We start from the raw sequence: 72,089 nt of genomic DNA, 5'->3' as shown, positions 1-72,089 counted from the left end.
TCTTCACGAAGGCATTGGGTACAGAGAAGCTTCAAAATTGTCGAAGTTTACTTGGAATCGCAGAGATGCACTTGAGCTTGAGGGGGAGTGTTGAGATGACAAGCTCAACACATGCGGACATTGATGATGGACCGCCTGGTTAGATGGGTCCACACGTCTACACTTAGCACGTCGGTGGTTATTATGACTCTCACATGGCCATTGACTCGTTACTTATTATATTCAGGTTGTTACACCTATTTATAGCTGGCATAGTTATAGCGCTAGTCGACTAGTGTAGTCGGTTATGCATTGTTTGACTTAGTAGGCCACTTTCCTTTATGTTGTATCTTATCTATACTTTGAGTACTTTTGTAAAGAGTGTGGAAGAAGAAGAAGAAACCAGCAAGAAAACGTTTTTGGCCTCCATCTCTCTTCTTGTCTCTTGAGTGAGCTTCTCCTTGTGCATTCTGTGTGTGTTCGGCGCATCATCTCGAGCAAGTCTCCCCACCACGCGATTCTTGACATACACTAATTGCTAGACCATTATACAAGCTGTTGATCGTATTCGAGTGGACCGAGGAATGCCAGTGTGCATATGAATGTTGAGATATCAAGCTCCAGTCATGATATGCCAGGGTGACCGTTGTGCATTTATGTCACCGACTTGTTAGCTGTAGATGGGGTTGGTATACCACCCATGAATAATAGCTAGATGACAGCTATCCTTATCTACTCTAGTTCGTGGCTCAGTTAGTATGCCACCTTAGTTAGTTGAGTTTGGTTTGAGATCTATAAATAGGGTTCTTCTATTTCTATGTACTAGAGTTCTTTTTGGCTTACACAACTAAGAAAAGAGGAAAACTGTTATCAGCCTCCACCTTTGTGTGTATTCCCCCATTGTGCAAGCAAGAAAGCTACAAGTGAGACTCCTTCCTTCTCTCCCACAATCTTGACATGGTATCAGAGCCTTGTTCGTGGTAAGGAGCTCAAGAAAGCAAACCAAGTTCGCGGTATTCTGGTAAGAGGACCAATGTTGCTTTCATTTTTCTGTTTTGGGAGCAAGTCTCTGTAGGTAGCACAGCCGGAAAGTGCAAGAGTACATTGTCTCAGATTGAGATGCCCTTCGCAGTGTAGCAAGAGGGAAATGTATGCTGCGGATAAGGGCTTTAGCCCTTGGTTGCTCTGTTTTTTTTATTTGAGGCCATTTCGGGGCCTGTTTTGGAGGCGGAAGTTTTCTGCACGCACTCAGAAAAAGGTCATGTTTTATGCTGTGTGACCACTATTCTACAGGTTGGTGAAAAGTTACTACAGAAATTGCATCGGATGCCTGTGCGCAGAGACAATGGGAGTTACAGAATCATCCTTGTTGCCTGTTGATGCAAAATTGTCACTAGGAAGTGACTGTGTGGTCAAATACCACTTTCGTCAATTTTGCAGATTTACCCTTGTGAGGCTGAAGCTGTGTTCTTTACAGTGACAGAAATTTTTGCAGTGTTCTGTAATGGCGTCTGATTCTCTTTCACAGATTGTCACTGAAAAGCTTGACAAGAACAACTTCCAAGCATGGAAGTTCAGAATGACGAATTTCCTTATGGGAAAAGGATATTGGGAATTCGTTGCAGGAAATGAAGAAGAACCAGTTCTTCTTGATGTTCCCAAAATCAACAGCAAATGCAGGCATTTAAAGCATGGCATGAGAGAGCCAGGAAAGTTATGTACTGGCTGTCTGTCAACATTTCAGACTCTATGATTGTGCATATTCAAGATGCAAGTATGCCTAAGGAGGCATGGGATACTTTGTTAAAAATGTATAGCACAAATATGCAAGCCAGGAAAATGCAGCTCAAGCAAGAGTTGCACAATGTGCAAAGAGAAAGTATGAGCATCAATGACTACCACATGAAGGTGAAGAAGATTGCAGGTGCACTTGCTTCCATTGGGTCACCAGTGGAAGATGATGATTTAGATTCTGTGACCTTGAATGGTCTAGGAAAGGATTATGCACAGTTTCGAACATCCATTTCCATCCGTGAAAGATTTCTTGATTTTGAGGAGTTGATTGCTCTTCTAATTTCTGAGGAGCAAAGAAATGGTGGTGCATCTTCTTCAGGAGGAACTTCAAAAGAAGCTGTCTTCTACTCAAATGATGGAAGAGGTAGAGGCAGAGGTAGAGGAGGCCGATCAGGAGGCCATGGTAGAAATCAGAATATGCAGCAAACTCAAGAAAACCAGTCCTATGGAGGAGGACTGGTAACTCTAGAGGCAGGGGGAGCCAAAGAGGTTGTGGTGGATGGCAAAGAGGCCAAAATGCAAATAGCAATGTTGAATGCTACTACTGTGGTAAAATGGGTCATATGGCTAAAGACTGTTATAAAAAGCAGAATGACATCATGAATGGAAAATTGCAACAAGGAAATTATGCATCTTCTAGTAGACAGGGTGATGACAGAAATGAGCATTTGTTTATGGTGTAGCACATGACCAATTCTGTGATAAGTACAGAAGAAAGCAACGATGTGTGGTATGTTGACTCAGGTGCATCAAACCACATGACCGGTAACGCAGAATGGATGCAGGATGCAAGGAAAATGGAAAAACCAGGATTTGTGGAGACTGGTGATGATACTGCACATCCTATTGTGCAGATTGGAAAAATTCATTTGTTTATGCACGATGGGAAAAAGAAATACTTGTCAGATGTATTTCATGTCCCGAATATCACCAAGAACCTAGTTTCTGTTGGTCAAATGGTTGAGTAGGGCTTGCAGGTCAGATTTAATTCTCATGGATGCTTTGTTGAGGATATGAAAAATAAAGGTCGCTTGATAGCAAAAGGAAATAAGAAAGGCAGAATGTTTACGTTGGATGCAGACATGCCTGAATTGAGTGCAGCAATGTTTGCACATGGGACCGGTGTAGTTGCAGATATTGATATCTGGCATAAATGCATTGGTCATGTTAATGTATAGCGACTTAAATCAATGCAAGCCCAAAATATTGTTGCAGGATTGCCTAAATTCAAGGTTGTAGAAAAGCATAAGGTATGTGAAGCCTGTCAGTTTGGAAAACAGGCAAGGAAACCATTTCCTTGACATGTTCAAGAGAGTAAGAAGCCATTGGAATTAGTCTACTCTGATGTGTGGAATACTAAAGCTACATCTCTTGGAGGTTATCATTATTTTGTCACTTTTATTGATGACTATAGCAGAAAAGTTTAGGTGTATTTTATGAAAAAGAAAAGTGAAGTTTTTGGGCATTTCAAAACTCTTAAAGCTATGGTTGAAAAAGAAACAGGCCTGCAAGTAAAATGCCTAAGGTCAGATGGAGAGGGAGAGTACCTCTCAAATGAGTTTGCAAGGTTCCTGCAGGAGCATGGCATAAAGCAGTAATATTCATGCATTCATACCCCACAAAAAAATGGAATTGCAGAAAGGAAAAACAGACATATTGGAGAGATATCTCGTGCCATGCTCAATGAAAAAGACCTGCCAGATTTTTATTGGGATGAGGCAGTTGCTACAGCAGTCTACATAATGAACAGGACTCCCACTGCAACAATACATGGGATGACTCCAGAGGAGAGGTATATTGGTAGGAAACCAGATATTTCTCATTTGAAAAATTTTGGTTGCATTGCCTATGTTCATGTGCCAGATGAGTTGAGATCCAAGTTGGATCCAAAAGCTGAGAAGTGCATCTTTATTGGTTACTCTTTGCAGCAGAAAGGGTATAGATGCTATAACCCTTCTACTCGTAAGTTTACAGTGAGCAGAGATGTTGTTTTTGATGAGATGAGTAGCTGGTATAAACCAGTAAATGTGATTGATAATGTAGATGCACAAAATGGTAATGCTGCACAAAATTCACAGCAGCAGTCACAAGATATTAGTGGACCTGGAGCGTCCTCTAGCAGTGGTTCACATTCTTCGCCATGGACAGGTAGATTGAGATCAGGAGAATCTTCTCAAGGCAATGGAGATAGTGGTATGCAGGTATCACGAAAAGGAAAAGAGAAGGTAGATCAGCCCATGTTTGATGTGAATGCAGGTCACTCTTATGTGGATGGTGAATCCAATGGCTCAGAACAGAGCATTGATGATGAGTTGGGTATTCCTTCTATTGTTACACCTAGAATAAGGAAGACCAGGGATGTTTTGAGAGCACCTGGGAGTGAACCTACTTTGCGCAGGTCTACCAGAGCTAGCTATCCTGTGGATAGGCTGAAATATGATGGATTTACAGCAATTCACTATGCATATATGGTCAAAGTGATACAGGAACCAGAACCCACTTCTTTTGAGCAAGCCATGGAAAAAGAACAATGGGAGAAAGCCATGGATGAAGAAATGGATGCCTTAGAAGCAAATGCTATATGGGAATTGGTACCTTTGCCTAAAGATAAGAATGCAATTGGTTGTAAGTGGGTTTATAAGGTGAAACACAATCCAGATGGTTCTGTGAATAGATACAAGGCAAGATTAGTAGTCAAGGGGTATGCACAAACATATGGCATTGATTATGAAGAAACATTCAGTCTGGTTGCAAGGATGGCAACCGTAAGAGTAGTCATTGCTATGGCTGCATCAAAGGGATGGTCTTTACATCAGATGGATGTAAAGAATGCCTTCTTGCATGGTGATTTGCAAGAAGAGGTCTATATGGAGCAGCCACCAGGTTATGTACATGCTGTTCATCCTGAGTTTATTTGCAGGTTGAAGAAAGCCTTGTATGGCTTGAAGCAAGCACCTACAACATGGCCTGACAAGATAGGACAGTATCTGGTCACTATTGGCTTTCCGATTTCCAAGGCAGATTTCTCACTTTATGTGAGAAAAACAGAGAAAGGTATTATGTTGCTTGTCATTTATGCTGAGGATTTGATTACCACATGTGATAGTGATGAAGATATCCTTCATGTGAAAATGCTATTGAAGCAGAAATTTGAGATGAAGGATTTGGGAGAGCTGCGTTATTTCTTGGGCATTGAGGTGATTAGATCACCAAGTGGAATATGGCTCTTGCAGAGGCAGTATGGATTGGACATACTGTCCAAATATGGGATGACAGGCTGTAAGCCTATTTTAGTTCCTTTGGAGCAGAATGTGAAGTTGAGTGCAGATGCAGGTGAGCGTCTCAAAGACCCTACTATGTACAGACGCATAATAGGAAGTTTGATTTATATGACTATTACCAGGCCAGATTTGAGCTATGCTGTTGGATTGGTAAGTCAATTTATGCAGGCTCCAAGGAAACCGCATTTAGATGTGGCTAGACGCATACTCAGGTATGTGAAGTCCACATTGCAGTATGGACTATTTTATGAGACTGGGGTTCAAATACAGTTGCATGGATACACTGATGCTGATTGGGCTGGTAGTATTTCTGATAGATGATCTACCAGTGGATATGTGTTCTCTTTTGGGAGTGCTGCAGTCACTTGGAGCAGCAAGAAACAGCCTACAGTTGCCTTGTCGAGCACAAAGGTTGAGTACAGGGGTGCCGCAATGGCTGCATGTGAGGTAGCTTGGTTGCATAAGCTACTTTATGATATGCATCAGCCTACAGATGGGCCAGTTGTCATTTATTATGACAACATGAGCAGTATACACTTGGCAAATAATCCAGTCTATCATGCTAGAACAAAGCACATTGAGGTGCATTATCACTATGTGCAGGAGAGGGTTTTACTAGGTCTTATTGATCTTATTTATGTCAGCACAGAGGATCAGGTAGCTGACATATTCACAAAGGCATTGGGCGTAGAGAAGCTGCGCAAGTTTAGAGACCTGCTTGGTGTGAAGGAATTGGGATTGAGCTTGAGGGGGAGTGTTGAGATATCGAGCTCCACTCGTGATATGCTAGGGTGACCGTTGTGCATTTATGTCACCGACTTGTTAGCTGTAGATGCGGTTGGTACATCGCCCATGAATAATAGCTAGATGACAGCTATCCTTATCTACTCTAGTTCGTGGCTCAGTTAGTATGCCACCTTAGTTAGTTGAGTTTGGTTTGAGATCTATAAATAGGGTTCTTCTATTTCTATGTACTAGAGTTCTTTTTGGCTTACACAACTAAGAAGAAGAAAACTGTTATCAGCCTCCACCTTTGTGTGTATTCCCCCATTGTGCAAGCAAGAAAGATACAAGTGAGACTCCTTCCTTCTCTCCCACAATCTTGGCAATGAAGAGTTGAAGAAGGCTCTCACCATTGCACCAATCTTATGAGCCCCCAGACTGGAGCATAACATTTCATGTACACATAGATGCCTCTAAGTTTGCTATTGAAGATGTTCTATGCCAGCCTAGTGAGCATAACCTAGATTACCCCATGAGTTTTGCCAGCAGGCAGCTCACTGAAACGGAGATGAACTATTCCACTACAGAAAGGGAAGGGTTAGCCATGGTGTTTGCTGTAAAGAAATTTAGGCATTTATCTGTTGGCCATCCCCTTCGTCTTTTTCATTGACCATCAAGCCTTGCTTTATCTCGTGAGCAAGCCGTGCACTACAGGTCGCATAGCTAGATGGTTACTTCTCTTGTTGGAATTCGATTTCTCTATGGTTATACGTAAGGGAAAGCAGCACTACATGGCTGATCACATGTACTGCATACCCACAAGAGAAGCTGCTGGACAAGGCATACCTAACGACCTCCCGGATGCTCATCTCTTTGGCCCTGTCTAGCGAAAGAGACTTCTTTAGAGCCGATCTGATGCCATATTGGGCCGATGATGTAGTTCAAGTGCTAGAGAATAGTCTACCTGAGAGACATATTGAGAAAGCTAGGCTAAGGAGACTTATCTTAAAGATCTAGCCATAGCAACTGATCGCCGACCAACTCTATAGGCTAGGACAAGATAGTTTGTTGTGTAGATGTGTGTGTGAGCACGAGATGCACAATGTATTAAGAGAAGCACATGGTGGAATAGCTGGAGGACACTTTAGTGGGGATACAACAGCCTATAAGGTGCTACAATCCCAACTATGGTGGCCCACCCTATTCTGTGATGCTACTAAATTTGTAAAAGACTGCGATGAGTGCCAAAGGACTAAGGTGCATGTGTGCAAGGATAAGATGGACTTGACCCCTGTAATAGCATGACAACCCTTTGAAAAATGGGGCATTGACTTCATTGGACCTATCAATCTTGTGGCACAATACTCCTAGGCATGCTACATCATTGTGGCAACTGATTACCTGATGAAGTGGGCAGAGGCAAGAGCCACTAGGAAGAACGATGCTAGAATCATTGCGAAGTTCTTGTGGGAGCAGGTCCTTTCACGTTTTGATTGTCCAATTGAACTAGTAAGTGATCAGGGCACACACTTCATTAATGAAGTGATATTCCACCTGCTCTCGACCTTCCTAACCATTCATAAAAGGTCCTCGCCCTACTACCCTCAAGCAAATGGCCAAGCAGAATCCACGAATAAAATCCTAGTCAACGTGCTTACGAAGGTGGTATCCACATCACGTAGTGATTGGGATAACAAATTAATGGCGGCCTTGTGGGCCTATCGTACAGCTTATAAGACGGCTGTAGGACAGACGCCCTTTAGGCTGACTTATGGAATGGAGGCCATTCTACCCTTAGAGTTCTTTGTCCTTAGCTTAAGGATAGAAACCCAGGAGCATTGGGAGGGAAGAGAGCCTTGGACCAACCGCTTAGTGGAGTTAGAGCATCTCACGAAGACACGACTCTTAGCCACCCGCACTTTGATTTGTGAGAAGGCACGAAGAAAGATGTGGTTTGACAAGCATGTCAAGCAGCACAACTTTGATCAGGGGGACCTCGTTCTACTATACTCTATGAAGGGTCACAAACAAAAAATGAAATTTCTAGGACTAGGACCTTTCCAAGTACGTACAATTAGTAGAACAGGCAATGTTGAATTGGAGACACTCGAAGGTGAAGGAATAGGCTTTTTCAATGGCAGTCGCATGAAAAAGTACTATCCTCCTTCCCATCCGTTGCACAAGCCACGTATGCTTGAAGCCCCTATGTTGAGTGTGAAATATGTTTGTTTTTGGGCTGATTTTTTGTTGTTTTTGATGATAAATGGTTGTTTATTTTGAAGTGTTTGGAAAGGTTTGGATAAGTTTGAAGGATTTTTTATGGTTTTTTATGAGGATGTTTGGTTCTGTAAGGTTTGGTTTTCTTTTGTTTTGTTCCGTTTTGTTTCTGTTTTGGTAGTAGAGATGGATGAATGAATTTTTTGAGAGATGATTGAAGTTGTGAGAAGAGGTTTATGAAATATTGAATTGGTTTTGTTTTGGTTTTTATGATTTTTATGGGTTCTGTTGATTTTTTGTGAAGTTCTATAAGCTTCTATAGCTCTGTTGTTCTGTACTTCTGTTGCTCTGTGGTTCTGTTCTATTGTTTTTGTTGAATGTTATGATGGGTGTGTGGATATTTTGGGAAGTGTTTTTGTCTTATGAAAGGATGAATGGAAGCTCTATCCAAGCTAATTAAAGTGAAGAAGTAACTGCTGAATATTCACAGAAGGTTACAGAAGACAGTGACAGAAGACAGATATCACAGGACACTATGAAGTCTCTGGTGCCCTTTCATATCAGACATACCTTTTGGGAGGTGTATCCACGACCTAAGGATGAGTATTGAGAGTGATTATTGAGCATTGTAGTGATGATATGATGTACTATTGATGGAGAGAGAGAGAGAGAGAGCCAGAGATAGTCAATTCTATCAAAATAGTGTGATTATATATGAGAGATTGAAAGAGAGAACTATGAAGATATTGAAGATGAATAATATGTGATGTATTTTCATTCAAAGATGGTGTATTTCTTTGTGTTCTTTGTTCTTTTTATGGAGATGATGAAAATTATGAAGAATATGGTTGATTTTATCAAATCCGTGGGAGATATACATGATGCTGCATGAAGATTTGTTGTGCTTGGTTTTCTTTTCTTCATCGCGATCATATTAAACCTAATAAAAAAGCTTGTTGATGATGACAAGATGGATTTTCTTGTAGTAGAAACCCTATTTCCTTGGTGTCTCTCTTGGGGCTCCATGTTTTTGGTGCGCAGCCGGGGAAGACTGCCATCAACAAGCACAAACAGAGGCTGAAAATGGAAGAAGTGGCACTGTGGAAAAAGAAGTAAATCAATGGATAGTAGAGTTCCTGCCACTGTTGAAGAATTGCAAGCCTTCATTGCCAAGGCAACATTCTACAAAAGATTCATTCCCCAATGGAGAAAGCACAACGCCATTCTGATGAAGTCCCTCTATGACGGTCTATTTTCATTACCCTCTAAAGCTGTAGAAAGTTGCATCATAGTTGCAAAGTTCCTTCCACAAAACTGAAGAGTAGAATAGAGAGAATGAGTATCAATGGAGGATTTGGCCTTCATTGAAGAATTTCCAGACATCATCAAGTGGGAAATAGTCAAGAAGCTTCAGGAATCGTGATCTGTGGAGGTTCACAAAAATAAGAAGAAACAGAGCTGGGACTTGTTTGTAGACGCTCAACAGTAAGATACGTGGGATGCTTGGTGTTTTGACAATCTTTTGTTTGTCTAATTGGCAATCCACTGGAAGTTGGTAGACTGAGTGTTCTTTACAACATACACTGTTGAAACTATCAGGAGCTTGCATTACTATAATGATGGCACCACCACAATGCTTAGACGTATGCATTTTGACACCTTCAGAACCAAATACCTTCCTCTGTGCAGTGGCGTGAAAGCAGAATTCAGAGACGTTGAAAAGGAAGAAGTAGAAGAAATGTTGGCAAGAGAGTCCTCCAAATACTGAAGCCTTATGTTATCCCTCTGTGGAGCACTAACAACATAGTGGAGTCAACCCCCTAATGAATGACGCAATAAAGAGGCAAGTGTTAGAACGAGTCCAGAGGTACGTGAGAAGAGAGAAGGCAAAAATCAAAGCCAAGAACGAGCTAGCACGAGAAGTCACCTTTGACGCCCTTGCAGAACTCTTTACAGAAGTCCCAATGGCACATCAAGCCCTTTCTCCTCTTGTTGGAGGTCCACTTCCAAGCCAGATCCATCATGGAAATATTGATGACAGGCCAGCGAATGTAGTCCCATTGCCAGTTTTTAAGGGAGAGTACAATGAAGACCCCGATCTTCATGTAGTAGAGTTTATGGTAGCATGTGTGGCTAACAATGCCAGAACCCTTGAGCATTGGTTAGCAATATTCCCCGCCACTTTCAAGGGCGTGGCGTTTCAGTGGTATGAGAGACAAGCAGCAGGAACTTTTGGCACATGGGACGACTTGAAGTTGGCTTTTCTCACTAAATTCAGACGTGAAGGTTTTGAAGAGCAAATGCGAGAAGAATTCATGAATTTAAGTCAGTCCTCTAGAGAAAGAGTAGAAGCTTATGTCTCGCGAATGGAATCCATCCTGAAGAGCCTTGGACCAACCATAATCTAGATGATGGCATTCAGAAGGGAGTGTTTCTTAGAGGATTACAACTAGAAATTCGTAAGTTTGTGGAGCTGCAAAGACCAGCCACGCTGCAAGCTACAACAGAAGGTGCAAGACTATACGATGAAGTGGAAGCTAGATTGGTGATGAATCCAGGAAGAGGAGTCCCATCTCCTCTGATGCCAGGAATGATGTACCCACCAAATACAATCCCAGGGAAGGACTGTCCCCTACCCCTACCAACAGATGCCCCCAGTATCACAGTACAATGCACAAAATCCACAGTGGCCACAATCAATTCCTCAAATGATGGTTCAACCACAAAAACAATGGTCCCAAACAATTCCCCCAATGCCAAATTGAGCAGCAACAGTGGAACCCTACCAACTAGAGCCAACAACCAACAGTTCAAACATGAGCTTTGAATCAGAATCAGAACAGAGACCCCTCTGCACCAGCCCAACTTGTTTATGCAGTGATTACAGAGACTCCTCAAAACCCTCCTGCCAGTGCCTCAGGAGGAGAAATCTTGAAGGATTATTTATCTAACTCAGTTGCAAATATAAAAAAGGAGTTGATGGATGTGATTACAGATTAGTTGCAGACACTGAAAGTGAATACCACTAGCATATCCAACGTTGCAGGAGCAGGAAGAGATGTGATGCGGTCAAATACTTGGTGTGGTAAGTGTCATCAGGGAGGCCATTTAGCCACTGAATGTACCCGAAAACCAACCATTCCTGGAGCCTTCTGTTCCTACTATTTACGAAGAATCATACAGAGGATATTTGCTCTCTGAAGGAGATGCATGATAGGAGAAGGAAGGAAGAAGACGCAAGATTCAAATTTTAGGAATCCAAAATGACAACACAGGATATTGGACCCAAGCCTAGAGAGTTTGGTCCTAATTTTGGTCCAAGGAGATTTCCATCCCAAAGTTATAGAGGACGACAGTCTAGCGGTGGGCACAGATCAAAAGTGGAGTGTTACAGATGCAGAGAAAAGGGACACATTTCACCAAATTGTCCAAATCCCAGAAGGTCAATGGATTACAAGCCCTTATGCAGTTGATGCAAAGAAGGCCATACTGCAAAGACTGTCCAAGCCCAGCCCTAGTGAAAAACAATGTTACTGATAATCTATCCAAGGCCCAAGAGCCTACCTCCAATTTAGTGGAATTGGAAGTTGTTGCCATCACACGTGCAAAGAAGAAGGAACCACCTGTCTAGAAAGAAAATAATCCTCCTGCCAGAACAGTGAAGTTCAATCTTCCAACAGAAGAACAGAATAGAATAGAGCATGACAGTGCCATACAGAGCACTACAGTGCCACAAAGAGTCATAGAGACAATTCCAGAGACAGGACCAGAGGTCTAGGAAATAGAAGAGGAGGACGTGCCACAAGTGGCAGAAGAAGTCCCCATGATGCCCCTATTGGAAGAAAAAAGGAAAATGAAAATGGGTGTCGCCCCATTCCCTAACCGGTTGGAGAAGCCAGTGGATCCTATTAAGGAATACAATCTAGTTAGAGATCTAGATACCTTTAAACCAAATCTCACATTCTGACAATTGTTGATGTTGTCTCCCAGTTGCCAAAAAAGGTTCAAAGGTATACTGGCAAGAAGACGTGGCTTAAAGATTGCCCCCTCAACAGCAACAAAGTCCAACAAAGCTCTAGAGCCTGTAAAAGAACTGGGTGTGGCTAACGCCTTCCTAGATCCTGGTACCCCAAAGACTGGTGTGTGGATAGAAGGTTGCTTTATTGCAAACACACTGGTTGATGGTGGCTCATTAGTGAACATTATGACGGATGTGACAATGAAGGATCTAGGCCTACAAGGTATGCAACCAACTCAATGGCTCATCAGACTAGCGGATCAGAGCAGAATCAAGCCTTTTGGGCATTCTCCCATATGTGAAGACTACAGTGGGTGGAAAAGATTATTGGCTAACCTATCTAGTGGTGAAGCCAAACTCTTATGGTACATCCTACCCCCTGTTACTGGGCAGACCATGGATTTTTGAAGCCAGAGCAAGGACGGATTGGTTCAAAGGAACCTTGACCTTGGGTAGAGGACCCAATAAAGTGGTGCTGAAGCTATATGGTGCTCAAAAAGGACATGGATCCACCTCCTTGGAATTATCTTCTGACTCCCCGAATGAGGCTACAGATGGAACATCAGCAGAAGAAGATGCTGTCAGACAGATCCTTCCCAAGAAAACATAGGCACATTCCCTAACAGTGGGTACTGTAAGCCAACTCCCAAAAGATGCAAAGCCATTATCAATGGGTGAATACTTCCTGTCTGAACCAGGAACGATTTCCGAAATCACTTCTGACAGTGAGATAGAAGCATGGATGTACTGCTCTCCCTGTTACATGGCCATAGCAGAGCCAGAGATAGAGGCAGAAGGCAAAGCAGAGGACCTATTCTTCTCTTACAGAGCGCCTACAGGGGCAGAGCCAGAGTCTGAAGAGGATGATGATGAATCTGAAGAAGGAGACTTTGAAAGCGAGACAAAAGAAATCACTCCACCCACAGAAGGCATAGATGAGGAGGGAGTTCCAGAAGCTTCAGAAGCAGAAGACTCCATGCTGTGGGACATAATGGCAATGGTAACCTTTGGATTGGTAAATGGATCTTTCCATAGGCAAAGCTTATATAAGAAGTGGATCAAGCAAAATAAGCCATCTTTTATCAGTGGTTCTTGTCGCACCCATCCACACTTGCCAAGAAAGAATGATAGTGATGCTCCTTGTCAACAAGTACCAATCCCAAGTCCGCAACAGAATTCCGAGAGCCCCTGCTATGTAACATTCCTGGATGCATCCTCTGAAGAGGAGTCCTCAAGCTCTAAGGTAATTAACATTCAAACCAAAATTGAGACATCGCTGATCCCATTTCAACATTTCAAGGAGTAACCTAAGTTCTTACTGAAAGAAGACATTGGGTCTAGTGGGATATCAGAAGAGGACACCACCCCCTTGAAGGAGTCGGATTTGTACCCAGAAGCAGTCTGTGGGACCTTCATCCGTGAAGTAGAAGGTGAAAGGCAGTTAACCTTTGTGATGTAGATGGCACTGAACGCCACTTGAAGGTGGGTAGTAGCCTACCAGAAGAGGAGTTGTCAACCTTGCACAACTTATTGAAAGAGAATTTGGAATGTTTGCATGGTCCTACAAAGACCTAAAGGAGATTGATCCCACAATATGTCAGCATCATATTGACTTGGATCCTGATGCCAAGCCAGTATGTCAATGACAAAGGCGAATGAGCCCGAATTATTTCACACTGGTGAAAGTAGAGCTGCTGAAGCTTTTGGAAGCGGAGTTCATCTATCCAGTGGCCAATAGTAAATGGGTCTCACCCATCGTGGTTGTACCCAAGAAGAATGGCAAGCTTCGTATATGTGTGGATTTTTGCAAGTTGAATTCCAAGATGAAGAAGGATCACTTTCCTATTCCTTTTATAGACCAGCTGTTGGACACAGTGGTGTGGCAGGACATGAGCTTTACTCCTTGTTAGATGGCTTCAATGGATACAACCAAGTGCAGATAGCAGAAGAGGACCAAATCTAAAACAACCTTCACCACAAAATGGGGGACCTACGCTTACCGAGTGATGCCGTTTGGGCTCTGCAATGCCCCTGCTACCTTCCAGCGAGTCATGGTGGCCGCATTCCAAAATCATCTGCACGACTTTATTGAGGTATATTTGGATGACTTATGTGTCTATAGTTTGAACCGTGAACACTGGGGACATTTGGAACAATGTTTTGACCGATGCCAGGAGTATGGAATCTCCCTCAACCCCGACAAATGCATCTTTGGAGTCTCTTCTGGAGTTTTGTTGGGCCACATTGTCTCTGCACAAGGGATATCAACAGACCCTACAAAGATTGAGAAGATTGCAGCTCTGACAGCACCCACCAACCTCAAACAGTTGAGGGGATTCCTAGGCCATGTGGGTTACTACAGAAGGTTCATAGCCCATTTTGCAACAAAGGCAACCCCCTTACACAAGTTTTTGAGGAAAGATGCAGAGTTTATTTGGATGGAAGAATGTGACAAAGCCTTCAACACTCTGAAGCAGTGTCTGATTGAGGCACCCATCCTGCAACCTCCTGATTGGACGAAGGAGTTCCATGTACACACAGATGCATCAGTTGAAGGGCAAAGTGTTTTCCTATGTCAAAAGGGCCCCTCGAAATTAGATCAACCGATGTATTATGCAAGCCGAAAAGTCACTGATAGAGAGCGGAACTATACAGTGACCGAATTGGAGTGCTTGGCAATGGTGTTTGCCCTAGAGAAGTTTTGCCACTATCTACTGTCTACCCACTTTAAATTTTATGTGGATCATTAGGCCCTGTCCTTCCTGATGAACAAAGCAGATGTGAAAGGACAAATGATGAGATGACTCCTTCTATTCCAAGAGTTTGACTTTGAGGTAATTACCAAACCTGGTCGTTCCCATGTTCTGGCTGATCATCTGTCGCGTATCCCGCAGACTGCAAACGAGGAGCAGGATGATCCAGACCTCCCTGATGCTTCCCTATTCCTGGTAGAAACTGTAACCCCCTGGTATGCAGACATTGCCAATCTGTTGGCAACCCAACATTACCCTCATGGCATTTCTAGTCAGGAAAGGAAGAAGCTTATGTTAGAATCAGCCCCCTACACCCTGTTAGGCGGTGCACTGTATAAGAAAGGCAAAGATGAAGTGCTGCAAAGATGTGTTGCAGGAGATGAGATTGGGATTGTTTTGAAGGGTTGCCATGATGAGCCATGTGGAGGCCACTTTGCAGGAGAAGCTACAGCCAGGAAGGCTCTGCTAGTAGGTTACTGGTGGCCGACCATTCATAAGGATGCCTATGACTACTGCAAGAGATGTGATGTCTATCAGAGGATGGGGAAACCCACCAAGACCAGCGCTATGCCATTGCAACCTATCCTTCCTTTGAAGCCATTCGAGAAGTGGGGCATCGACTTCATTGACCAATCGATCCTCTCACCAAAAGAAAACAGAATAGATACATCCTCGTATGTATGGATTATGTTACTAAGTGGTGTGAAGCTAAAGCCCTAAAGTGGGACGATGGTAACAGCGTGGCCCTATTCATGTACAAGAATATTATCACCCATTTTGGCAGTCTCCTAGAGCTGGTAAGTGACATAGGTACTCATTTCATTAATAAAGTCATGGAAGAGTTGACAGAGCTGTATAAGATCCGCCATCGCAAGTCCACTCCTTACTACCCCAGAGCCAACGGCCAAGTCGAAGTCACCAATCGCATCCTCTGCTCAATCCTGACAAGGATGATTGCCACACATCGTCGTGATTGGGATGATCGACTTACAGAGGCCCTCTAGGCGTATAGAACCTCCCATAAGGCAGCTACAAGACAGCCAGACCCCTTTCCAGCTAGTGTATGGTACATAAGCTATTTTTCCTGTTGAACTGGAATTGCCCTCTTTGTGAGTGGCTATCAAAGAGCATTTGGGGGACAATGATTCACTGCAATGTCGTCTCCTGTACTTGGAATGTTTGGATGAAACTCGCAGGATGGCTCTACAGTGCATGGAGCCACGCAAGCTCGACGTAAGGCCTACCATGACAGCTTCATCAAGCATAAGGAGTTCAAAGAAGGTGATTTGGTCCTAGCCTATGATTCACAATTTGGCAAGTTTCATGGCAAACTTCAATCCTAATGGCTCTGTCCAAGTGCAGACCGTTGATGCCTCTGATGATCCCTTCATGATCAATGGATATCACCTGAAGAAGTACTTCCCTCCCTGGGGATCTTGACAATCACAATCACCCGATCCTTTCCCCCCGTTGGCGTGGCACTGTAACTCTTATGATGCTACTTCTGATAGCCGTTCTTTAGCCACTCCTGATGCGGTGGACGCAACCCTCTGTCCCCTCAGCCCCACCTCCTGCCCCTGCTCTCTTATCCTCTATTTTCCACCAGTGGCAGTGGCAGGGATGGTTCTGACAATTGGCATTTCTACCATTTTCTTGCTTAATTCGAAAAAGAAAAAAAATATACATATCGGTCATGGGAGAAAAGGACTTTGGTCCCTGTCATGCCGACCTATTCTTCGAGAAAAGGTGGAGATACCCTCGGGAATAGGAGTTAAAAAAAACAAGAAAAAGAAAAAGGAAAAAAAACAAGAAAAGAGAAAAAAAAATTGTTATGGGAGAAAATGAAGAAATTCCCTGTCATAGCAGGCCTCGTTCCAAGAAAAGGTGGTCAACACCCTTGGGCGGGAAGCTGGTTGTGGAAAATGTGGCAACACCTAGCAATCCGGAAAATGGATTCATTAGTTGATATCCCCACGATCCAGTTTCGAAGCTACCTCCCTTGGTACGCTGTGTCCTGTGCCTTTTTGTAGAGCATTTGACAGTCCTCTAGCAGACGCCATGCTCCTATCTAACACAACGTTCGATCTGATGGCTACCTCCCTGGGTATGCCTCTTCAACAACTGACGATGCAATCTTCATCGACAAACAATTGAGTGACGCGAGCTTTCATCCTAACCGGATGGGAAGTGAGTATGGGTTGCCCTCTGTATCTTTCAAATGAGTGTGCGACAGAGGGTGGGGCGAGTGACCAGTTTTCCCTTCAAATCAAATGAGCGGTGAGATGTGTGAATGGAGTGTTGCATGCATAGATGGGCCTCTCAATGCACAAAGCACGATTTGTTCTTGTGCACTGCACCATAAGGCTCCCTGGCCTTCCTTCTTGCACTGTATGCTAGCACAGGGCGGGATGCACAGCTGCACCATCAAATGCGCACAAGGCATACAACTTTTGCACAAGTGACCGTGAGGATTATATCAACAGGTTTCAGGACATGGCTGCCCTCTGTATCTTTCAACAGAGCATGAGACAGAGGGTGGGCTGAGTGTGACTGGAGTTTCTTTAATCAATTACCGAGAGGTGAGGATTGAGGGACGTTACGACCTTTGGAGTAAGGTACGTTTCTGTTTCCCTATGCACCCACAAGGTGGGTTTCTGCCATCATCACAGGACACTGTAAGGCTCCCTTGCCTTCCTCCTTGCACCTATGCCAGACGGGTTGGATGCACTAATGCACCATCAACTATGCACCCTGGCATACTCCCTCTGTACCATTCCCCTTGTCAATTCCTAAACTGGGTGTGAGATATGGGTTTCAATCATTATTCATCGAGTGATGTCCGTAATGGGGCAAGTGACTGTTCTCTCATCCCATCTGAGTGCTGTAAGCTGAGTGACTCTCCTTCGTCAGTGACACCAACTCAACGAGATTCATCCACTAGCTACCTCCTTGGGTGCTGCCGCGTGGTCCCTGCATGAAGGATGTGTGCTGTGAAGATACCTAGGTACCTCCTGCAGCCGACAACAACCGTGGACGTGCCATCGACAGTCAAACTTGATTCTCGATAACATGGGCCAAGTTTTTCTAACCCTACACTTTTTGTTGTCAATGATATTCATGTTTTAAGTGTGGGGACGTCAGCGTCCCATCTGTTAGCGTCCAGTCGGTTGTCGAATCGTCAGTTGTCACGATGCATTTCCCTTGCGGTTAATGTTTTAAGTGTAGGAACGTGTCCCTGCGCATCTACATTGCATACCGCCCTGCACATGCCTCACTTTGATCATGCATGTATGCCATGACTTTCTTTTACCTTCTTGGGGTCCCTTCCCCACCCACCCGTCCACTGTCACCCCTCCCTTGGGGCTGTTCCTCCTCTATTTCTCTTTCTCCCTTATTTTGATATGTTTCCATGTGAATCCACCCTACGTTCAGCAAAATCCCCATCTGCCCTTACAACCTTGTTCGTCCCTTTGAAATGTCCACTTTTCCTTTTTACCCACCCCTATTCTGATGCACGGTTTTTGAGTTATTAATTTTTGAAGGATTTTGCGTACATTAGACGGTTTTCCATGTGAACATGTCTTGCTTACTTCGGAACGGTGATCTGACATGATAGCACTGTCCTCCCCTTCTTCTCTAACATTTTTCCTTTTTACTCCATGTCATTCCGATGCACGGTTTGTCCGTTATTAAATTTTGCGGTTTTTCAAGACCTTTTCGTGTCTTTTTGACATTTTTCCATGTGAACCTACCTTGTTTGCACTAGAATTCCAGTTTGCCTTGATAGCCGTGCCCACCGCACCTATCCCTATATTTTTTCTTTTTTCTCCCCCCTATTTCGACTTTCGGATTTTTAATTATTCATTTTTAAATGTGTTTTTGAGTGTCTTTTTGGTGTTTTTTCCATGTGAATGCATCTTTCTTGCTTCGAAATGGTGATCTAACATGACAGCCCTATGCAACCCCTTCCCCCGCACATTTATTGTTTTTGCTGCCCCCTATTTCGATGAATAGATCTTTTGTTATTAATTTCCGACCGTATTTGCGTATGTCCTTTTTCCGTCTTTCCCATATGAATGCATCCTATCTCAGTTGAAACTGTGTTTTGACATGATAGGATTGTTGGGCGCATTCTTCTGCACGTTTTTCCTTCTTTCTGCCTTGCATTCCGGCGAGCGGATTTCCTGAAATTAATCCCCGTATGTATTTTCGAGGTCGTTTTTCGTATTTTTTGCATGTGCACGCCCTTTATTCCCCCCGGAACTCCCGTTGACCTTTTTCCCTATCTTCCCCCTATCGTCTGGTACATTTTTCATTTTCATACCATTTCATTTCGACGATCAGATTGTGAGATATTAATTTTTCTTTATTTTGACATGTTTCGCGTGACTCGTCTCGCGCGTGAATGCACGCATTTGTGGTTTTACGCATCTTGCCACGCCCGGTTGCGTACGCGCACCCCATGCTGACGTCCTGTCGCCGTTCCGATCCCACCATTGCAAATTTTTTTACCTCGCCCTACGCATGCGCGCGGGACGGGAGCGTGCCCTCTGTCCCTCACTCTTTCTTTTTCCCTTTCTTTATTTTTTTAAATTACTTAATTCCTTTTTTTTCAAAAACAACACTTAATTAATAAATTTTATTTTTTATTTTTTATTTTTAATTTTCCCTTCCCCCCACGGGCACCCTTCCCTCTCTCAACCACCATCTCTCTCCTCTCTATCTCTCTCTTCTTCGTGTTTTTTTCTTTTCTCTCTCCTCCCCCTCCCTCTTTCTCCCCGACACCCTCCTCCCTGTCATGAAGGAAAATACAACATTAATATTTGCACCTTGGATTAATTCCAGCCTTTGTAAATTTAGCCCTAGCCTATGTGTACATGTGTGAACAGCCCTTAAGTTTGGAAGAGGGTTAGAATAAAAAGGGACTAGAGGCCAAAGGCAAGACATCTTTTGATCATTCAATAATCTTGGCTTTACCATTTTTCTTGGAATTAGCTTCTTCTTAGCCTATGAAGCACTCAGCCATGGCCGTCATGTATTCTTGAATCCCCAACCATTAATACATGATGAAGATGTCTTGGTGCAATAGATTTGTTAATTCTTTGTTGTAGCTTAGTTAATTTTCAATTTCAGTTAGATTTCATTCCATGGTTGATTGCTTTCTTACATTGGTATCGGAGCCTTGCTTTGATCCAAGGCAGGCTTTAATTCCATCATTTTCATGATTATGATCTTGCTGGGGAGGTCATTTTCATGGAAGATCTAGTTACAGGCATCATTTCTGTGTAACTAGACTTGAAGACACAGTTACATGGTTTGGTTTCTCCTTGACAGTGACTAGACTGGTTGTACTACTTCAAACTGTGGTTATTTTAGTGCTTCTTCACAGAGATATGGAGGCAAGATGGAGGTTCATAGCTAATTTGACAGGTCGTCATCAAATTTTACCCCATTTTGAAGGCTTATGGACTAAAAGAGGGTTAGACATGGCTGGAGGACACTTTAACTGTGGTTACTTTTGAGAAGGAAGGGTTTCTTCTTCTCTTTCCTCTTTCCTTCAAGCTTCCCTACAAACTGCCATGGACATTTCTTCTCAGATCTTCTTCCCATGATCTCTAGTGCTCAAATGGCTTATGCAAGAATTTAGTATGGGTCTTGAGCTACCTATTGAATACCTATATGCTTCATATCCATCTCGTTTTCATCACGTGCTATAATAGGACATATTGCAGCAGTTTGCGCTATTTTTACAGCCCCCCCCCCCCTCTTGATCAACAAAACGTGATGCATTTGGTGATTATACTCTTCATAGGATGATCAAATGGAGTGCAACTATGGAGTATCCATCATCTTATACTTGATCTTTCACTCTTTTTGAAGATGGGAGCTTTCTCAAACCCTAGGTATGGAGCTTTATGACAGTTTTGGATAGCACTAAAATTTCTCAAATTTCTTCATCAAGATCAAAGGGTTTTTGCTCTATTATACTCCCTGAGGCTTCTACATACATCCTAGTACCAACATTGATTGATCTTGAAGCTTGAAGCTTTGATGGAGCATGGATATGGAGATTGCAAACCCTATGCATAACAGTTTGGGACAGCATCAAAGATTTCTGAAATTTTTGAAGCAAATCATGGGGCTTTTGTGGGCAAAGCATCTCTGAGGCTTCCTCAACCATTGTCCCTCAAGAATCCATCAACATTGGACCGACATTGAAGGAGATTGAAGCCAATGGAGGTCTAGGTATTCAATGGACAGCATGAAGCTTTTATGCCATTAAATTTTGGCATTCCCTCTCAAATTTTGGGATCTCTTGGACACATTGAAGCCCTCTCTATTACCTATTGCAACCTACTTCAAGTAGAGAAGGTAATTTGTCTTCATCAACCTTCATTTGGAGCATTCATGGAGTCATGGAGCTTTCATGGGATTAATGAAGCTGAAGCTTATCAAGGAAGGGATTATTCTTGAAGATTGAAGATCTCTTGGACTGATTTTAGAAGGATTATCAAGCTCAACTCACCTTTGTCAAGCATTATGGATTGAAGGTCATTCCATCAACAATGCTCTTCTCCAATCAATTAAATGAGGTACTCTAATCACTCTTAATTTCTCTTTACATCCAATTGCTGATCTCATTTCCAATTGTTGAAGAGAAATAAGAGGATTAATGAAGCTTTCATTCATAGCTTAATGCATTACATGAAGCCTATAGGTTATGTCAGTCATTGTCTTTGCTAAACCTTTTCAATTTACTGAAATGGCCATCTCTAAATGTCTCAAACTCTTCCATAATGAACGAGCATTACCCATCTACTTTCATTCACTGAAATCAGTAATTTCTTGAGCTTCATTACTCAATCTTTATTGCCTAACCCTGACATGAAATTGATTGCCTATTTTGCCTCTTGATCATAAGAAAATCATTACCCAATTGGTAAGTGAGAAAAGCTTTGTAAGCAGTGAGTCACTGCTAAGGTAAATACCTCTCCATTTCTCATTTACATTTCAGCCTTTTCAATTCCAATCTTGCATATCATGAAAAGGGCAAATAAAAGGCAATTGTATTTCCTTCCTATTCTATGCATACCATATTGATTTTTAGAGCTAGAATTCACTTGCCATGTACGTGCCCACGAGGAAAAGTGGATGACGGGCGAGTCGGTAGGAAAAAAGAGAGGTGACCCTCCCCTATCGACGAGGACCCTGAAGGGGAGCGCAACTCGGCCCGAGAGGGAACTTTGCAAACCCCTCGGGTCTCGGATCCCATGCATTTTCAAATTTAGGTGCAGGTACAAATCTCAAAGGCACTTGAAATCAGCCTACAGCATGAGTTTATGGGCAGTGAGTTCTTGAGATATTGGAAAATGTATGGTACTCATGAATGTATGGCAAATGTATGAAGACATATGGCTACAATAAAATGTATGCATCCTATGGTAAAGACACTATGGTTCAGCATTAAAGTTTGGGATAGAGTATGTATACATACCCTCATTAAAGATTGCAGTCTACATTGAGTTAGACAGCCATTTTACTGGTTACAGAGGTCATTTTCAGTATGGGCAGACGTATGAGACTCTCCTATAGGGATATGAAGTTGGTACATGCTTGGTATTGATGGTACAAGCCATTAATTGACTAGAACAGGGTATTCACTGCCTGCAGAAATTTTCAGACAGCAACAGAAAATCCCTTACAGAAATTTCTGTACTCATCCATTTTCTGCACTTGATAGATCGTTGGATAGAGGGCTCTTCAAGCTTTGAACAGAGCCAAAGACCTCGTAATTTGGAGCTCTAGAAGTGAAGATAATCAAGTTTTTCTATTGTAGGAAATTCAGGATAGAAATCAGCCCATGGCTAGGAATAAGAAGAGAGACCCTGTTTTGGATACTATCAATGAAGAATTGAAGGAATATCAACTGGAAAGGGATGGACATCAACAGGAAAGGGGTGAACATGACACTTCTCAAGATGCCATTTACCGAATGCATTATGAGAACAAAGAGGTCGATGCAAGTTCCACCCACTCCCCTACCAATCAACCCATAGAGACGTCTCATATCTCAATGAATTCAAACAGTTTTCAACAATTGTCAAATGACATAAAGGATATGAAATCAGGTTTCGAGGGTATGAGGTTGGGTATTGACAAGCTTGTAGCACTTCTTGGTGAGAAAATGTTGCCTACAGCTGGTCTTAATGTCCCACATCCTCATAGGGCTGAAGAACCACCTAAACCACCTACTCCTAAGGTGGTTGGTCAATTTGAAGTTGGAGAGTCATCTAAAGCTAAGGATTTTGTTCATCCCACTTCACTTCAGCCACAATTCCATCAACAAAAGGGTCACTTTCAGCCACATGGGCAGGATCTTCAAGAAAGAGTGCAAACAAACTCAAAGCATGATGAAGACATCCATGGGTGCAACTCTTTCTACAAGCAATTTTACCCTCAAGCAAATGTTGGTGGCTATGAGCAAGGGCATGTTAATTCAGCCCTAAACTCTTATGGGCAGCCACATGGACATGTGAATTCAGCCCCAAATGCTTTTGGACAGCCACAACATAATTTCTCTACTCAAGTGCAGCTCAATAGGCCAAGTCCCATGTTAAATCATGGTTGGAATCAGCAAAATAATGGGCAGCAACCACCTTTCAACTCACCTATGCATGGACAACCTCCCAATGTGAGCAACACATACTTTCAGCCTCAAGGACATTGTTTCCAGCCACAAAGTCATGGTATGCATTATGGACAACAAACTCCTTATGCACAAGGGCATGGAAATAATGAATATCCTAGGCAAGGACCTTTTGGCAATTCTTTTGGGCCATAACACCATAGTGGGCAGCAGCACCCTAATGGACAACCTCCTCAATACGAGAGAGAGTACAAGGAGAAAATAATTATCTCAAACTTCAAGGGAGAGAACCCTTCACCCATGGAGTTGGAGGAGTGGTTTGACAAGTTAGAGATGTATTTTTCCCTTTACCCAAGGCCCGAGAATGCCAAAGTAAAATTTGCAGCCCTTCATCTAGAAGGCTAATGAATGATAAAACAGTCTTTCCTTCTCTTATGCCATTGAAAGTACGAAACTTGAAACTTCGTTTACTTATCTTGGATTCCTTGCAAATGGTTTGTGCTTCAAGAGTGGCGTCGATGGTACGGCGAATCAGATCTTCAGCTTGAGGTTCTTCTTTATCAGTGGACGCTCCTTGTAGCTTTGTCAATTGCGCTTGCAAAGCTTGCCTAGCTCTTCGCTCTTCTTCCAATTGCAGCATGATAAGATCCAGCTTTTGTTCCATGGTAGGCTCGGGTAGATCGTCTTCAGCCATAGGATCATCCATATGTGGGGTAGTCATCCTGTAAAACTCAACAAACCTTTCTCACTCAAAATCAGTTAGCGGGATGAGCGTAGCTCAAATTTTAAAACTCAACAAACCTTTCTCACTCAAAATCAGTTAGCGGGATGAGCATAGCTCAAATTTGGGGTTACAAGGCTGTGTATTTTTGGGTATTTTCTTCTTCAATTTTCAAAAATTCTGAAATATTTCTGTCTCCGTTTGCTGAAAGTACTTCAACGAACTTGCAGATAGGTAAAACAGCTTGCTGCGAACAACTTTCCAGTTCAGAGTTTTTGCATACGAACAAGTCTTCTATGAGTTTTAAGCACTAGTCAGTTCTGATTTAGTCTGACTTGCAGAGTTGCAGACTTAGCAGACTTGCAGAGTTGTTGACTTGCTGAACTTAGCCGACTTGCAGAACTTGCAGGACTTGATTCCAAGTGACTTACTGAACTTGACTTCTGTAGTGCGAGACCCGGAGTATTTTGACTTCTCTGCCCTGTAGAACTTGCAGAGTATTGTGTGTCTTAAGCTTTGACTTAAGATTAAGAGAGTTTTAAGAGGGCTTAATGGTGGAAGAGGCCGCCGTTTCTGATCGTGAGGGGGGGGGTCCGTTTTTTCCGCCGAAAATTTCGGGCTGATCCTCTTGCAAGTCGATTTGTCTCCTTCTTGATTACCAAGCTTCCTAAGCTTTCTTTTAAGCTTTTAAACTAAGCTTTTTGAAGAAATAGATATGGCTTCTTACTGTTTTATCACGACTTGTTCATGGAGTTGAGGGAGTGGTCCTCCGCCTGCAGAGATTGGTCCTTCGCGATCTGACAGTGGAAATAGGGGTTCTTGATCGCCAGAAGTCTGCCTGTATCGACGGTTCGCGACGAGATTGACTGTAGAGGCCGTTTGTTCCTGGAGCTCCGCCTTCGCCCGAGATTGGTAGCGATTGGAAGCCCTTGATCTCTGCTCCGCTCTGATACCACTGATGCGCAGGTCGGACGCAGATAGCTCACATGGTGAATCCCAGAAGGTCCCCAAGAACAAAGTACTCTACTTTTTAGCACAAAAACCCATGTAAAAGCAAGCACAACATGAGACAAGAGACAAATTGGGTTCAATCTCCCCCATGCCTTGTGTGAGCGCTTCACAAAGCATGTATTTAATGTATATTTCCAATCTTTATGCTCAAAAATAGCCCAATTACAAAAATATGACAAGCTTTTAGCTTTTGAGTTTGCTTTCTACCAAAAATAGGAAAATAAAGCTAATGGACGGTGCCCATAGAGTTTGGCACGCCCAATCTCAATGTCCAAATAGAAATAACATATCCAGGCGCATAAGCGCATACAAAATAATAATAAATAATCGATGTCTCTATAGACATAACAAAATATAGGCGTGGCGCCTATCAAAATCTAATCCAAGAGTCGAAAACCCGCTAGACTCCAATGCTTTCCTCCGCACTGCTGCTATCTCTACACATCAACTGAAGCATTCACAATCGTTAGTAAAATAACACAATTAAACCGACAAAAGTGAATACCTAGCAGTCTTCAGCTACATAAATAAATCAACTGGTTAGAAATAAATCCTAACCTTAATTTATTACGAGTGCACACTCTAAACTCATAAACGTTTATTAATTTAATATGCATTTTGCGGAATCACCCGCTATGGAATCACCCATGTACACACTAAATTAATGAAACGCCCGAAAAGGACAGGCGTCCCCATCAACTTCTCGCACAAAGAATCCTCTTTGCGTATGAGCCCCGGTCATCTAAGTTTACGGAATCCACCGTAAAACCTCACGGAATCCACCGTGGAATATGCCTCCTGGCATCAGCAATAGATTTGTTAATTCTTTGTTGTAGCTTAGTTAATTTTCAATTTCAGTTAGATTTCATTCCATGGTTGATTGCTTTCTTACACTCCCCCTCTCCCTTCACCCTCCTCCCTAACCACCTTCTCCTCGCCTACTCCCCCCACATGTGCCTCCATCCCCTCCCCCTACAACCCTGCCTCCTTCCTCCTCCCTCCACCTTCCTCTTCCCCCCTTCTCCTTCCCTCTCTCCTCTCCCCCCCTCCACCCTCCCTTCTTCTCCCTGGTGCCCTGCCGCCCGCCCCTTCCCGGCGCCGCCCCTTCTTCTCCATGGCATCCTGCCTCCCTCCCAGTGCCGTTGGTGTTGCCCCAGGCGCCGTACGCTTGTGCCGCCCGCTGGTTCGCCTGGCGCCTGGAACCGCCACCCGCTTGTTCGTCTGCGCCGCCGAAGGTGCCACCCTTCGCTCGCTTCCCCCTGGCGTTCCTCCTCTACCGCCCGTCTATCAAACCGCTGCCCCGCTGCCGAATTTGTCCGCCCGCCCCTGGCCTTCTCCCCCTGGCGTTCCTCCTCTGCCGCCCGCCCACAGGGCCTCCACCTCCCCCCAACCCACCACACACACACTTCCCTAACCCCCCCATTCACACCCCCTTTTCCCAAGCCCCCCCAGTCACACCCCCCCCCCCCCCCCACCATAAACCCCCCATTCATACACACACCCCATTCACACCCTCCTATCCTCCTTAACACCCATTTCCACCCCCCAATTCCTCCCACCCACCTTAACCCCTTCCTAAGCCCACCCCTCCCTACCCTAGCCCCTGTTCACCCCCTCCCGTAGCAGCGAAGTACAACAACCCCAAACAAATCATCAACACCACCTACAACCCGTGGTTCTCACACGGCCACCCATGCTGCGGTTTTTATCGCATCTCCTAGCGGATGTTTGCATGCGTGTACGGGGGAGCGCGCCTTTTTGCGACTGTTCACGCGCGGGACGCGCGTTTGGATTTGTCCATGAGGTGGTGCATGCTGGTTCGTTCACACGCAGTTGTTCACGCGTGTTCGGGTATTCATTTTTGAAATCCCGAAAAACATTTTTTAATCACAAACTCCATTAAACACATTTAAAATTTGAAAAAAAATCATAAAAATTTGAAATTAAATTCTGAAAAATTACAAAAAATTGCTGAAACATTTTTCCACAATTTTAAAATTACCAAAATTTGTTGAAATCTTTTCCCACAATTTTATAATTTTTTTGCTTGAAAAATCCTATTAAATAATTCCTAAATTTTTCAAATTGGTTGAAATTCTTTCTAATTTGATGGAAATTGATTAAAAATCCAAAAAAAATACATAAATATCAAAAAATAATTAGAAAAAAATTCAAAAAATCACATTTACCCTTTTTCTTATTTTAAACATTTTCTTGGAAAAAAATATTCACATAATGTTGGGAATTTTATTTCTTTTTTGGAAACATCTCATGACAATGTATTTATTATAAATAAATTTTTTGAAACTCCCCAACATTAAATGAACATTTCCATCACATTGAAACAATATGGGTTCCCATCCTCGTAGTGGAAAAATTTGGGTTCTTAGTTTTAAAAAAACACAAACAAACATTTAAAAAAAAACACCATAAACCCCAAACAAAAACAAAAATAAATATAAAACCATAAAAACCCTACAACTCAACACATCTAAATAAATCCAAGACATACATTTTTCTTCTTCTTTTCTTTTGGTCAACCATTTCATTGTTCTTTGTCGTGGTCATGGTGTTAGCTCGTTTTTGTTTTTTCTATTTAACAGGATGACTCTTGGCAATTGACTATTTGACCTTTTGTGGATTTTTGTGGACTGGGCATTCCACTTTTGGAGGTTGTGATTTCAGACTTCGCAGGCAGACCCACACATTACCAGGTTCTTTCCTTTTTCCCCCTCTCACTTGAACAATAACACACATTAATTGTAAATAAAATCAACCGAATGTTGCACATACATAATTAATAGATTGCACCTCATAAATTGTAAATAAAATGAACCGGACGTTAATTGTAAAAAGAACCCTCGCCGTTGCACGTGCACCTTTGCACCCTAACCCACATAAGTTGTAAATTAAAATCAATTCACAAATGCACACGCACACGCATTTCAGACACATTAACTTGTAATTAAAATCAACCCCCGAAGTCAAGCATGCATGCACGCAAGTGCCATACATCATCTAATTATAACAAGGAACTGCATTAGTAGAGACCCAGTTAGTCAGTCTAGTCGTGTCAAAATTTGAGTGGGGCTGGGTTACGATGTCGACTCACCATGCATTAACGGGTTAATTTAATAATGAATGATGCTTAATTATTTATATAATAAAAAATGAGTCATTAGTTTCACTCACACACTCCACCGCACTGTAGGACGTGAACGCTACGTGAGAGTGGGGATAGTAATGTGACATTGGTCAACATGGTATTTATTCTTGTATTTAGTCAGAATACTTGATTGTGTCATGATATATTTTTTTAGTCTCTGTCTGGGCCACGGAATGTAGTTTTATTTTATTTTTTGCCTGATATGGGGTTATAGGGTGCATGTATGTGTGCATAGCATGAAGCTTTCGATCGCACGTGTGTAGAGGTCATGCTGTTTTTTTTCTAGGATGTGGTTTGCCTGGGGGTTGTTATGGTCCAGTCAGTCGTGTTAATTAGTCGGTTTCCTGTCGATGGTCTCAGTCTTGGTTTTGTTTTTGGGTTTCCCAGGTTTTCTTTTTGTTTTCCTGATTGTGTGTGTGGTTTTTTTTTTTACACCATAGTCTGAATGGCACCTCTTTCTACGCCTCCAATTGTGGTCCAGCATGTTCCTCTTGTGGTCCATGACTATTCTCTTCTGTTAAGAGGCAGATTGTATTCGACGAGTTGGTCTTTGCTCATTTGTGGCTCTCACTTTACCACCTATGGATGAGAAGCTGTGCTATTCTTTCCTTTCTTCTTACAAAAACCAGTCTGGCATGGCTTACAACCGGACATTCTGTTTATCAGTAACCAATATTAGTGAAGCATTATGCTTGTCCTTATTTGCTGCCTTTGTGCCTAGTGGTAACCAGACTGACGGCTGAGGAGATAGTCACACTGATGAAGAAGGAAACTTCCACCCCCTTGCTCCTTAACCAGCTCATTAATAGCTCCGGGGTGTCTGTTACTCACATTTCTTCTCCAGTCTGTAAGCAGTTATGCTAGTTCCTACAGGACCGGTTCATGTCAGGGAAGAATGCATCCAAATACCTGTCAAAAGAATTATTCATAACTTCTGTGAAGATTTTGGAGGGAGCTAAATTCAACTGGGCAAGTTTCCTATTATCTAAGATGGATCAGCATTTCCAGCATGTCAGGAAAGGTCAAAATAGTATTGTTTCTTATGGTGCCTTCCTATAGAAGATCCTTACTTTTGCACCTCCTCCTCGTGGTGTTCCAGTGCCAGATCCAGCTCCTTTACCAGTGCAGCCTACAGTATCATTTTCTTCTCCTAGGCCCATGCAGCTTAATTCAGAAGATGAGGAGTCGCCTGTTAGTTTTTCTAGAAAGAAACGCCTTCACACAAAGGGACCTTCCAATCCTTCTGTCCAAGAACCACTGGTGCAAACATCCACTCCTACTGTGTCTGGAAGTGCCCTTCCTTCATTCCTTTCCTGTACCAATCTATTTGTTGCTCAAAAGGAAGGAAAATTAGATTCACAGATCCCTTCATTATTACAAACCATTTTAGCTGGACCCATGCTTTCACAGATGGTTTCCAATGTTCAGTCTACTTTAGAAACTTCCCTTACTTCCTGTCTTCAGACACTGTACACCAATGTTTACACTTCCATGCAAGACAAAGTGGATTCCCTCACTAGTCAATTGAGTAAGGCATTGGAGGATCTGTCTTCAGAAAGGGCTACCCTTAGTGATATCCACAATCAGATGACTACTGCCACAGCCTTAATGGATTCACAGAAGGTCACTATTCAGGAGTTAGAAGCTAAGGTTGTTAAACTAGAGGAAGAGAATGCATCTTTGATGCTTGAGAAGAATTATGTCCTTGCAGAGATGGTCACTTTGGCTACTAAGCTTGCTACCAATGAGGGTCACTTCCAGCAATCTCAGGACACTGTAGAGTCCCAACAAAAACTCATTGAAGAACTTAATCAGAAGGTGGATGTTCTTTCTGTTTCCCCTCCTGCTCCTGTATCTTCTGTTGTGTCATCCCAAGAGGAGCTTAATCAGTTGCAACATAAGGCTAAGCTCTCTGATGGGTTCTCAACTAAGGTTGATCGCCTTCAGCGGATGGATTGTGTGCAGAATGATTTTGTCCGTTATACTGAATTGGTGTCACCTCCTCCATCCTTTTGGGTGAAATATCATCAACAGAGGTTTGCCTTATATATCTCTTTGAGCAATGTGGATTTAGAGCCTCCAGAGAATGGATGGTCCAATCTAGTGGCACCCGCCTACCTATGAATCACAATCACTACAGAACAGACATATTCTTTTGATTCCTTGATCGACGAAGGTGCCGACTATAATATCTTGACGCATGACCATTGGACATGCATTGGTCAACCTAAATTACAGTCCATAAATGCTAAACTCAGCCCATTTGGGGGCAACACTTACTCACTCTTAGGAAAATGCAAAGTGGTTGTCTCTATCGAGTCTGAAAGTATACCGGTCTTCTTTTATGTGTTGCCAAACACTAAAGGGGCTGGTAATAAGTCACTACTAGGTCGCACTTTTAAAAAAGCAGATGAACTGCAATGTGGACTATAACCTAGATTGCATCCATCTTTCTATAGGCAATGTGCGCATAGTGACTACTTTCAGCAAGGGTTATCTTGATCCTTCTACAATTGCAAAGCCACCGTTAGAGACCCTTACGACCACGCCTATGACCAAGCCTAGGGAGAAGGGCTATGATATCTCACCCCATGCTCAAATTGCTAGAACCAAGCCCACCAAGGCCATTCACAAGGCCAAGGAGTCCACGCTCATATGGGTGCCAAAACAACAAGGGCTACCTCCTTGTAAACCGCAGAAACATGCTTCTAAACGCAAAAACTATCAGCCTAAGAGAAAGCTCAGACACTATCAACGTAGGCGCACGATCATGCCGCGATGGATCCCCAAAGATCTCTTGTGAGCACAAGGATACGATGAGGGAAACCTTTGGATATGGGTGCCTAAGAGTGGGCATTCAAGAGGCTCAACTCTAAGCAACCTCACTCTAGCTAGAAAGGCTTGCACACGGAGCCCAAGCTGCAAAGCAAGCTGGACCAGCACCGGTTGTGATTAATGAATCCCAACACATTTATTGTCCAAAGCTAGATGCCCTATAATTATCCAAGTCAAGGAGTTGAGAACCCCCATGCCGGCTCAAATAGAATGCAACACACGTCCTATGCCATTGGAGCCCCCTGCAGCGTCTCAAAGTGCTTCTGAGTGCAAAGTCCCATCTATGATGCCATCAATGTAGTCACCACTGTCCAGCCCAATCGCACCATCACCACCAGCAAGTCTTAGGCCTTCATATGAAAGACAATATTTCCTTTCAATGGCCAAGGATCTTGCTGAGACCTCGGGAGATGACGTAGTGACATGCATCAAGGAGTTAGATAACACCTTCACCACATTCGCTAAGAGCTATGAGAGGCTTGACCTAGGACTTCTCGATGAACCCCTTGCTTCTGATGTTCGTGGGTTGCCATGCACTTGGAAAGACTATGATCAAATTCCCCAAAATTTTTGCCGAATTAATCGCTAATGGAGAAATATAAAAGGAGCAAGCCATTCTCAGAAGACTAATTACCTCGTATTGCAAGCCAGCTCGCTCTACACCTGAACAAGAACTGGAGGAGCTCATGTAGATTTCCAGCTCTGATTCTTCGTTCTTACAACTATGGTATGCCTTGTGACTCCAATGGGAGAAAAAAGGTTGCCGCATCATGACCGATGCCGAGCAAAGAAGGGCAATCAAAACAATTGAACATGACCCTACTTATGTGGCACCTCTTTTGTTTAGGGTTTTGGCCATTACATGCAACATACATTTAGATGACCATGTGTTAGCCCACCCTTACATTGACCAATTCCTTACGGAGGAGGAACTGCACATTGCTAGCCGCCTCAACTCTGGGGACATCTTTCATGATATCTTGACCTATATCACCCAAGCTTCCATACGACCATGTGAACTTGATCGTCATGCCCAGCTTAAATATAACCCTAACCTCTATACTTGGCTGTTGGCCAAGTAACTCGCCCCACAAAGTCCATGTGAGTCCTCCTTCTTCCCTTGCGAATCCTAGGAAGGATTCCTTTAAAACTTAAGGAAGGGGGGGGGGGGGGGGGAGCAAAGTGAGAGCCAAGTGATGTAGCAAGGTGTAGTGATGGATGAAAATGATCAATTGAATTTAAATAGGAAAGAATGCAAGGTGGAAATAGATGTTTCTTTTGAATTATTTCCAAGTTTCATACCTCTTAAGCAGCACGGAAAATTGTCATACGCATTCTTTCTTGGGTTTTTGTTAGTGATGAGTCAATTCATAAAGCTAATATTGGCATGGTGTAATGACAGGAACCTACCATGGCAGGACAAGAAAAGGGGGTAAACTTCCATTCACTGAAGAGGAGCTGACAAAGTATGGGATCAATGTTGAGACATGTGGATTTAGCCATACCCTGAATTTAGAGCATGCCATCCTGGAAGAGCCGGCAGTGAAGGAATTAGTGGATAAATGCAACCTCTGAAAGTATGTGAAAAAGGTTGGATAGGCTGTAGATTACAACATGTGCACTGACTTTTTAAGGAGCTTTGATGAAGGTAGGAGCTGTGGCACGGTCACAGTAAGGACTGGTGACCAGGAAAGAAGGGTGCAAGTGCCCCTTAATGCAGCTATCGTCGAGAACACCCTGGGGTTTATGTCTAAGAAGGAGAGGTGCCCAAGAAGAGATGTATATACCATGATGGGAGTAAAAAAAGATGACGTGCACACAGTGGATGGAATCAATTTGGTTGATATTCCAAACCCCGCAACAAAGATGCAAGCTAAAATGGTCCATGCCCTTTTCTCAGGACAAAGATACAACGCTTTAATGAACAGAATCGGTGTGTCATTACTAGAGAGCATCGCTGCAGGAGTTCCAGAGGAGGTGGATTGGAACGGATTTGTGCAAAAAACTATCAAGAGTTTAGCTGCGCTCCTGGCTCCAACCGCAGCATGAGTTGGTGGGGAGTCTCTTGCTTCTACTGCATGATCCGCAAGGAAAAATCCTACCTCGAAAGCCTCCACAATCAGATATGGTGGTGTCCTGATGGCAATCATAGATGAGGCTATCAAGGATGCTGGTGTAGATGAAGAGCAAGCTGTGCATCAAAGCTCACCTCACCGCGAGGAAGAAGGCTCAAGTGAAAGGACAATAAGCGACAAAGGAGAACCAAAGGTACCACCTACTCAAGTGGCTAAACCACGGGAGCAAAAGAAGAGTGACAAGAGCCAGAAGGAGAAGAAAGAAATACTGAGCAAAGAAGAGCAAGCCAAGATGAAGAGGGCTCAAAGAGAGTCAAGAAGGGTGGAGTAGGAATGAAGGAAAAAAGAAGAGGAAGAACTCGAAAAAATTAGAGAAGAATCAAAGAGGGCAGAAGAAGAGAGACAAAGAAGGGCAAAGGAGGAAGCTGAAGAATTAAGAATGAAAGAACTTGCTAAGTTGGCAGAGGCCACTCATAGATCTATCGAAGAAACCCATGGGGGAGGAGAGATCAATCCTTTGAGTCCCCGCCATGAAGCTGAAGCAAGTGGCAGTGTAGAAAAGGCCCTAGTAGTTGTAGGCAAGGGCAAGTCCCTCCTGCACCCCTTGCCTTCCTCCTTTGTGCCAGTATCAACTGTCTCTAGACAGTCACGAGCAGCTTGTGTAGAGCTATTTGCTGAGGCAGAAAAAAGATTCAGCATTGCAAATTAGGCAAAAGAAATTGCTGAAGAACAACTGGCTCAAAAATCTAGGAAAAGGAACCAACTCTGGTTCTTAACGAATGAGCAAGACGAGGTTGCGACAACCTTGGAAAGTGAGCTGGAGGAGGGAAGAAAGAAGATGGATGAGAGAGCCAGTGAGTGGGAAAGAATTTTTTTTGAAAGAGTTAGGGATTTAACATAATGCTTGGCAGTGGGGCTAAGTGCGAGAGAGTGCTTGCGGAGTCTAGGACAGAAGCTGCTGATGTATATGCCAACACACAAAGGCAAGCCTTCCTCAGCACATTACTACACGTCACCCAGGTGGAGGGCAATGATTCAATGGAGAAGGTAAGAAGGAAGCTAGAACTGACCACCCAAGCACTAAAGTATGGCCTTCAAGAACGGGAGCTTCCAACAGGCATATGAATCACAAAAGAGCAGCAATTTCACTACCTACGCCACTACCTACACCGTGCCAGCCTCTCCACTATTGAGCTTAAGGAACTTGGGTTTGAAGAGAATGAGTAGCCACCACCACCACCACAAGCGGTTCCATCAATTGTCAAGCATAATGTCGACGGACTTTGAGCAGGAGGCTGAAGAAGAGCAACAAAGAATGCCCAATCCACCTCTACCGGACCTCCCGCCTAAAGAGCCCGAAGATGCCCATATGCCCGAGCACATTGTGGTAGCTAGAAGAAGAAGACAAGAACTAGCAGAGGAAGCCCAATGCAGAGCACGATCACTGCCAAGACAATTCCCTGAAGAGCCTGTGCCACTATGGATCCTATCAATTGGCCTCAGCAATCGGTCATATGGTGTTAATGGGAGTTCTAGACGAGGCCGTTTGAACTTTCATTTGCTTATCCACGCTCTCTGGACCGTGCTTTGCCTCTAGGTATTCTAGCCAAGATCAAGGATTTGGCTAATGATATTGCAAACAGGTGGATAGAGGAAAGAAGCCTCATACTAACCAGATGGAGGCAAGAGCCTGAAGACTACTGGCAAGACAAGGTAAATAGGGTTTCCAAAATTGTCCAAGGCTACAAGGCATAGCCGAAGTGGCAGAGGAGGATTTGGGATACCAATTTTGATGCCTGGACCACCTTCTGTAGCTCACTCCCTGAAGAACGCAATGACCCCATCTACATGCTCTACCCCCGTAGGCATGGAGTTGACTATGATCAAAATATTCATATGGATTTTGACTCTCCTAAGATATATAATGTTAATGCTTGGAGCCCTGAGGAATGCCTAGTCTTTAGGTTAGAGGATCTCCTCCCATCTATCAACCGCTTTCTCACAGATTTTTCTTCTTGCCCAGATCTAGCCTTCTTAACTACCTGTAATTATCTTAGGCTTATCAAGTTCCTACTAATGCACAGAGACCCCACAGCCGAGGAAGCCCACCTCCCTCCACTCTTTTATGACATCAACTTAGGGATAGATAGTATAGCCATGACTAGACTAATGATGAGGGAAACCTTGCTTCCCTCCTTTTGCCTAGAAATCTTAGAGGATATGAGTGATACACGCTTCATGAGGTGCAATCATCCTTTCTTGTCATCCACACCTTTGAAGGCCCAGACCGATATTAAAGAATATCTACAAAGTCATGCACTCCTATCCCAATGCTTGCGATTGCCTCGTAATCTAGCTACTAGACAATGTAGCTATTATTTTCCCACATTATCATTTCCAGTCTCTTACATTCTATCCCTACCCGAATATTTTTGTCCCCACAAACAAAATTGAAACTTACTACAAACTATGGGTTAGATTAAAATAGAGTACTACTTTGTTCCAACCATTACAAAGGATGAATCAATGAATATTTTGAGAATTTGGAAAGAATAAAGGAGCTATGATCAAATATATTGTATATATATCAATGGGAAATGAGAAAATTCAAAATTGGCCAAATGAGAGCTCTGATTGAACATGCTAAATATAAAAACAAAGCTTTTGGTAGAAAGATTTAATCAAGGCATGCTACACATCAAAATGAAGCTATTTCCAAATACTTTGAGCCATGTAGGTTATGTTTTGTTATCCATAATACATACTAAAATCTAATTTAAAGCAGAGAGTTATCTATAGTCTATTTGAGCTAGAATAGGGCCATAAATGACTAGTCTTTGACAAAGTTTGCTTCCTTGAGATAAGAGAACCCCTCCATAATCAATGCTTGTCTTCAAGAAGATTCCTTCAAGGGTAATCCTTGACATTTAATCAAATATTTTTTTATCGTTCTTGATCTAAGCTCCTTGTCCCGCGCATCAACAATGACTCCTTAGGCCCATATTGAATGATGCCCTCATCCATGGGTGGAACCTCTCTACATAATCCACAGTATATTCAATAAAGGGCTTCAACTCACTCATGCAAAATATAGTATGTATCCTAGTGGATGAGAAAAGTGCCAACCAATATGCTAAGTTACCCACTCTCTTCAAAATCGTGTAAGGAACATATAATCTTTGAGACAATTTGGTGCTAGAACCATCTTTAGGAGTGGTATAATGAGACTTGGGAACTTTCAAAAGCACTAAATACCCTTCTTGAAAAATCTAGATTCTACCATTTCTCATAAATATAAAACTTCATTTGATCATGTGCTTTCTTTAGATTCACTTTACATTGCTGAAGGGGAGCCTACATATGATCCAAATCTTTCTTACTTTGAGGGTTGATCTTGCCATTGAGAATAATCATGGAAAGGGGTACCTTGTAGCCATACAAAGCCTCAAAAGGGGAAACTCTTATGTTAAAATGAATGGATTTATTGTGAGAAAACTCAACCAAATGCAACCATGAATCCCATGCGTTTTGTACATAATGGCAAAAATGTTTAAAGTAAGTCTCCAACCACTTATTAACCCTCTTTGTTAGAGGATGATACACTGTAGAAGGAGCTACTTTGGTACCCATGGAGTTGAATACCTCTTGCCAAAAGTTTCTCATAAAGTTGGCATCTTTGTCATGCAATATAACCTATGGTAATCCATGTAACTTGAAAATATACTCCGTGGCTACTTGACATGTTATATATTGAATTTTTGTGGAAATAAAGTGGGCTACCTTAGTGACTCTTTCCATTATCAAATGAATGTTATTCCATCCTTTCTTAGATGCAAGCAATCCAATGATACAATCCATAGTAATATGCATCCATTTACATTCAAGAATAGGAAATGGTTGCAATAAAACTCCTAGCTTCAATGGGATGTTCTTATTTTATTGGAATGATATACAACTAAAGGCAAAAATCTTTACATGCTTCCAAATCACCTTCCAATGCAAACTTTTAGAAATCTTGTTATAAGTCCTAAATACACCAAAATGACCGACTATGTAGGCAACAAATGCATATTCTATAAGATTTTCTGTGTAAATGGAAAAGTATTTGGAATGAAAATCTTGCCATGATACCATATGAGACAATTTCTCAACTAAAATTGGGAGTTCTCATCCATAATTACTTGGTGTAATTTTTGAAATATAGGGCTGACCATGATCTAAAAGAGAGGCTTCTCGGATCTCCTCTATCAAAGTCATAATTCTATAATGTAGCTACCCATCCATGTTGGTTTGCAGTGAGGTTTAACTAGGATAGGAAATATTCTCCTTGTGTGTGTGATATCAAAGTCATAATTCTATAATGTAGCTACCCATCCATGTTGGTTTGCAGTGAGGTTTAACTAGGATAGGAAATATTTAAAGAACATATGATCACTTTTCACCTTGAATCGATTACTATATAAATAATGATGCCACTTCTTGATTTCATGAAAATTGACCAACATTTCTTGGTCATAAACATTCAGTGCCATCTTCTTATCATCTAGCTTGTGACCCTCAAAGGCTGTACCCATGGTCATGCAATAAATTTGCAACATTGCCATGTCCACTAGCATCACATTGCATAGTGAACTGTTGGAAAGGTCAGGAAAAACAAAGATAGGGGCTGATGTAAGAAAATATTTTAACTCATTAAAACTTTGATTAGCTATGGCATCCTAGAAAAAAACTTCTTTCTTTATCCTATCTATGAGAGTGGCTGCAATAGTCACATAATGGTGTATAAATCTCTTATAGAACAAACATAAACTAAGAAATCCATGAAGAAAACTAGTAGTAGTGGGTGTAGGCCAATTTTTAACACATTGCATCTTTTTGGGATTAGCTTGAATTTAAGTTTTACTGGCAATGTGTCCTAGATATCCCACCTTAGTGTGCATGGATGAACACTTAGACTCATTGGCACAAATAACTTATACTATCTCAAGGTATCAAATACCTTTCTCACATGTGCCAAATGACTCTAGAATGATTTGTTGTAGATTAGTATATCATCAAAGAACACTAGCACAAAGTGAAAGAGGAAGGGATGTAAAATTTTGTTGATGAGACTTTGAAGTGTACCTAGGGCGTTTGTTAATACAAATGGCATCACAAAAAAACAATAGATGCCACAATTTTTCTTGAAAGTAGTCTTAACTTCATCATCTTGCCTCATGTGAATTTGATGATAGACAAATCATAAATCTATTTTGGTGAAATATTTCACTCCTTTTATCTCATCAAGTAAATCATTCACCCTAGGGATGGGATACTCATTCTTCACCATGATGTTATTAAGATCCTTGTAGTCAACACACATCCTAAATGATATGTCTTTATTCTTTATCAAGAGTACTGGGGATGGATAGGGCAAGGAACTAAGCTCTATGAATCCCATCTCTAATAATTATTTAATCACATTGGCAACTTCTTATTTTTCACACTTGGAAAGCCTATAGGGTGGTTTGTTGACTAGCTTAGAATGAGGCTCTAAATCAATTAAATGATCAACTTGTTCTTTAGGTGACAATGTTGTAGGTGTCTAGAATAGATCCTTGAACTATTCAAAAAGAGCTTTCATTGCTGAATTCTTGACTGATTCTTTGGATTAATTGACACTTTTTTGTTAAGATGCAAGACAAATATTTGGGATCTTTTCTTAAGCTCCCTTTTGTCCTACTTTGCTGTAATAATTTGAAAATCTATTTTGTTATGGATTCAATCCAAATGTATGAGATGTTCACCATTGACAAACTCAATGTATATCTTAGAAAAATCCATAACAATTTTTCCTAACTACATCAGCCAATCACACCCTAACACAATATAAATGGGACCCCTATCCAAAGCAATTAAGTCCATTTACTTCCCATAAATTTTTTGGCAACTAAATATACACTTTGGGACACATTTGGTTGTTGGTTTCTTCATCTCCATTTTCCACTTGCACTTTGATAGGCTATTGCAAATCAATAGGGGAAACACCTCAACCTATCTATGGCTAATTTATTTATGAAACTATGGGTACTACCATTGTTAACCAAAATGGATACATTTTTTCCATTAGTGCCCTATTGGATATGAAGTGTGTTTGGGATTCTTGATCTTAATTGAAAGGTGGATATGTAGGTATATTAGTGCTACCAAAGTCATATTACTTACTCCATAACTTTTCCCTAACTAACCCTATCTTAAGGTATTTCTTTATTTCCCAAAAGATGACTACAAAGGAGCCTCTCTTATATATTTCCTAGAATTCTCTTCAGTCAACTCAATAGCTTAAAATAAACTTGTAGAGGATTGTTCCATTACATCAACTAAAAGATTGTTGTCTAAACCATACATGTATTTGTGAAGTTTAGCATAATCACTAACAAGTTCCACATACATAGTAAGGTTTAAAAATTGATCGGTATATTCTCCCACAGAAAGACCCCTCTGCTCTAAGCCATTTCAACATCTAGAAAAATTTTCTTTTTTCACAAGGGAAACAAAGACTTACACCATGAGCACTTTGAAATCTTTGCAAGTTTTCCCTTGATGCTTTTTCTTCTTTATGTAGCACCACCAAGTGTGGGCGAAACCCTCTAGGTGTATGGTGGCAAAGTGGATATTTTGGTTATTAGCCCTAGGAAATAAGTTAGAGTAATCCTCAAACTTGGAAAGCTAATTTTAAAGGTCTATTGGAGAAGATGATTGACCATTATACTTAGATAATATGATCTTATCCCTCAATTCTCTATCACCATCGTTTGGCTGACCACCATAAGGTTGATCATTATTTGTACCACCATAACTACAATTGTTAGAGTAGTTCCTACTAAGTGAGGGCTATGGTCTAACACTTTGAATGGATACTCTAGTGGCAAAGAAACCACCTCCACTTGCATAAACACCCCTACTTGCATTACCCAAATGATCATTGCCTTAATGTGAAGCCTCACCTATCTCATAGGTGGTATGAGGAATCTTCCCTATGATTCCCAAAGGAATAGGATTTGCATTGGCTATTAAACCTAACATTTTATCTAAAATAATGTGTGGCTCCTTTTTCTTCTCCTTGTTTTTCATTTGGGTTTCCATCCATTTTGTGATTTGAGCAGCAAGTTTGCCAATAGAGGACTAGTTTTGCTCTTTATCTTACCTTTGTTTCTCCTTCTCTTGCATTTGGAAGTTCATCCATCTTGTGGCTTGAGGAGTAAGTCTATCAAGAGAGGATTGAGTTTGATTTTCAAACTTATGCATAGCACCTAGTAATTCACCATATTTAATTGAACGTCTTATATCATGCTAATTGACATAATGTATTATTCAAGGTACAATAGGCTCACATGTTATCTCGGGAAAGGGGGGGGGGTCACCTTATAGAACATGTAATACACCACGTGAGTTCAAAAGAAAGGGTATTTTTATTATGTTGACTTACAGTTTTCAAAAATAGAAGGGTTTAATAAATGCACCTCATTTAAAATTTACGTTAGGGGTGTTTTTATTCAAAAAATTTCAGAAGCACACTTTTTAAGGGAGCCGGGGGGGGGGGGGAGGGGGGTTGTGTGGGGTGGGAGGGGGATAGGTGGGGGGAAGATGGGGTTAGGAGATCAATACTTAAAGGCATATATGTTCTCATGAGACAAATATTTACAATTAGCATGGGGGAGGGGAGTGGATTCTATCATAGCTTTTCATCAATATGAATTTACCTTGTGTTCACATTAAAATCCAAACAACTTTCAATTTTGAGGATTATAGGCAACACACTAGGTGCTTTTGTCGAGTGAGGCAAAGCATCCATAGTTGTTTCCTCTCCTTGCAATTTTATTAGCCTTTCCCTTTAGGGCATATGCTAGTAAAATGGTGCATGGCAAGATGGTGCATGGCTCCAAAAAATTAGCCACACTTTATTCAAGTTAAGTGGCTCACTATCTTGAAGAAAGTGGCCCATTTTATGAGTTAAGAGTTGTGGATCTTGGAAAAAAAGGAGTCCTTAAAATTGGGCATTGGTTACATCAAGGTAGATTAGAAGTGTTGGAGGAGGGCAATCAAGAGGTTGCTCAACTCGCTCAACCTTGTAAACTATCATGGATAGTGATGAAAATAGAAGTAGTACAATGGTGTAGTAGTAAATCGCATCTTAGTATGGATAGCACCCCCCCTCTCTACATAGAAGGCAAGAAGATAAGCCAATCATTGTCTTCCACTCATATTAGGAAGCTATTGTTAAGGTGAAAACCTGACTTTAGCCACCTTCCTAACAAAATCTCCTTATTGATCGCAAGTCATTGGCAATCAATCTACTTACTCGTGTCTTTCTAATTTCATGAGAACCCATATATTGGAAGATCAAGCGCATCAAATAAGATACTTGACAAATCAAGGGTTGAAGATGGGAGCGACATCTAGCTCAAAAGACATAGAAGAAAACAATGAAGATAATGTGGTTGCAGTTTTAGCTGCAGGTAGAGGAGATGGATATTTTTAATAACACTCACGATGGTAAGTGACATCTTTTTAACCATTGAAACCTCTAGTAAAATGTTATTTTCATATACGATATTTACTGGTTTATGAAAGAGTTGAGTTGTAGTAAGGTTTGGGTTTGTTTTTAAATCACTTTTGTATATGTATCTTAGGGCTAATTTCTAATCATTTTGGAGATTAATTTGTGAGAGTCTTGACTTGAATTATACAGATTCTGTTGATAAGCATTCGATATTTTGGCAGATGAACATTTACTCAAACTCTAGCCATTTCCGTTTATAGTGTTTCATTTGACAGCTGCTTCTATGATCCAACGAAAAGCTAGGGTTTCTTAACGTTCTTTAGCAATAATCTTAGGTACGTTATGAGTAGTCCCTGTGATTCTCACTTTTTTGACCTCGCAGGTAGGTTTAATGTTTTCTATAGCATTAGTTAAAAGTGTGATAACATGAATATTAGGTTTAGCTTGGAAAGGGGGACAAAAGGTCCGGAAAACAATAGCATAAGAGTATGTTCTCTTACCATCGGTCATAAGGGAGTAAACTAGTTTATTAACCAACCTTGTTTCTCTAATATCCAATTTCCAAACATAGCCGAATCTATTAGAACAATTGTATGTGCTTTGCTTGCGGCCTCTTTTAAATGACAAAAGCCCTATTGAAGGCACATAAGGAGAGTTGCAATGGGATTAAGGCAGATGGCTCTTTGTCTTTGGATTTTTTACCAGTCGTTCTGATACAATTTCCAATAAGTTAGACCAGTTTAGGGAGGATGGACAAAAAGAGTCACCATTTATTGATTTGACTTGTTTATTCGAATTGAAGCTTTAGGTCTTTTTACACCATACTTGAATCTGCCTTATTTTCAACCCGGCACTCCTTACGGATCTTTTACTCCTCAGATGCGATGGTGATTTACACTAGACAGATATTTTACTCTACCTCCTCTAACCATAACCACAGGATGCTCCTACAAATCATGACCTTCACCGAGGGTGTAAGCAATGATATTCCGTCGATTGCTTGAACGTGCTTTAGCTATCTTACATGAAGCCAGATTAGGTTTTTTTGGTGTTCTTGTTGAAACACATGGGCATACTCCAAACTTTTAAGGACATTAATTCGAAGCTCAAGTACGTGTTTTGTGACGTTTCACTTCTCTACGATGACGAAGCAATTGATTTATGGCGGGCATGTTTCGTAATCCGTATATTTTCTATTGCATACAGCCCCATAAAGTTATCGCTAAGGGTTTCTTTTTTTTTCTCAGCACTGTTAGCAAAGCGGCAAATATGATAAAAAACGTGTTACATGCTATACTGCCTATTTAAGAAGGGAACTACAAGGTACTTCCAGAGAAAGTGCCCTGTACAACGGCCATTCGCAACTTCCTACCACGATTTGGCAGTATACCCAAGACTGGTTCCCCAGAGGTTTTGCAACCATAGCGAACCCTAGAAGGGACCTGAAAGGGACTATTAAAGAGTTTTTAGGGTGGACTACCCTGCCACCAGAGCTGGTTCTCGAGGAATTAGACATGCCACACGGGTATCTAAGCTGGACTTATGGTTAAGTCTAAGGCTCCTAATATGTGGGAGGCCTCGGGTTCAGCCAAAAATTCCAACGCAGGTGCCCTGCCTGTCTGTTCGGCCAGTGTCCTGCCTGTCTCGTTTGGATGTGCAATAATCTAGCACCTAAGGCATATGCCACTACGCATGGCACTGAACCAAGTCATTCCAACCCATCGGCACACACGAAACAGTAAGCTATCGGAAGATGGACAATCAGCGCTTGTCAAAGCCATCTGCCATATATGCTCACAAATGAATACTTCCGATTGCCAACATATGTAGCGGTGCCCCGGGCAATGACCTGGTTGAGGATAATATAGACTTGGAACTGCATGTAGTTTCGGGTTCAGTGGCTCAGGCATTGCCCAAGCAAACGCCAGGGTCCATCTTAGAGTTAGGATTGAATGGGTTAGAGAGCTAGAAATCCACTCGACAGTTGTTTTCTGTTCCATGGAACGGTACGTTTATTTGCCGAATTGATACGATCTCCATCAGCAAGTTCGGTTCGGCACAGGTGTTATGGCACTCAGCTAGCCTAGCCATTCCCTCAACAGGAACAATGTGATTCTTGGCCGGTAGACAGTTTCCAGTGGCAACTTTTAAGCCCTGTAACGGGAAACACAAGTAAACTAAGGTCAATGATCTCTCACTGCTGGGCTAGCAAATACATAGATTGAAAGCAGAAGGTCCACCCACGGTGTGCCTCGTGTGCTTCTGTGCACTTCAGCAAGCTAAGCCTCTGTGTGCCATGCCAGCCCTTAGTGAGCATTCCTACGCCTTTGGCAATCACCCCGAAATTGCCAGCATCCCCTACCAAGCCCTGCCCTTCTTGCCCAAGAAGCTGGAATATCTAGCCTAAGCCCTTGAAAAAAAGCTAGAATCCCTATACTTTAGGAGCCTTCAAAGGGAATCCTGTAGGCTACTGCCTTTATTCCAAGCTTTGGAACCGTTGGCGAGGCCTTGAAAGAAGACCTTTAAGGCATTCTCTTTCAATGAAGAACTTCCGTAGGCTACTGCCTTTAAGCAAGCTTAAATCTGGAAGTACTAAGCCTTCGAAAGTCTTTCAAAGCCTTCTGAAAGCGGGAATACCTACCCGAGTGCTTCCCTATTATGGGGCCTCAATCCCAGTAGGAAAAGGAGTAGTTATCACGAGGGTCTGCCATTATCGCACCCTATTTTCTTATTCTCATTTCTTCCGAAATCATCCTTTTTGCTTTAGGTATAGCACTAAGCCCACCGTTATTAGTATCACTATCATCATATTCTCCTTCTCCTTCTCCTTCTCCACCTCCATCTCTTTTACTATATAGATAAATAGCCATCAATACACCAGTAAAACAACCCATGTTTATAATCATTGAATTTTACAAATACCAGGGATAGTTGGACATTACATCTACCATACTTGTAGTTGCTTTTTCCACTACATCTGATGCTTTTTCTACTACATTTATTGCTTTTCCTAGCATATCCGTTGTTTCTGATGGTTGTGATAGTGCTGCCTTTTCTATTATGGTTGTTAACAATAACGCCTTTTCAAATGAGTTTACCGGATTTTCCTTGCCTCCAAACCTAACACAAAAATCTTAATACACATAAATTGTAACTAAAAAGCTAATAAAAGGACTAACCGTTTCTTATTCTCATTAGGATGAGCATTGGAGCTAATGAAAGGAACGTAACCGAACATATGAGGCTAGCTTACAGGATTCAAGGCCTGAAACTCTTAATCTTAACGTTGCACTAATTCAACTTTTGGCTTTGCAAGTCCAACTTTTAGTGTTGCAACCCATACTACAAACATAAAAACTAGGAAATTGCTTGAAATAACGACTGCAAGCCATACAATACAAGATTGTTTGAAATAATGACTGCAAGCCATACGGAAAATACAAAAACTAGAAAATTGCCATTACCCGCCTGAAACTCTTAATCTTAACGTTGCACTAATTCAACTTTTGGCTTTGCAAATCCAACTTTTAGTGTTGCTAATCCAACTTTTGGCATTGCAAACCATACGTAAAAATAAAGCATAAACACTAGGGAACAGCTTGAAATAACGACTTAAGGCAAAAACACTAAATCTAACATCAGAAAACCATGACCCTAAACTTGCATTGGAAAATGGAAAGCTAGTAAAGGAATAAACCCTTAGTAAAGAACTAAGGTAAAATGGAAAGCTAATAAAGGAATAAGCCTTTAGTAAAGAACTAAGGTAATATGGGAGGCTAGTAAAGGAATAAGCCAAACGTAAGGAACCAAAATGACATGAAAGGCTAATAAATGAACGAACTAAACTATAAGCATAACCCCAAGGGTATGGATAAAAAGGAGTGCCTTCGAGAACGTGGATACAAGTGGTGCATGGCTGTCGTCAGCTCGTGCCGTAAGGTGTTGGGTTAAGTCCCGCAACGAGCACAACCCTCGTGTTTAGTTGCCATTACTCAAATTGGAACCTGACAATAGAGTTTTACAAAGGTGATAAGCCGACGAAGGTGGAGATGACGTCAAGTTAGCATGCCCTGTTAGCTCTAGGCGACACATGTGCTACAATGGCCGGCGGGACAGAGGGTCGCGACCCCATAAGGGCAAGCTAACCTCAGAAACTCGGCCTCAGTTTGAATAGCAGGCTGCAACTCGCTTGCATGAAGACAGAATCGCTAGTAATCGCCTTAAGATCAGCCATACGGCGGTGAATCCATTCCCGGGCCTTGTACACACCACCCGTCACACTATGGGAGCTGGCCATGCCCGAAGTCGTTACCTCAACTGCAAGGAGGGGGATGCCGAAGGCAGGGCTAGTGACTGGAGTGAAGTTGTAACAAGGTAGCCGTACTGGAAGGTGCAGCTGGATCACCTCCTTTTCAGGGAGAGTTCATACTTATTTGGCACTTTGGTTTCTTGCTCACTCTTCCAAGTTTTGGAAGAAGTGATTTATACACCCCGAGTTTTTCGAAGCGATTGCCTTGTTTGCTTTGATGATGGTCTTTTTTACATTATTTGTATTTTAAATAAATTCACTGAATAACGAATGGGTTGTACTTGGAGCAGGGATGGGGGCTTGACTAATTCCTTCCTTCTTTTTGGTTTGGCCCCTTTGACCGAAAAGGTTAAGCATGGTAATTGATCATTTTATTTGAAATCAATAGAAACTAAGGTGTCTTTGGATTTTGGGCAATGATAGATTCGAACCACATAAACGAGGCACTTTATTGACTGGGCTAATTGCCTTCATTATTTGAGCTAATTGAATAAAGGTTTTTATTTTGTTCAACGGTAGTTAGGATGTAAGGATAGATTCATTTTCTCCTCAAAAGACTGCACCATGATACATGCTATTGTTTCGTCTTTTGGGACTCAACTAATTATCAATGCCCGTGGCATTCATTGGGATCATTGGAGCTCAACTAACTAAACTATCGATGCTTATGGCTAACAAATTCATTTTATGCCCAAACAAACACGCATACATTAGGATTTTTATTTATTTCGATCAAATGGATAAGGAATGCTAGCATTATTAATTAAAATAATATATTGTATTAACATTGGCTGCTTTTTGTCTGAGAGCCAGAGCAATTATGAGAGCCAGAGCGTTATCATAGAAATTTTGTATTTGCTTTATTTTCGAGATGCTATCTGTTTTTTTTTTGTTTGATTTTTTTTGGCATAAGGTAGATAATGAATTTATTTAGGAATTTGTATGCAGGAATTGAAAATGTAATCTAGCTGGTTTCTGATGGACAGAGCAATTTTCATGAATGTTGAGCACATACTTTGTGCTGGCAAAGCCGACGCAAGTTCCTTTTTTAAGTGCTAAAGCATTTTAGCCTTTTGAACCAAAGCCAATAGGATGTAAATCGATCAAACTTTATCACCCCATATTATTATTTATAAGCCATAGCTTACTTCGATCTTATTTATCCTTCATAGAATCTTTGGAACTTTTTTGGTTGCTGCATTGTTAATTGGTTTTTTTAAAAAAAAGTTGGTCATTTTAGCCTTATTTTTGAAAGTTATTATTAATGTGCCTTCTTCGTTGGAAAGCATTTCCATTGGTTTATCTTAGGCCTAGTAAATTTCATTTTTTTAGCTTTGTCTTATTATATGAGTAATGGGGTTTGTCATTTATGGTAAGATTTCAGATTTATTTTAGATGTCTTAAGTTTATATTTTTGGAATCGTGATGTTATTAGTTGCGAATTTTTTTGACTTTTTCAAAATTTATTCAAATTTCCATTTTGTAAGCACGGGGAGTAAGCTAACCTCCCCAGGCAAAGATTCTATTTCGACAAACTAAACCTCTTCATCGAAAAATTAAAAAAATTTGAAATTGATCCTGGCTATGATGGTCTATATGTTGATGGACTGTTTCTATATCTTACCAATAAATAAGTTAATGGACTGTTTCATAATGTTCAACTTGTTGATGGACAGTTTCTCTATCTCATAATACTTACTAATAAGCTGTTGATGGATATGTACAACAATGTGAAAAAGGGATAAGAAAGAACCAAAGGACATTTGTTTTTAAAGAAAAAGAAGAAGATCCAATGCATTGGTTATGGTTTTGGTAAATGCATTGTACCATATTTCTTTCTTGATAAAAAAAGATGTTTCTAATTAAACTATTTATAAGAGTTAAATGGGACAAATACATTGGTTATGGTTTCGGTAAATGCATTGGCTATGTTTTTGATAAATGCATGGGTTCTGGTTTCAGTAAATATATTATCTATGGTAAATGCATAGGTTCTAGAAATGATAAAATCATATCAAATATGTCTTTCATATAGTTAATCTTATTTGAAAGTAAATACATCGTTTTTTAAATGCATTGGTTCCGAGGAAAGCACTAGTTCAGGAGACTATATCAAAAACCAATAAGGAGAAAAGCCACTAAAAAACCAATAAAAACAGTTGTAATGACTATCGTACTTACCTAAAGCGTTAGCTTCTCATCAATTCCTTCTATTTTTAGCCATACTTTACTCTCCTGCAATGAATCCTTTGGTTTCAGGTAGATGGAAGATCTGCATGAGCGATACAAGAATTCTTGTATAATAACAGTCTTTGGTATCCGGAATGTAAGATGATTCGCCTTGCCAGTGGCCGTTCCGCTTACGGTTGTTAGTAAAAGCTAATAACTTACTCAGAAATCATCATCAACCTGCCTCATATGGCAAAAATTCACTAAAAATTTGGGCTTGATCCTGGCCCAGAATGAACGCTAGCGATATGCTTAACACATGTAAGTTGGATGTCATTTCTGTTCCAGTTTTATGGAATAATTGAAAAAAAAGTAGCAAACGGGTGCGTAACGCATAGGAATCTGCCAAACAGTTTGGGCTAGATCCCGAAGCAACGCAAGCAATAAAGCTATGCGAGAAGATAATAAAGTGTTGTTTGATGAGCCTACGTAGTATTAGGTAGTTGGTTGGGTAAAGGCCAACCAAGCCTACGATGCTTAGCTGATCTTTTTGGATGACCAGCCACACTGGGACTGAGATACGGCCCAGACTCCGCCGGGAGGCAGCAGTGGGGAATCTTGGACAATGGGCGAAAGCTTGATCCATCAATATCGCGTGGGTGAGTGAAGAACGTTGTAAACGCGAGGAATGGCAATACCGCTTGTAAAACCCTTTCGTCAAGTGTGCGATGGTGACAAAACTTAAAGAAGAAGCCCCAGCTAACTCCGTGCCAGCAGCCGCGGTAAGACAGGGGGGCAAGTGTTATTCAGAATGACTGGGCGTAAAGGGCACGTAGGCGGTAAGTTAGGTCGAAGGTTAAAGACGCCAGCCCAACTGGCGGAATGCTTACGAAACCAATTTACTTGAGTGAGATAGAGAAGAGTGAAATTTCGTGCATAGGGATAGAATCTGGAGATACACGAAGGAATGCCGAAGTAGCAAAGGCAGCTCTTTGGGTCTCTACTGACGTTAAGGTGCAAAAGCTTGGGGAGCAAATGGGATTAGATACCCCGGTAGTCCATGTCGTAAACGATGAGTGTTCGTTTTTGGTCTGCGGATCGGAAGCTCAGCTAATGCGTTAAACACTCCGCCTGGGGAATACAGTCGCAAGACTGAAACTTAAAGGAATTGATGGGGGCTTGTACAAGCGGTGGAGCATGTGGTTTAATTCGATACAACACGCAAAACCTTACCAGCTCTTGACATAGAAACACTTGGCGTATGCACATTTGACATATGAACTAGTGTACTTGTTCTTAACGGGATAAGATAAATATTTGTACAGGTGCTGCATGGCTGTCGTCAGCTCGTGTCGTGAGACGTTTTTGGTTAACTCTTATAACGAGCGAAACCCTTGTTTCATGTTGCTAAGACATGCTGTTTACAAAGGATCCATGCCGTCTTTCATCAGCAGCAGCCGTACAGCTCAATGGTTGCTTGAGATCAACGGTATTCTTTTTATTGGGTGTTGCACTCATGAAAAATTGCTGGTAGTTTTACTATGGAGGAAGATGGGGATAACGTCAAGTCCGCATGGCCCTTATGAGCTGGGCTACACACGTGCTACAATGGCAATTACAATGGGAAGCAAGGCCGTAAGGTGGAGCGAATCCGTAAAGATTGTCTAAGTTCGGATTGTTCTCTGCAACTCGAGGACATGAAGTTGGAATCGCTAGTAATCGCGGATCAGCATGCCGCAGTGAATATGTATCCGAGCCCCATACACACTGCCCGTCACACCCTGGGAATTGGCTCCACCTGAAGCATTGAGCATGGATCACTTATTAGTAAAGTGCATTATGCTTCCGTTAAGTGTAATTCACTTTAGTTTAAAAGGTGTTTCCGCTACATATTATGGTTGGGTCAGTAATTGAGGTGAAGTCGTAACATGGTAGTCGTAGGGGAACCTGTGGATGGATGGATTCTTCCAGAAAGATGAAGATAAAAGATAAAAATCTCATATATGCGTTCATTAGCCTATTTTTTATATGTTATTTTAATGATATTTTACTAGTAGCTAAAGGGCATTTTTGATGAAATCATTGTGGCCATTGTTTGTAGCTCAAGGAAGGAACCTTGCCAAGGAGATCCGGATAGTCCTGCTAGAAATAAGTTTTTAAAAAGCCCACATTACGCAAATGGGTTGGTTGAAAGCTAGCCTATGAGCTTTATAGTATGTACATAATGTGGCTATGTCATATGGTTAAACGATCTGCCATCTGCGAAATTAGGATCCTGGCACTAAAAAAAAAAGTATTGGCTAGTTGCTTAATCCATGCATGGCTATATAAAATAAGGAATCTCCGATAGTAAGTTTCATATAAGGCTATAATAAAATTGCCCCCATTGTAGTTATCCATGGGTTTCCTCCATGTAACCATGGGGAAAATTGAGAGGAAACAAAGTAGCTTAAAATTTTCTCTCAAAGAAAACCTCGTAACATTCCCAAAATGTGAAACCTAGATGGTACCTGTTAAGTGGTAGAAATAGGGTCTCTAACTCAAAGGGGAGCCACTATTACGTACTTGAAAAAAAGGGTATTTGCTTTGACGAATTTGTTGTCTCTTATTATTACACATGCTCGGTAAATTAGTTTTCAAATAACTAGGTAAGGGAAACAAAAAATTATGTCAATATCACGTATATGGAAGCGATACGAAAAATGCATTATGGCCTTAAAAGCACTCCCTAACCCAGATTCAGACCGATAAGTGAAAGAGAGTAAGCTGAAATGATATGAATAAGGGATACTCCTGTGTGTGTAAAAAAAAGAGCGTTACTTTCCGTTACGATCGTTTCGGATATTCCTTAAAGCTAATCTACGCATAAGAGAAACCAATGATTTAGACTATAAAAGATAGATCGGGTGAAAACATGCCATCCTAACATAGCCAAAAGTTTTGTCATTTCGCATTACATAGGGTATGCCATTTCGATATTTTATTTTTGTATATAAAAGGATAGCGGTTGATTAGGGCCTTTATTTAGACAGCTGATTAAACAGAGCATTGTTTAGGATGTAACCCCATTATAGCTTCGAGCTATGTACAAAAGGTTCTTAACCTTATTGTTTGTTAACATTGAAATGAAGTTCCTTAGCGTTGGCCTTTTCGATGTAACTTTATTGACATTTATTAGTTATGATCTTATAGGCTTAAAATATATTAAGCTTGGTCACAGCACAACAGATACTGGATTATTACTTTTATGGCTATAGTATAGCGGAGTTGTTGTTGAGCTAGCTTATTTGAAACAATACTTTTGTTTCATAAAAGCTATTAGCGACCTTTAAGCAGGCAAGCAAATAGTATTTCTATTAAATCACGTAAGAGACCAATAATCACTTCCCGGTTGAAACCACTAGCTTGAACATAAAAGCATATGATGACAGAAACAATTAGGCTCTGCTCCATATCTTAACCATTTATTGGTTGCCATATTAGTAACTTAAAGTCGGTATGGTTAAAGATACTGTCTTGTCACTTTGGTTCCATAATTTGAAGTTCTGGTTGTGTCTAGCGTATCATTAGCGTTGAATCTAATTTCAGTGGTCATAGTCGCTTAGGAGCGAACTCGAATCACTTACTTAAAGATTTTCAGTCTTTTTCTCTAACCAACTAAGCTACCTAAACTGATATAGGAATGGCAGACAAACCATTGTTATTATTATCTAAGATTACTCAACAAAGCATGTATTAATGATTAAAACTAGCCAAATAGGTTATGAAGTTGGTTTATGAAAAGGACTTTAAGTTCGTTCCATTGCTTGTGACAAATTGATCGAATTGATAGTGTGCTATGGGCTTATAGTTTGAATGGTTAAAATGTGCCGCTCATAATGGCAATATTGTAGGTTCGAATCTTGCTAAGCCCATATTTGTGATGGAAGCTCAATTTTTTCGTATCTGGCCTTGCCTTTTTTTTTGGGTTACCTTTCTATGGAGTATCACCAAGTGGTAAGGCATTGGTTTTTGATACCAACAAGCAAAAGTTTGAATCCTTTTACTTCAGCTCTGTACAACTATTATTTGTTTCAAAGGGTTATCATTTACCAAAAGTGTAATTTGTCCCTTTCCGCAATTCCTTTAGGCATGAAAGTTAAGAGGTTTCGTTTTGCCATATTATTGGCTTTATTTCTTAGAAATGTAGAAGCTAAAGGTTTAATGCATATTTGTCTATAAGTTAAGGTATTGGTTTTAGTTAGCAAAACCATCCAATTTGCATGGCCAATAAGGATTTCATACAAAAAAACTACAAAAAATAAAGGTAAAATAAAGTCAATTATCCACCCCAAAGGGTTAACTCCGTTATCACATTAAAAAATAAACAAGTTGCAAATATGCCACTACGAACAACAAACAGATACGACTACAAAAATTAGAAAAAACCTGTCATCCACGATATAGATGAAGTATAATAGAATCCCTTAAATCTCTACGTGAAGTATTTATATCCATTAAGTTTTGACAAATTCCTATTCCTAACTCATTATTCTCAAGGAGAATTATATCTATAGGTATTTTCTCTATTTTTGCATATAAATATGTTGTGTTTTGATAAATAGAATTGTATTCGCATAGAAGATATTTCGGGACAGGTTGATAACATGACCAACTTGTAAACTCTTTTCAATAGATTCAGAATCCATGAGAACCCGACTAGCTAAACCATTTCAATCAACAAAGATTTTAGCTTTATTTTTGTCTTCTATAGTTACTTCTATAATATTTCCGATTGCCAAATTTCTTAACTATTAGATCATTTGCCAACTGAAGCCATTCTCTAATCCCTTGATAATGTTGGCCAGTAGCCATGATATTCTCATAGTTAAGAAAAAGACAAAAAGCATTATGAATAACATCTGACCATTCTTTATCATATATTTTGATAGAATTATATATTTCTAAAATATTAATTAATTTCTGACAGCAAGAAAGAGAATTCATGTTATTCATTAAATTCTTTGGTTTATATGCATACAGTCCCGCGGGGAGGCAAAGCCTGCTCCTTCAATAGAAGCTTTAACAACAATGCCTTATATTTGCTTGTTTCAGCGTATTTTGTGGATAGTTTTTCATAAATCTATAGCATTCTGTTGGAACACATCTTGTCTTTTAACCTTCGTAGTTCTATGCATAGTTGATATTATAGCTCCAACCATGGCTACTAACAAAATAAGACTAGACACTGGAAACGGGATCAGATAATTGGTATAAAGTAAATTGCCCAATGCTTGCAAATTTGTCCAGCCTTATATCTTTTTAGCATACACTGTATATCTTGGATAGATTGTATTTGAATGGCTAGATAATACTGGGATGTAATTATTATCTAGAATGACAAAGATTTCTAACCGAGAAATTAATCCAATAGTACAACCTACCAGTAAATAGCGCAATATATTTTCATGAATTTCCGTTATTTTAATGTCTAACATCATCACTACAAATAAAAATAATACGGCAATAGCACCTATATAAACTATTGAAAAGATCATAGCAAAGAACTCAAAGCTTGACAAAAGTAGTGAACCAGAAGTGTTGCAAGAAATGAGGATGAGAAGGGAAATGGAATGGACAGAGTTTCTAGCACATATGACCATAATAGTAAAAACTAAACTCAAGCCCACAAAGACGTCAAAAAGTAGCATGGCTTTTTCGTTTATTTTTATTATCATATATTAATGACGGTTTGTTCTTATGTCGAATTTGACCCTAAAGATTTGGCAATCACATAGTAGCACCAAGCTTATCATTACTTGGGAAGACCCAATGCGATAAGTATACACAATCAAACGCCAAATTGATTTGCATAACCGCAAATGGCAAGCCATCCAGGCATGTTCCATTTGGTGATGGCGGTTGTTCAGGACTAGTTTCCTTTATAGCTGAAAGTTCTCCAAAAGTATGAAAAGCCGGAGGACTTTATATCATCCATTCCAGTGTGGTTGAATCTTATTCACCAGCCCGAGGACTCGAAGCACACTTGTCTTCACTACTCAGAGTTTTAAGAACAACTACAAAAAGACGAAAGATCCCCAATACAAAGACATAAAAGCCAAAACTACTTAAAGCATTCCATTCGCCATAAGCATCTGGATAATTGGGAATGCGACGGGGCATACCCGAAAGCCCTAAAAAATGCATTGGAAAAAAAGTCATATTTACACCTTTATTCTATTTATTGTGTTTGGTTCTTTGCATTTTACATTCCATTTTGTACCCTTTTTAAAGCCGCTCCGTAAAAGAAAAGTCTCCCCTCCTGTGTTGGTTGAAGTAACAAAAGTCACTTTGGACTCTCAAAAATGCGCGAAAGTCTTGAAATTCTCTTTCAATTATGAAGGTTCCTTTGACAAAAGAGTGGTGGCGATTGAAGAGTGAAATTCTATCCAATTTCTCTATACTTTGACAGGATAATGAGTAGAGACCATCATAGCAAGTTTTTAAAAAAATTTATACATAATGCACCCCCGTAAGATGCTTCGCGTCAAATAAGTAACATATGTCGACTCTTGAGTCGGGAAAGATCTTCCAGATTTGTTCTCATTCCGTGTATTTACACATTTTTAACCACAAAAGTTATCTATTACTGATTCAACATTCTCGATTGAATTAGGAGATGCCTTTGAGATTACAGTAATTTCATGTGGTTTAGGGACTTCCAAGATATGATTGTAATTAGTTTTTTATGGCGAATCTTAACACGATGCATTTTCATAATAGGAACAAAGTATACTTAGGGTAAGTGTAAGGAAGCTCTTTTTATTTTGTTATTTATGTAAAAATTGTAATGCAAAATAGATCATCTGCTCTAAAAGTGGGCTCTTATCGCCCCGTTCACTATGTGAACGGAAGAGCCGGGAATAAAGGTTAACTATCTAATTCCTTTATAATAACTTGAAAGCAGCTGAGTCTCTTTGAAGACCAGTTTACAATTGAAAATATGGCAATGACAGTATTACGAGGTTTAATCGTTTATATAATATTACTTTATTTGGAAAATTTCTTACCTTGTTATTCAAAGTCCTAAAAACAACGGGCCCTTTCTATCTAATTTAGATTAGGTTTTGTTGTCTTTTCCGATCTGGATAAAAGGTCATGAGACGAATGGTCGAATAGTTTGGTTTGCTAAAAAATGGATTCTATCCGGATCCGTTGGTAAAGTTTTTTAACCTAATCGATAGGTTACATGGCTTGCCTGCTTTGAGCCGGCCAGAGTGGCGTAATATGAAATCTTCTTAGTTCACGTAAGCGAATTCTCCCATGAACCAATAATATCAATAGCGTAAGAGCTTAACATGTCGATAAGCCATTATGATGTCTTTTAGTCGTCTCGTATATACATGGATATATAGAGAAGTTACTTTTTATGATCATCCTAAGGCAATTTGCCTTTTTCTGCATCATTGTTTAGTTGATAAAAGTGTATCGGAATGCACGGCACGATTTGCCATTGAAATAAAAAACACAAAAGGCTTTTTTTTAATCCGCAATTGTCGTCAGTAGTTAAGCAAACGTTTTTATTTTTGTCCTTCTTGGTGTAGAGTAGGGCAATTGGTTTGCTTCTGTTCCGTTAGATGCATAATCCAAGCATACATTTTTTCCAGACAAAATGAATTGCCATAGATATCGGGAGGTGATAAAAGGAATTCATCAAATAAATAACATGAGCGTTTCTCGAGAACATCCCTATCATTTGGTTGATCCAAGTCCATTGCCTTTATTGGGTTTAATAGGAGCTTTAGCTAGTACCACAGGTGCGGTTATGTATATGCATTCATTTACGGGAGGTGGAATATTTTTGAGTCCTGGTTCGGGATCAATCATGCATACTATGCTTATATGGTGGCGCAATGTTGTACATGAATTTACCTATGAGGGACATTACACCAAAGTGGTATAATTAGGACTTCGTTATGGCTCTCTTTCGTTTATTGCTTTGGAGGTTATGTTTTTTAAAGCTTTTTTCATTCCTTCTTAGCGCCTATGGTAGAAATTGGAGCTATTTGGCCTCCTAAAGGGATTGAGGTCTTAGACCCTTGGAGAATTCCTTTTCTAAACACTATTATTTTATTGTTCTTTGGAGCTGCCGTAACTTGGGCCCATCACGCTATACTTGTGGGTTTAAAGTAAGAAGCGATTTACACTTTAGTAGCTACTGTTTAGTTGGCTTTGGTTTTTACTGGGTTCTAAGGGATGGAATATTATGAAGCACTTTTTACCGTTTTCAATGGTATTTATGGTTTTACTTTTTTTTAAAGCTACTGGGTTTTATGGATTTTATGTTATTATAGGGATCATTTTTTTAATAATATGCAGTATTTGTCAATATATGGGTTATTTTAGCCCCTCACATCACTTTGGTTTTGAAGCAGCTACTTGGTATTGGCATTTCGTGGATGTGGTTTGGTTATTTTTATTTGTTTCTATGTATTGGTGGGGAGGTTTCTAAAAAGTCATGGGCCTGGCCTCGCCATCTTCTAAACGAAAGAAAAATAGCCACTAAACCTGCTTAACAAAACAGAAACGCTTCGCTTTCCAAATTTGGCAAACTATCACAATATTTGCTCAAAAAGGAAGAGTTTCCTTAATTAAAAAGGGGGTGACCCCCGCTTTCTCCCATAGAGTGCCTCAGCTTGCCTATCCTTTTCCTTCTGCCTCTCCTACCCTTAAATCTCCCCTTTGACTCTTTCTATCTCATTATCTTGAACATGACTAGAAGTACCAATTATGTGACAATTCAAAGATTTCTTTTTTTCAAACTATTCCTTTTTTTATTTCCTTCGACAGAAACAATAATCCAATGAATTTAGACAAGGAGAATATATCGAGCATATTATAGCAACTTTATAGATTGCTAAGAAAGCATAATCAAAATAGATAACAAAATTATATTTTCAAGGCAAAAAAGAGAATTTGAAATGAGAATAAAGCAGTACTAAGTCTTGGGTTTGTATTTAAGTAGCCAATCTCTTTCGGATTGAAAGGGAAATCACGAAAGATTTTTCCGGATGTTGGAATCCCTCCCAAAGGCAAAACCTTTCCTTCATAGAGAATCAAAGAGATTCTTTAGAATATTTATGAATAGTGATGGAAATCTGCGGGTAGCAATGATCCAGATTAGATCCTCACGAGAAGAATAACAAAATTGCTTAAGTTACGAAAAGTTATATTTAAAAATATATAGAATAAAAAATAGATATATCTACTGTAGATAACTTCATTTTTCTCGATGCTTCCATTCGAATTGGTCAGGTAAGGAATAGCGGAAAAGGCTAAACCCTTTATTATTACCATATTTTTTTTCTTATTAGTTATAATAAGAATTTTTTAAAACACTTCAAAATAGTTTATGGGGGGGAGGGGGGGGGGGGTTAGTTTACCTGGCAGTCCACCCTTGTCATTAATTTTACATTATGATATTAATCATATTCTATTGATTATAGAAAAAAAGAAGTTGAATTGATATCTATAAAAACGCAGTATTGTCGTGTATGTAGCGCATAGCAGTTAAAGAAAATAGATATAACATATTCATGATATAAAAAATATATATAAATACGGGTTGGGGGAACAAAATAATAAACCGAACCTAATCTTGGAATCTAATTCTGCCAGTAGATGTTCAATTAGCCCTTTATCGGACTTGAACCGATGTCTTATGCCTTACCATGGCATTACTCTACCGCTGAGTTAAAAGGGCTTGTAGATATGCATTATTGAAAATGTAGAGTGGAAAACACTTGTAGCAAGACTATCTACTTAAATTAATTGAATTTAACCTTTCATTGAAAGGCTCCCCCCGTTCTTTTTTCTCCCTCGTAAAACACAATTCAATGAAAACTCTTTGATTGAATATCAAAAAGAATGTTTCACCAATTCTTCCAAGATATATAACCTTGTCTCCAACGATAAGAAGAAGATATGACAAAGGAAGCAACTAAGCGTCATAAAAAGTATTGATGAATTTTTGCATTTTTCTTTTGATTTACAATATGGAAACCTAAAAGAAGCACATAGAAGGGTTAAAAGGATTTTTTGATTGTTTCTTGAAATTCTTAAGAAATAGGGCTTTAATTCGATAAATCAACGGAGAAAAAGAATTGGATTGAAGGGATTAGGGTCATATTGGACTATTTCAAAGATGAATGAACATATTCCTTTGTGGAGACAGTATTTGAACCCATGACCTCAAGGTTATGAGCCTTGCGAGCTACCAGGCTGCTCTACCCCGCGTGGCTAACCCCCTTTTCAATGTAATTATTATACATTTTTTTCAATAATTACATTGAACATCAGTAATTCCTTAGTCAAATACTAAATAGAGAAGGGGACTAATGGCTTGTTGAATTACCTCAAGGATTTCCTCTGTATGAAGTGTAAAGAAGGATTACCCTTTAATCACCAACTTGCTTTTTTTAAACCAGATAACAAACAAGCATGTGCCATTTCACGCAATACATGCCTGGATAAACCAAAATATCGAGAATTCGATCTAGGTCGTCCGGTTAGCGAGCATAGATTACGTAAGAGAGTGGGAATACTGCTGCGCGGAAATGACCGTAACATTTCTAGAATCTCCAACTTCTTTTGTATCGATGAACTCTTTTTCATCTCCCGTTTCATGGACTGACGAACACAATCATACTTCTTTACCAATTTCTCTTTCCTTTTCTCTTTTTCAATAAGACTCTTTTTTGCCATGATTAATGAATAAAAAATATTGAAATAAAATTTTGGATTGAACCAACTATATTCATAATTTTTCCTTCTATCCTACTTTTTTTTCTCAAGAATAAGTTCAAGTCGTGAATGTGATGGGTTGAGCTTACCCTTGGATTCTTTCAAAACAAAGATAAGCTCAATGCAAGGGTAGAATAGCGAGTATACATAAATGGAAACACTCTATCTTTTTTTAAAATATCTAACCAAATTTACCGGATGTAGATGCAATGAGGAATGCAGCGTAGGTGAATACGTAACCTACAGAAAAATGTGGCAATCCCACTAATCTTGCTTGAACGATTGAAAGAGCTATTGGTTTATCTTTCCATCGTATCAAATTAGCCAGGGGTGTACGCTCGTGGGCCCAAGCTAGAGTTTCAATCAATTCCTGCGAATATCCTCGTCAAGATATGAGAAACATGAATCCAGTAGCCCAAATGAGATGACAAAAAAGGAACATCCATGCCCAAATGGATAAACTGTTAATGCAGAAGGGGTTGTAACCATTAATAAGTTGTGACAAATAACGCCATAAATAATCTCTCAACCGGCCCCGGCAGCCCCATTAGGCCTGCCCGGCAGCTTAGTTCCCTCTATCACTATGGAAGGCCGAGTGTATCCCTTTGCAGATGATCTATCGGGGTGTGTGGAACAACTGAAACGTCTCCCTCATCAATTTCAAGAGCTACTAAACCACCTTAACCGTGACGCTTCTAGCATAGAAAAAGCTAGCTATATGCTATTTCGCTGTACAATCATCTTAAAGTAATTTGCAGAAAGCTTGTCAGCACTCACATGGGTTGCTTGTACTAGAAAAGATTGTGGTATGAGTTTTCCAGCAACACACATTGAAGAAGCTTGGCAATCAGCTGAATTTTACAATAACAAGATCCTTGTTGAGTATCGAAACAAGGATGCAAATCACGTTGAATGGGCTAAACCAATGAAGGAGATATTCTTGTCAGGCTTGCGGGATTATGCAAAAAAGGTTCCATGCCACAGGACTTGGATGGAATCCCAGTGGTGTTGATTTTAAAGGGTTTAAGACTGAATCCGCCCTGGGTAGATCCCATGGTCTAAGGCCTTGAGGCTTCTGTCTTGTTGTAAGGGCTGATCTGTCACATGAATGGAGGAAGAAGATGTTTGTTGGTTTCAGATCATTAGCTCTGAACTATCCCCAGCAACATGTCATCTATTCCTGGAGCTTCTCAGCTCATCACAATCTACAACCGAGGTCTTGCTTCTAATTGAGTTATTAAGCTAACACTTCGCATATGGTGGAGTTGTGTGGGAGAGGTAGCAATTGCTGAAGCAATGCTGCAGATTACCAGCCAGAAACAGCCCAAAAAATGTGCCGAAAAATGCGCTGAATTCCCTGCTCCTTCTCCCTGCTCAGCCTACTCCAGATCTTCAGCACATTGATCAAAGACTTTGAAGGCTTCATCAGACACTTGATTACAATCATCTTCATCCATAAAGGAACTCTGATCAGCCATTCTCTTGCTCAAACCCTAATACACAGCATGACAGCCATAGCCACACACCTGGAAGCTCAAATTTCTCAATATTTTGGACTTCCTTGACCTCCAAAGCTTCTCTAAAGCTAAGTACAAGCCGGATAGACTTCAAGATTGAAGACATTGAAGAGATTTCAGCTCGTGCATGACATTGGAGCTCAAATGGAAGGATTATTTTGGGGCTTTTTATCAAGGAGCTTGAATCTTTGATGTTCAAGTGTTCAAGCAAGGTTGGAGCATTGATTCTTCAAGGATTTCATCATACCGCAACTGTGTCAACAATGAAGAAAGGGAAACAGTAGTAGTGAAAGGAGAGGATTGGCACAGTAGTAGCGAAAGAAGATGAGGTTCTCATCGGTGAAAGTAGTTGTATTGTGCCACTTTATGACATGATTTCCTTGGATCGTGCCCTAGTCAATGTAGTCATACAATATTTGAATGTGTTCTCAATGACTGCATATATTACTGGTCTTGGTTTGACGGAAGTCCCATTGCTGGGAAGCTTCATTGTGCTAAAAACTTTCAACCGCATAGTTCAAATTCTAGCTGGATGCTTACCCCGCATATTACACTCTCTGGATCTATCAAGAAATAGGATTTCTATGATTGAGGGGTTCAAAGAGTTGACCCGTTGCGAGTACTGAATCTTTCTCACATTCGAATCTCCCAAATAGGACATGGTTTGGCCATTTGTACTTTTATTAAGGAACCCTATCTGGGAAGGAATAAAGTTGCTAAAGTTGAAGGCCTTCATAGGTTGTTAAAGCTGAGTGTTCTTGATCCTAGCTACGACAAAATCGCCACATCCAAGGCTCTTGGGCAGCTTGCTGAACAAGCACTCTTTCAAGGCAGTATTTGTAAGGGAAGTCAGGCATTACAAGCTGCCATATCACAGCATGTATAGTGGTGCTCTACTACCACAATTTGTTGAGCAAGCACAATTGAAGAGTTTGCTTCCATTCTTCTGAACACAATAACAAGCATTTGAATCAGAGATGCTTTGGTTGTTATCTGGTTAATGACAACTTTTTCTGATTAACTCTTTTGAAAAGAGGACACCACGAGGGGGGCAAGGGGTATACCAGATAGCTCGAATTTGCCAAGCAGATTGTTGTCTTTGGTCCTGGCCTTCTCGCCTTCTTTGTTTCCCTTTGTGCAACCTGGTGCCTCAACATCTTGATTAGCTGAACTACCTGGTTAGTGTGCCTCACATCACTGGATCTAAATGATACCTCCTTCAGATAGACTGCACTAGGGAATATTTGTGATGTCAGGTCAGTGTGGCAGAGTATCCAGCTCCAGGGACATTGAAGATGATTCGAATGAATGAATGGCTGCCATCTTGCTGGCTGGTAACACTCTTGACAATAGCAATATGGAAGGGAACCATAAGATCATACACAGGTAGAAGAATAGATTCATTTTTTAGATCCACCTGACAACTTTGCAATTCGCTCAGAAAGCTTTTGTGTATCATAGACAGAATCTGTCTCTGCGAGTTCTTTCCTTATTTGTGCAATACGAGCTTGTATTTCATCTTTGGCTGCTGCATCGGCAATGATGGTTGTGGAATTATTGATGATAGTCACCTTGCGTACCATACCCAGCTGCTCCACTATAGTATTCTCAAGTTTCAAACCAAGGTCACTGGCTATAAACTCAGCACCTGTAAGAATGGTAATATCTTGAAGTAGAATCTCCTGCCTCTGCACGTCCTTAATGAACAGTTGACGGCCCAGGCTTCTGTTTCTCTCTAGTACTCGAAAGTATCCATGACAAGCTCGAATCCTTCTCACAAGTTCCTGAAATGCAACAGTAGGAACTGCAGACTTGAGATATGGCATCTCAAAACCACCTTCTTCCCTTCCAGAATCTGTCTCACTTGACAGGCCACTAAAGCACAAGTATACACAATAGAGGGATACAACAGAAGTAGGTAAGAGGCTTCCACTAACCTTTGGATGAAGAGAGATGACAGTGAATGCGCAGACGAGGAAAAAGGGTGACTGTAATAAAGTAAGTGTTCAACTGGCAATCATACTCAGATGGGGTGAGCCAGTGGAAAAGAAGTCCTGACAAGGTGAAAGTTGCTACATAACAAAAAATAGAGGCAATGAGCAAGGCAATGTACAGACATTCAATTTCATAATACCTGTTGGCATTAGCAACTACTGTAATGACATTAGCATCACTGGCCAGCAAGAATTGGAACCGAGTGCTGCTGCCTGTCAAGTTCTAGAACACTATTTCAAGCTTGATCTCAGAAGGAATCCAATTCGATGATCTTCAGAGTGACTTCGCGGAAGGTTTACAGGGTGGAAGCAACAACAAAGATTCAAGTTGCCTTTTGTGCTCATCTGGATCACCGTGCATTTAGAGCAGCTTCATTATCTGTCATCTCTCCCATGATAAGAACCAGTTGGAGAAAGCACAGTATTGACAATGGGGAACTACTGATTTGATTAAGAAACATTTTGAGTTGATCAAGGACTGTATCAGGACTGCATTACTAGATGTTAGGGGTGGGACATTTATTTCTTATGAGGGCAGAGTTTAGATTCTGGAGATTGCCCAAGTTTCTAATGAGCATGTTGGCTGTGTATTCATAAGGGATCAAATTGAATCCATCTCTCACTGCAGTCACAACACAAGAGTCTACAATGTTGGATTTGCAATACCATGACCAACTTTCCCTTCCACTCAAGGTGCTACATCAGCAGTTGTTCCATTGCCAGAAGTTTCAAGATGATGCCTTGAAAAACATCAGGGTCATCAACTCTAAGAATCAGAGTCTTGTCTGCAAATTGTGACTTCAACTCAAGTGTCTCCTCGTGCTTCAGATTTCAGAAAGGAAGTGTCTCGCATAGTTGAAGGTATGGAAACCAATCAAAATCTACATTAAGAAGCCCCACAGGATCTCTTCGCGGACAGGAAGTGTTCAGTAAATCTCTAAAGTTGTAGAAGCCATCATAATACCTGTTTTTAAGATCTGGAGGAACAAACACAAGTGGAGTGTCTGGGAGAAACCCATTGGCAACATAGGCCCATGTGAAATGGGGTGCAGAATACCTGCTGGTCTCTCTCTTGATGGGAGAATATCTTCTAGTCTCTCTCTCTCTCACTGTCTCTCTGACAAAATTGCAGCTCATTGTGTTGCTTGACATTCGGTTTTGAACACTTGCCATAAACAATAGCGAGGCTCAAGGTCTCATCCAGCTGAGAAGTACTAGAGGCAGTAACAATTGTGATAATTCCCCTACAGTAGGTCTTCCGAATCCATGATTCCCCTACATCAGGTTTTTCGACTCCATGGCTTTGGCTTGATCTGATCAGCCACATTACAAAATAAAATTCACCAACATAGAAACTTGACTACTATGGCAACTGAGAACAATAGCTCCAGCTCTAGTGAACAAGGTTGGCTTCAAACACAGGCTAAAATTGACAAACTTGGAGTTTTAACTGATCAGTGTATTGCTCTTATGAAGGTGATAATGGAAAAAACAGCAAGACCTGAATCAAATGCTTCTGCTTATGGCCAACATATATATGCTAATGAGTATCATTCCATTGAGCCTTGGCAGCAAAATGGCTATTATGGTCAACATGCTTATGCTTATGAGCATCCACCTCTTCAGCAACATAGTTATTATTATACTTGTGAAGCTCTCTTGGTTGACTAGCCCAGTTCTTATGGATGTGACAGAAATGGTTATGCTTATCAGTACCCTTCTAGCTTTGATCAGCAACAAGCAAGTGATTATGACCGACATCATGCCAATGCCTATGCTCATGGACTTGCCAATCATCATACTTATGGACAGCCTAGGATGTAAGGACATCATTGTAATCATGTTGGATAGTTATCATGCAATCTTGGGCAGCATGTTTATGGGCAACAATATGACCAAATTTTTGGTAGTAGGCAACAACAAATAGATGTATTTGGACAGCAGCATGAACATTTTTATGACTTGTATTCTCGTGGAGATTATGGACAACATGACCAATGCTGTGGGATCAATGAATCAAAGGCAGCATGCTTATGTATGTGAGCAGCAAACATCAGTGGAAGCAAATGCATATGCTCAAACAAACTATCCCTCTGATGCGCAGCAGGACTATTATTACCATATGTAGTATGGACAGCATGAGCATTATGGTCATGAGCATGGACAGCCATCTGTTGTACATGAGCAGCAAGATGACTATGAGCAGCATGTCAAAACTATTATAGAGCTGACCAATGGTGATGAGCAGGTGTGTAAATTGCTATCTAAGGCTAAACGTGTTAGACACCTTACTAGTGATACGATACGGGAACTGCATGCTATGGGCTTATGCTATCGATGTGCTAAGCCACTATCTTGTAATCACCAAGCCACATGCAGGGCAAAGTTTGCCAAAATACTCTTGGTATTTGAATATTATGATGCAAAGGATGGGGAAGATCTTGTTGAAGACCATTTTGGTATGAGTCCACAACAAGAAGCTCAGTTTAAGAAAGCAGATCATGGATAGCATGTGGATTTGGATGATCATCATGCAATGGTGACTTCAGCCTCATATGCTTCATTCATACAGAGCATGGTGATGCCTGAGAAACTTATGGAAGAGTTAGTGAATACCATCATGATGATCAAGCTTCCAGTTGTACTTGACTATGACCTTATGAAAGTTGATTCAATGCATGACAATGATACCACTTTCCCTTTTGATCCGGGTGGCTACAGACTAATTTTGACCCTCTGCATAGATTAGTACTACTATTGAATATTAGGTAATCTTTTCTTTTACCACTTGTAATGCTGTACAGAGTAGTACTCTACAGTCCACTACTTGGCTATACCAATAGGTTCGATATTTGTTTTTGAGGAAAAAAACTTCATTTTTGAGTGGGGATGGATTGTAAGAAGCTGAGAATAAGGAATTAGTGTAAATAATATTGATATTATGCCATGTCACACTGACATTGGTATAAAAGGAGAGGACATGTAATTTTACACATCTTTTTGACATAATAATACAATTACAGACTTTCTCTCCCTTCTTGCTCACAGCTTCTATGGCTTCCCCTTCTTTTTTGTCTTTCTCTCTAAATCTAGTCTTTCTCTCTCCTTGTCACTCTTCTTCTCTCTCTTCCTGCAATATTTCTCTCTCTTCTGCAGTCTTCTCTCTCCTCTTTCTCTCTCCCTCTTTGACAATCAATAAGCCACCTTACAGATTATCAAAGTGTGAACGAGAGGAAGTAGCCAAGCAAATCAAAGAACTTCTTGAAATGGGATTCATTGAACCAAGTTCTTCACCTTATGGATCTCCAGTCCTATTAGTCAAAAAGAAAGATGGATCTTTCAGAATGTGCATTGACTACAGGGATCTCAATAAGATAACAGTGAAGAACAGGTATCCTATACCCAGGATTGATGATTTGCTTGATGAGCTTAAGGGGGCTCGATTCTTCACGAAGATTGATTTGAGATCAAGGTATCATCAGATTCGCATGCGAGAGGGTGATGAAGTCAAGACTACTTTTAGGATTGATCGTGGGCTCTATCATTTCTTGGTGATGCCATTTGGGCTTACAAACGCTCCAGCTACCTTTCAAAACCTGATGAATAAGATCTTGCAACCTTTCCTCTTTCAGTTTGTCTTGGTGTTCTTTGATGACATTTTGATCTATAGCAAGACTTTACAGGATCACTTGGCACATATGAGGAGGGTTTTTGATGTATTGAGACATCATAGGCTTTTTGCTAAGGAGAAGAAGTGTTCTTTCATGCATACTGAAGTGGAATACTTGGGACACATAGTCAATGAAAAAGGAATACAGGTTGATCCCAAGAAGGTGCAATGCATAAGAGATTGGCCAACGCCTACTACTACTACCTCTCTTAGAGGATTCCTTGGTCTATCTTCATTCTATCATCAATCTATAAAGCATTATGCGGCAATTGCAGCTCCTTTGAGACTGACAAGTTGAAGAAGGAGGCTTTCTTTTGGGATGCTCTTGCAGATAGCAGCTTCAACCAATTAAAGGAACTCCTTACTTCTGCTCCTATCTTAGTATGCCCGGTTTTCTCCAAAGAGTTTACTATACAGTGTGATGCCAGTGGCCGTGGCATTGGGGCTGTTTTGCTTCAAGAGCATGGAGTAATTGCATTTGAGAGTAGTAAGCTTTCAGATAAGGAGATGGCCATGAATGTTTATGACCAGGAGATGTTGGCTATCCTACATGCAATCAAGAAGTGGCACCATTACTTATATGGTAGCCAATTCAGAGTACATAGTGATCACCAAGTACTCAAGTATTTTTTTACTCAGTCAAATCTCACTCCAAAGCAATGTCGTTGGGTAGCTACATTACAAAATTATGATTTTGACATCACTCATACAAGGGGCAAAGATAACATAGTGGCTGATTCTCTTTCTCGTATGTGGGCCTGCAAAGTGTCAGCTATGACAGAATTACATAATGACTGGATTGAAGAACTATAGGAGGCCTATCTTTTAGATGAGGAATTCAGCCAAATCTTTCGAAATTACAACAAGGTCTTATGGAAGAAAACTCGCATTACCAGCTTAAAAATGGTCTTATTTGGTGGAAAGGCAAGATTGTTATTCCCTCTACTTCTTCTTTTAAGCCAAAAATTATGGAGGAGTTACATTCTTCACCTTTAGCTGGATACTTGGGAGTTTTCAAAACCTATGTCATGATCAGCAAAAGCTTTTATTGGAAAGGATTGTGGAAAGATGTCAAGGAATTCGTTATGAAGTGTATGCCTTGTCAGCAGAATAAGGATAGCACCCATAAGCCAGGAGGTTTGTTACAGCCATTGCCTATTCCTACGGGTAAATGGACTCATATTACTATGGATTTCATTACTGGCTTACCTACTACTAAGAAGGGGTGGAATAGTATTTATGTGGTGGTTGACAGACTCACCAAAGTAGCTCATTTTATCCCAACAAAGATTCAGTTTACTGCTTCTCAAGTGGCCAACCAGTTTATGGAGCATATTTTTAGACTACATGGATTACCGCAGGTGATTGTCCATGATAGAGACTCAAAGTTTATGAGTAACTTTTGGTAGGCGGTATTTACATCTATGGGCACTAAATTGGCTCCATCTACGGCTTATCATCCTCAAACTAATGGATAGATAGAGAGAGTTAATAAATGGTTGGAGACTTATCTTCGCCATTTTTGCTATGATGTCCAAACTTCATGGGATTCTTGGTTACACCTGGCTGAGTTTGCTTACAATAATTCCACTCATGGGAGCATAGGAGTTTCACCCTTTGAGGCTTTATATGGTTACAAGGTGCCCTTACCCACAGTCATCTTTAATGAAAAGATCAATCCTCATGGGAAGGAGGAGTTGGAAAGAATGCAGACCTTTCTTCAGCAATGCAAGGTAAATCTAAGGAAGGCTCAAGATCAAATGAAGATGTATGCTGATGAGAAGAGGAGGCCTTTAGAGTTCCAAGAAGGAGAGATGGTTTTGTTGAAGGTGCCCAAATCCAAGTACTCTACGTTAAAAGATGGATCCAGTAATAAGCTTGCCCATAGGTTTTATGGCCCTTACAGGATCCTTAAGCGAATTGGAGATTTGGCATACAAACTAGAGCTTCCCTCTTCTACAAAGATTCATAACGTCTTCCATGTTAGTCAGCTCAAGTCCTATTATGGTGATCCAGTGGATATAGTTGATGAGCTGCCACCTATTGATGAAGATGGTCTTATTCAGTACATCCCAGAGGCTGTTATAGGTCAGCGTGAAAAGAAGCTTCGATCACATTCTATTGTGGAATATTTGATCAAATGGAGAGGTTTACCATCTGAAGAGGCTTCTTGGATGGATTGTAATCTATAGTAGTACTAATCTATGCAGAGGGTCAAAATCAGCCTGTAGCCACCCGGATCAAAAGGGAAAGTGGTATCTTTGTCATGCATTGGATCAACTTTCATAAGGTCATAGTCAAGTACAACTGGAAGCTTGATCATCATGATGGTATTCACTAACTCTTCCATAAGTTTCTCAGGCATCACCATGCTCTATATGACTGAAGCATATGAGGCTAAAGTCACCATAGCATGATGATCATCTAAATCCACATACTGTCCATGATCTGTTTTCTTGAACTGAGCTTCTTGTTGTGGACTCATACCAAAATGGTATTCAACAAGATCTTCCCCATCCTTTGCATCATAATATTCAAATACCAAGAGTATTTTGGCAAACTTTGCCCTGCATGTGGCTTGGTGATTACAAGATAGTGGCTTAGCACATCGATAGCATAAGCCCATAGCATGCAGTTCCCGTATCGTATCACTAGTAAGGTGTCTAACACGTTTAGCCTTAGATAGCAATTTACACTCCTGCTCATCACCATTGGTCAGCTCTATAATAGTTTTGACATGCTGCTCATAGTTATCTTGCTGCTCATGTACAACAGATGGCTGTCCATGCTCATGACCATAATGCTCATGTTGTCCATACTGCATATGGTAATAATAGTCCTGCGCATCAGAGGGACAGTTTGTTTGAGCATATGTATTTGCTTCCACTGATGTTTGCTGCTCACATACATAAGCATGCTGCCTTTGATAATTGATCCCATAGCATTGGTCATGCTGTCCATAATCTCCACGAGAATACATGTCACAAAAATGTTCATTCTGCTGTCCAAATACATCTATTTGTTGTTGCCTACTGCCAAAAATTTGGTCATATTGTTGCCCATCAACATGCTGCCCAAGATTGCATGATAACTGTCCAACATGATTACAATGATGTCCTTGCATCCTAGGCTGCCCATAAGTATGATGATTGGCAAGTCCATGAGCATAGGTATTGGCATGATGTCGGTCATAACCACTTGCTTGCTACTGATCAAAGCTAGAAGGGTACTGATAAGCATAACCATTTCTGTCACATCCATAAGAATTGGGCTGGTCAACCAAGAGAGCTTCACAAGTATAATCATAACTATTTTGTTGAAGAGGTGGATGCTCATAAGCATAAGCAAGTTGACTATAATAGCCATTCTGCTGCCAAGGCTCAATGGAATGATACTCATCAGCATATACATATTGGCCATAAGCAGAAGAAGCATTTGATTCAGGTCTTGCTGTTTTTTCCATTATTGCCTAACTAGTATGGTAGTTTCTTAGGATCTTGTATGAGCAATGAATGGTCATAATGCTCCACTTGATGAGGTAAAAGGAAATATGATGCTCAATGCATGTTTTTCCATTTGGAAGAGCTGAGTTGGAGAAGTAGTCACTATGGTAGTATATTATTTTAATTTGAATTATACAGAAGGGGCCATGAAAATGCACATTCGATTCAAATTTTAGATTTACTGAGGGGATATATTTATTGCCTTCAAAATTCACAAAAGGGGTATACAAAATGGTGAAAAAATTTTAAAAAGGGGTTTTTAAAGTATCCTTTGAATGCACGCTATATAGTGTGCTTCTATAAGGTGACCCCCCCCCCCAAAGCATGTTATAAGGATCCTCTTTATGATAACCCCCATGAATATATCTAGCCTTAGAGCCCCTATAATATTTAATTTTCTAGTGTAAATCCTCATTAGCAAGTGGATAAAGTGATTGGTTGCACTCCTTTGAGATTTTTGATACTAAGGGACGTCACTTCTTTTTTGTCTCACTATCTCCCCTGACATCCACCTTTTTCCTTGATGGGTATCTCAATATGGTGGTGACTTTATACTCTAATCAACTAACATGATATGCATCATGTGTCAATCAGATCATTCGATGATATGCATTGGGTTTGAAATTGAAATGGTAAGATAAATGGGAAGAGGGATTTACCACATAATGATTCATTGATGAAATTATCCTTTTATGGTGGATATCTTATTTATTTTTCTGTGCACAATTAGCCATCAACAAGTTAGTAAGATAAAAAGAATATGCAATCCAATTCAATGCAATATTTCAAGAAGGTGAATGCTTACTACAGTAAAGATGGATGCATAATCCACACAATCAAGAAACTTCCATAAAATACAATATCAATTCTTGTCTCTCTTCTGACATTTGGATGATGGCCTAACAAGAGGATTAAAGAGAGAGATAAACCAAGAATTGACTACCTCTTAACTGATTGTTGTAGCTTGGATTCTCCAATTTCAACTTTCACCCATAGCTCACATAGACTCCCATGACATCCAAGACTTCAATGCTTTAATTTTTTTATTAGTAATCCTTGAATTTAGAATGCATTCAGCTACCTTAAGCCTTTAGAAATAAAAAATTAAAAGGTTGTTGATGAATCCACCAAATCCAATCTTATAGTGTTCAAGAGGCCTCCAATGGAACCATACTTGCAAAATATTCTCAAATCCCTATTATAGATAATATTATTGACCTCTAAATGGCATATTCCTCTACCTTGAATCCTTCTTGGTGAATAATTAATGGTCCCTACTATCCATGCTTAACCCTAGAAGATTGGAGCTAAAAAATTGTAAGATTTGATCAAATCTTGGTTTGAATGAAGAGAAGAAATCTTTTAGGTGATTACTAGAGGCTAAGGAATTGATTTAGAACCTTCAATCACCGACCTTGAAGTGATTTCTTACAACTATCCATAGTTTACCATAGCTAGAGTTTGCAAGCTTCAAGAAAAGAAGAATAAGAGTCTTCAAGAGATAAATGGCTTATTTACCATGTATCCAAGGTGTAGGCTAGCATTATATTAGTATTGATACCTTCAAATGCTCAAAATCTTGAGAAAGATGAAGATCTTTGTGGTTGCCCTACTTATTCCAGTAGTAGGGATCCAATATCACTTCAATGGAAGATGAAGAGCCTTCATTATGGTCAAAAGAAGTTTTTCATAGCCCTAAAGTAGCCTATTGATCATTTGCTTGATCGACCTTCAAGAAACCAATGGTAGGTGTGAGATGTCTAAATATGCTCTTAAAACAAAACAAATTGTGTTGCTTGGCATATGCCCATGTGGCATTATACCAAGCTTTAGTGGTGGTTGTTGACATGCTTCCTATGATGTCAAGAAACAAGATAGAGAGGCCTTTTGAGTAGCTAAAGCCATTGGAAAGAGATAGGAGCAAAAATCCTCCATGGGAGCTTGAGAAAAAGCTTGGAGAAGAAGGGAAAAGAACTCTCTTACAAAAATTAGTTAAGGCTTTAGCCTTCTCTAACTCTGATAACCCTATTGGTCATGAGGACTATGATGAGGATAGGGTCAAGAACAATTCTATGATCCCCTAGATGGATTTCTCTTTGACATAACACCAGCCACACACATGTCATTGCACATTGCACACTACACACACCCGCTGTGTCACACTACAAGAGCTATCATTGGAGCTTCCATTGTCTTCACTCACTAAGCAAGGTATAGGCCATGAGCTACTTTGCTAGCTACTAAATGCTGGATAGACTTTGCAAGTTGGGTGAGGTGCAAGCCATGAGAAACTCGTAGTACATGACATAGAAACTCATAGAGTTGTTTATTTCTTGCACCTTATCCAACCAACAAAGGCCATGCCAACAAAAACTACTCTGAC

General features: G+C 40.6%; 1 non-coding gene and 1 pseudogene across 1 annotated transcript; one reads left to right on the top strand and one right to left on the bottom strand.

Moving 5' to 3' along the window:
- The first annotated feature begins 48,510 nt into the window (after positions 1-48,510).
- Positions 48,511-50,204, top strand: LOC148018472 (18S ribosomal RNA; annotated as a pseudogene).
- A 7,706-nt stretch (positions 50,205-57,910) lies between these two features.
- On the bottom strand, positions 57,911-57,982 carry TRNAT-GGU (transfer RNA threonine (anticodon GGU)). Its single transcript has one exon. It is a non-coding gene; the product is annotated as a tRNA-Thr (tRNA).
- Between the last annotated feature and the right edge of the window lie 14,107 nt (positions 57,983-72,089).

This window comes from Lygodium microphyllum, chromosome 21 (genome assembly GCF_053477565.2).
Source record: "Lygodium microphyllum isolate KBCC chromosome 21, Lygodium_microphyllum_v1.1.10, whole genome shotgun sequence".
NCBI lineage: Eukaryota > Viridiplantae > Streptophyta > Polypodiopsida > Schizaeales > Lygodiaceae > Lygodium > Lygodium microphyllum.
The sequence above is the reverse complement of the archived record's forward strand: the minus strand, read 5'-3'. Positions and strand labels throughout refer to the sequence as shown.